Source organism: Camellia sinensis, chromosome 5 (genome assembly GCF_055761805.1).
Source record: "Camellia sinensis isolate YWXY chromosome 5, ASM5576180v1, whole genome shotgun sequence".
NCBI lineage: Eukaryota > Viridiplantae > Streptophyta > Magnoliopsida > Ericales > Theaceae > Camellia > Camellia sinensis.
The window spans coordinates 65,429,071-65,501,159 of NC_138965.1; the positions used below are offsets into that span (position 1 = coordinate 65,429,071).

Below are 72,089 nucleotides of genomic sequence, written 5' to 3' on the forward strand. Positions count from 1 at the left end.
GGTGGATTAGAGTATGGGATTGAGATTATTAATCCGTAGGTCCAATTATCCTATATTTGTTTTAACATTTTGGTTTAGGATTATTAATCCAATGGATAATTAATCCAACAAATTTGTAGGATTATTAGTAATGGGGTAGGAGTGAGATTATTAATCCAATGAATATTAATCCAATTGGATAGTGAATACCACACTAATTTAATTGAATTATTAATACGTTATTATTAATTTTGTGAATCAAACATAACCAAAGAAAATAAATAATAACACTTTGAGAATATCATATGTAAAAGTGAAAGAACATAATGAAAATGCAATCGAAAGAATAAAGTTTGAATATTCAGATTTTTTTTTTCTTCAAAATGGATCTGTTGGAGGAGGAAAGGAATTGGGATCCTCCCCTTGAGTCCCCTCCTTAATTCCCTCCTTGCAGGGGCTTTCGGGTCCACTTTGAGGCCCAGTTTTGATAATCCGAACCGTTAATACTTTTAGATTTATTCAGTATATCATACCTGTAAAAAATCAAATTGATCGAATATCATAAAGTATGTGTTCGGAAAATTGTTTATTAAAAAATAGTTTGTAGTCCCAATTTTCTGAACGCATACTTTCTGATATCCGATCAACTTGATTTTTTACAGGTATAATATACTGAATAAATCTAAAAATATGAACGGTTCGGATTATCAAAACTGGGCCTCAAAGTAGACCCGAAGGCTCCTACAAGGAGGGAGCTCAAGGAGGGAGCTCAAGAAGGGGATCTGGACTCGGAGGAAAGACGTTTCACTTTTAACTTTTGCACGCTGTCCGAATCATGAGGACACGGTTGAATGGTCTGCTTCAAGTTTTTCCCTTTCAAATTGCGAACAGAAGTTTGAAATTATAGGCCAAAGGTTGTTTTTTTATAAATAGTGAAATATTATTTACATAGTGATCTAGATGAGATTTTCAAACAATGAATAGTAATTTACTATTCATTATACAGTATTTTTTTATTATTCATTTTAAATGCATCATATAACAGATAATATTTTGTGTCAAAGAATATAAAATATGCGTACTAAAAATCATGATAAATCTAATATAATTTAGATATCATCAAAATCAAACAATATGATTAATAGATAGATTTAATAATCTATATCGATCACTATGTAATTTACTTAATTGTTAGTAATTCAAATGGCACAGCCCTATATAGCACCAATCATTTATTATAAACTAGACTAGCAGTAACCCGTGCGATGCACGGAAAAATAGACTATATATATTTTATGTGTCACTTGATAACATAAATAACTTGTATCAAACTAAACAAAATATTAAAAGAGAAAAATTCTATAAGCTCAGAAAAGTTATCATAAATTTACTTTGACTTTTAAATCAGTGGTGTATATTATTATTGTGGGATCAAATTATGAATAAATATCAACTTTTAATTATAATTTATAAGTAGTTTTTAAAAAAATTTAATCTAAGTTTGTTGTCTTGCTTATAAAAAGAACTTCTCAAACAAATCATTAATTGATTTTATTAGCAACTCTCTATCTTTGATTTCCTCTATCAATGACACACTCATATCATATCAAAGTATAAATCATTCTCCATAGTTTGAATAATACTTGCATAGTTCCTACGTCATTTTAAAAAAATTAATCAAGATAAGAATGTCATAGTATTATAAAAATTATATAAGAGAATAGTTTTAATCCATTTTATTTATAAAAAAATGATAAAAAATTATTTGAATTGTACTTGAAAAAATATAACAAATGATAGCTTTAATCATTATATACCCAAAAAAAAATTATATCGGTTACTCAACGAAAAAATGGTCAAATACAAATAGAGTCATGAACATTGAATTAAATCATATGGGCACTAAATTGATAGTATAATCTAGCAAATCAACTAATAATAACATAGAGATATTGACAAATATGTAATACTTCCCTATCATCTTCGTATTATATTCATTAATTTCATATATTATATGAAAGTTTTATTCGTCTCGATCCTTCAATAAAATAAGGATCAAGAAAACAAATTTGATAAGAAATTGATTCTAAACTTAATTATTGAAAAAACAAAAATTTCAAAGAGAGAATTTAGAGATTGGATTGAAGAAATACTATAACGAATGACAGCCTTATAAAAAAATTAAAAAAAAAACATAACAATAATCTAATGCAAATTATTTTTAATAACTAATAGAAAGAATCTCAAATTATTACCTTTTATAAATATAGTGAAAAAAATTAATTTTGTGAGATTTTTGTGCACTTAATTATTGAAAAAATAAAAATTTCAAAGAGAGAATTTAGAGATGGGATTAAAGAAATACTATAACGAATGACAGCCTTATAAAAAAATTAAAAAAAAACATAACAATGATCTAATGCAAATTATTTTTAATAACTAATAGAAAGAATCTCAAATATTACCTTTTATAAATATAGTGAAAAAAATTAATTTTGTGAGATTTTTGTGCTACCTTCTCCCATGTAGCCTTTATTATTTGATTATTAATACTATTCTCATTCAGAGCGATAAATCTTTTTTTTTATAATCTTTATCATTTGGTAGATAATAACGAATAATAAAAAGAATTTAATAGGAGATAAGAAGTTATAGATAAGAGCATTTCATAAGATAAAAAATTTAAAATAAAAAAAAAAGATAATATGTGATAGGAGAAAAAAAATGAGTAAATCAAAATAAAGATTTAGATATATATGTTTTTGATAGATATATAGATTAACAAATCATATCTTTATCTAAATTTTATTATTTTAATTTTTTGAAAATCAATTATTTAATCTTTATCTTTATTTGTAGGCCACGAAATTAATCTTTATAAATTATTTATCAATTTTTATATGTTTATTTATCTATAAGTCATGAAATTATTATTTTTAAATAATTTTTAAATTTTTTATCTTTATCCATAGGTCATGAAATAAATTTTCATAAATTATTTATGAATTTTTAATTAAAGTACGAAATGAGGGGGGAAAGAGAGTGATTTTGTTTTTTTTTTAAAAAAAATTATTTAATCTTTATCTTTATTTGTAGGTCATGAAATTAATTTTTATAAGTTATTTATCAATTTTTATTTGTTTATTTATGGGAAGAAATTTTAAATTATCTATAAGTTATGAAATTAATTTTTTTAAATTAATTGTTTATTTTTTATCTTTATCTGTAGATTATAAAATTAATTTTCAGTTTTTATATGTTTATCTATATGGAAGAATTTTGAAATTCAAACCTTTATCCATAAGTAATGAAATTAATTTTAATTTTAATTAATCAAACAAATAAAAAATGAAGAAAAATAGAAAACATGAAAGGTAATCAAATAAGGTTGCCACGTAAGAAAGAGAGTGTTTTAAAATTATGAGAATTTAAGAATAAATATTTAGAGGCTTTTGATGAAATAATTACATTTGGTTATATATATAGTATAGATTTAAAAACTTTAAAAAATAAAATATAATTTCTAAAATGATACGGCAAATCGTATGTATTTGTAATTTATTTATTTATTGTTTGGTTGCCCAAAGGTACAACCTCATGAAGCAGGAAGTAGTTGGAGGACTAAGTGCCATTTTCGGAACATAGTAAAAAGTCACGTTTTTTGATAAAATGTTCAAAAATATAAGTGTCAAAAATGCCAAAAAATTGGTTTGGCAAGTGCTAAAAATGCAAGTGTAAAATTACAAATTAGGGCCTATGAAAAAAAAAATAATAATAAAATTCATATGTTAGGTAAGGATATTTTAGTCATTTTAATTTGATTTGACATCATAAATAAATATTAAACTAAAGAGCAAAAAGTCAACTTTTTACCAACTTTCCAAATCACTTTCTAAAAAAAACTTAGTAAAAAATCAAAAATCAACTTTTTATCAACTTTTCAAAACACTCCGACCCACCCAGGAGGATGTCATCCGCACGTGGGGAAACAGAAGACAACACAACCCAGCCAACCATTCCCTTCAAGGAGAAGGGGATACTCCATTCAACAACCAACCTTGTTGAAATCACAGACAAAGGAATAATAATCTACAACGCAGACTTCCCAATCATATCTGCAACCCATATCAATTTCTCTGGTACCAAGAGAGAGAAACCGAGAGAGAAACAAACAGTACCAAACAGGCTCGAGGAGACAGAGGGAGGGTAAAAACACCATTAATATATTTCTTCCAAGTTCCAAGCTTTTAGGAAATTAAAAGCAAAACCCAGAAATTGGAATCAGCAAAAAGATAAGGATGGAGGTTTTACAATCTCAGAGGGTGGAGTTGATGGTGGGCATAGCCTTTGCTCTCGTTGCAGTTGGTGCCGGCACTGCCTATTACTTCTATCTCTCCAACAAGAACAAACCCAAAGGTAATCCCAATCTACATACATCTATCTCATTTATTTATATCTATGTATTCATGTAAAATAATCTATTTCAAAAAAAAAAAACAGAAACAAATCTGTGTGTGGGGTGATTTTCCGACCACATTCCCGCTTAGTAACCAGCTAGAGAGCACTGGCAGAATAGATGACACCTGACTGACCTGCAACAGAAATATAAGAATCCCGCGGTAGTTTCGACCACCCGGGGCACTCCGACGATCAAGTCAGTATATCTCTCAAAGATAAATCAAGTACTGAACTCACAAACTTGAGTATCAAAAGCATACCTTAGACCCATGGGGGTGCCTCTCTTTTATAGCCAATACAATTCTAGTCCCAATAGGAGTCTGGCCCTAATGGACTTAGGATTACTGCTAATCTGGAACTCCCAGTGGGATTAGGATAAACTCTCTAAGAGTCTTATCTTTACCCAAACTGAAGTCTTCTCCCAATCTAGGACTCTTGTCCATATCCAAGTTGAGTTCTCTCTTTATTCTAGGACTCTTGTCCCTTGTCCACTTATCTCGGATTCCGATATCTTCGGAGGCAACCTCGGCCTAGCCGAGATGACCTCGGCACAACGACCAAGACACGTGGCACCTCGGGTGACACGTCGGCGTCACCTTGCCACGTGTTGGTACTCAGAAAATATATCCCCACAACTGCCCCCTAGGTTCTATTACCTCGGTATTCTGAGGTGATGGAACCTACACTGTTCGTTCATCTGTGTCCCTCTGTCCGAGATCAAACTCGCCGACCTCAAAGTTTCCTGGACCTTACTGTCCACTTCTGTCAAGTTTATGTTTTCCAAGCTGCTCGAGATCATACCTCCTAGCCGAGGTTCTTGTTCCATTAATTCGTAAACTCCAAGAGCTTTGCAACTGCTCCACTCACACTCTCTGGTGAGTTCCCGATTTCCAGTCATCTATTTGACTCCGGCGATTTTCATATCGGCGTTCATTTGGTAGGTTCATAAATTCTTACATTTTATTAAGCTCAATCTTTCAAAACTCTTCTGATTTACTTTGAATCTGTTTATTTGCCATCTGTGGCCTTCTGTTCTCGTCTGTCTTTAAGTTTTTGATTTCTTATTGCTAAAATGCCTGGAACTGTTCTTTGTCATATCCGCTTTCTGTTGCTAGCATCATGTCTGGTCCATTACTTTCTTACTTAGTGCCTGTGTACTTGGCTTTATTCTTTAAACTTTGTCATCTTCTTGACTATTTTTCTCTTTTTTCATTTAATCCTCTGGCTCATTCTCTTTCTAGCTCTTTTGCTTAAATCCGTCATTTGTTCCAAGCTTTCAAGCTTCTGTAACTGTCTTCGTTTCTCTCCTCCGGTGAGGCTTTACGTCATTCTGTCATTGTCAGACTTCGGCGATTCTCATTCCGGCTTCCCTCTTTCTGGTAAGCCACTGTTCCTCCTGGTTTTATTTCTTGTTGCTTTCCAAGAAGCTCTGCTTCATTGTTAATCACCATTGCTTGTTTTACTCGTTATTTCCAAATCATCTTCTTGAATACACACTGTTCACACATCTGTTGATTTCTACCACTGTTCTTGGTTTGACACACTTGTGCAATCTTTTTGTGTTGATTTCTTGATAGCTTCATCACCATTCTTGATTACGAATTACATTCTTGTTTCTGTTTTCTGTGTCTTTTTCCAGATTCTTGCTTTCAATCTTTGCCTTCAAACTCCGAGGTGCCAATCGCCAAGAAAAGCTTTGATCAAACTCTTCAGGAGGTTGATGCTGAGCTCGTGGCTGAGAAGGCTGCTGAGAAGTTCTTTCCAACTGTCTTCTGGGGGTGAGACACAACCTACCGCTGATGCCGAGTAGTTTGCGTCCTTCTTGAAATTGATGCCGAGGTAGCGGTAGAGAAGCTCCTCCAACTGACTGTCGAGGCTGAACCATTGTCGTCCGTCGAAGCAGATTAGTCCGACGTTCTTTCTTTCAGTCCCTAGTTCTTTAAGGTCTTCATTTTTGTACTTGCCAACCTTCTCAGCTCTTAACAAGCTAGTTGGTCATCTCGGTTGATCATATCTCGGAAACGTCTTTCAGTGTTTATCTCGGCTATACCAAACTTGTAAATTGCTACAAATTTCAACAAGTGGTAGACTTCATAATCTTCGGTTAACTCATTTTGTAAATTGCTCAAAAATTTCAACAAGTATTCTTTGCTCCTTAATTATCATTCCTTGCCCCTACACCTTCTCCCTGCCCCCTAATGTGAACGTAAGTTGTACTTAGGATCACATTAGGGAAGTGGGCTTCGTGCTGTAGTCACAGACCTGATGTGTTCTTCTTTCGCCGATGTATTAAAACTTCTGGTATTTAATTCACCCCCTTTAGACCCTCTTTCTCTTGGCCTTTGCAAGCTATCATCGCTGTTTCTTGAAGAATTTATTCCTTTCACAATTCTGGTCACCACTTCTGGCGTGCACTTAGTGGTTCTAATCAAAACGACGTTTGACTCCGGCGAATCTTTTGCCGACATTTAACTTTGTGCACTCTTTAACTTGTAAATTCTCTCAGAATTTCAACAAGTGTTAAACATCGTTTCGGTTTAACTTCGGTTAAGTATCATCTCAGTTTAACTTCAGTTAAACATCACCTCAGTTTAACTTCGGTTAAACATCATCTCAGCTTAACTTCGGTTAAGCATCATCTCAGTTTTTGAAGTTTTTCCTTTTTTTGTCGCTTGTACTCTTGTACCTTTTTGTTCTTTAGATAATGTAAGCTCTGCATATGCCCGATGTGCCTCCTTGTTCTTGAATGTCTAATTCAACTTTCCTTCTCTGAATGAAGCGCTCTTCGTCGCCCTCCTGGACGAGGATTTTCTTCAGTGTCTCTTCACTCTTTTTGGCTGGCTCCTTGCCGACATCATCTAGGACCTCCATGTCCTCGTCTTCAATCTCTACCCTCCCTGGTTCCCGAATGTTGCAGGTAGTTTTCATTGTTGCCATGAAGCAATTCTTTATCTGCAGTTGATCTCCTCTGACTTCTTCAATCCCATGTTCTATGGGGAACCGCAATAGTTGATGCAACGTTGAGGGAACTGCCCCCATTGCATGCAACCATGGCCTTCCCAAGATGATGTTGTACGGTGAAGGTGTGTCAATCACGACGAATTCTGTTTTGATCTTCTTTTAACTGCTCTTACATGATTCTATATTTTGCATGTTTTTCATATTTTGCCTCATTTGTGCGATCTTCTCGGGGTTACATACCTCGGGTATAATAGCTACAAAACTTTTACTTCGGCAAGATACTGACCTGCAAACTTTTCATAAATTCTAACAAGTGTGAAACATATACTACTCAATGTTAACTTTGCAAGCTTTTTCTCAAGTTTCAACAAGTGTTTAAACGGTGATCTCGGTCTAGCCTACTTTTAAATTGCTACAAATTTCAACAAGGATCTACTGTAACAGGGATCAACAAGGATTAACATAACAAGTGTTAAACAATAATCTATTTGTAAATTGCTACAAATTTCAATAAGTGTTTAAACAATATACTTAGCTTTTACCTCAACCTGTAAATTGCTGCAAATTTGAACAGATGATCACATGTCGGCTTAACATTATCTTGTAAATTGCTACAAATTTCAACAAGTGTTAAGCATCTTCTTTGGTTGGATCAACCTATAGATTGCTATAAGTGTGCAAACTATAACCTCGGCTTCACTTCGACTTGTAAATTGCTACAAATTTCAACAAGTGAAGAGGAACAGTAATCTCGGCTTAACTTCAACTTGTAAATTGCTACAAATTTCAACAAGTGCAGATAAGGAATCAGCTTAACTCCAACTTGTAAATTGCTATAAATTTCAACAAGTGAAGATAAGGAATCAGCTTAATTCCAACTTGTAAATTGCTACAAATTTCAACAAGTGAATTAAGGAATCATCTCGACTTAACTTCGACTTGTAAATTGCTACAAATTTCAACAAGTGAAGATAAGGAACCATCTCAGCTTAACTTTAACTTGTAAATTGCTACAAATTTCAACAAGTGAAGGTAAGGAACCATCTCAGCTTAACTTCAGTTAAGCATCATCTCGGCTTAACTTCGGTTAAACATCATCTGGGCTTAACTTTGGTTAAGCATTATTTCGGCTTAACTTCGGTTAAGTATCATCTCAGCTTAACTTCGGTGAAGCATCATATTGGTTTAACCAACTTGTAAATTGCTACAAATTTCAACAAGTGGTAAACGCATTCTTCTTCTCTCTGCCCCCTCAGTGTGAACTTAAAATCCACTTGGGTTCTCATCATACATGTAGCTTCGACCTTGTTGCCGAGATTTAATTCAAGCCGAGGTTGTCGGCCTTGGTTTCTCTATTGATCTTACTTGGCTCCAACCTGAGTTTGATTTTTGGCCTCGCATCGGCGAGCCGTTTCTCTTTTCTTGTTCCGACGCCTTTGTTCCCGGCATGTCCTCCTCGGCCCTAACATACTTCTCAATTCTGACCAACTTTAGTCTGATCTTGTGTGTTTCCTTTTTATCTTCTGGGATCTGAGATCTGCTCATTGTGCTCTTCTCTTTTCGGACTTAAGTGCCGAGATCTTGTCTGCTAGAATCTTGGATCTGCTCACTCAGGTTGATCTCTTCTTTTCTCGGACCTACTCATCTAGGCTGAGATCATGTCTTCTGGGATCTGGGATCCGCGATTTGCTCACTCAGGTTGAGCTCTTCTATACTTGAATGTTATCTCCTTGGGAGCGCTCATGCCCCCTGTCTTTGCATCCCTTCTGGAAGGGTCTTCGTTCCTCCGCAGGTATCTATCCTTCGATACCTGGAGGTCATCTTCATTGTAGCATCCGCTTCGATCTGTTGTCTTTGGTGCGTCACCTTCCTGGCCGGCGTCTTTCACTCCGTGACTCTGGTCACGAGTTTCTGTGTTGTGATCGTCCCCTTCAATGTCAAGATCGATAGGTCTCTCACTCCCAGTAGGAGCATTGTCTCTAATCTGATCCTTCTGTCCGTCATTGGCCATCTATTCTTCTTTCTTTCCCACAGACGGCGCCAAATTGTGTGGGTGATTTTCCGACCACACTGCCCGCTTAGTAACCAGCTAGAGAGCACTGGCAGAATAGATGGCACCTGACTGACCTGCAACAGAAATATAAGAATCCCGCGGTAGTTTCGACCACCCGGGGGCACTCCGACGATCAAGTCAGTATATCTCTCAAAGATAAATCAAGTACTGAACTCACAAGCTTGAGTATCAAAAGCATACCTTAGACCCATGGGGGTGCCTCTCTTTTATAGCCAATACAATCCTAGTCCCAATAGGAGCCTGGCCCTAATGGACTTAGGATTACTGCTAATCTGGGACTCCCAGTGGGATTAGGATAAACTCTCTAAGAGTCTTATCTTTACTCAAACTGAAGTCTTCTCCCAATCTAGGACTCTTGTCCATATCCAAGTTGAGTTCCCTCTTCATTCTAGGACTCTTGTCCCTTATCCGCTTATCTCGGATTCCGATATCTTCGGAGGCAACCTCGGCCTAGCCGAGATGACTTCGGCACAACAACCAAGACACGTGGCACCTCGGCGTCACCTTGCCACGTGTTGGTACTCAGAAAATATATCCCCACACTATGTATGCAAATATTTGTATAATGTAGTGTTTTTTTTTTTTTATATGGGTTTGGTTTATTATGAATTTTTAACTTTATGGTCTGATGTGTTTTTTCTTGGGACAAATCTCTACCTAGCCAGAGCCAGGTGTCCTAACTAATTTTGTAAAATTATGTAAAATACAAGAAGGAAATGTAAGAGAGAAGTCTTCATTTTGAACTGTATTGCCATAGAGAGAGAAATAGAAGAAAATCTAGGAAATGCAAGAAGAAATATCCAAGGAAAATTGAAAATCACTTGCATGGAGGTAAGAATGCAATGGTCAATATTAATTTCATGTTGTCTACTCCATTTTCATTCCTTCAGACCTCATTAAAACCATCAAAGAAGGCCCATAATCTGGTGTGCTTGCAGATTGATGTGATGAAATTTGAATTGAATCTGCAACTTGAATTGTATTTGAACTTAGAGTTGTGCAGGGAACTTGGACTGCTGATGGATTTTGACCACTTGAACATGTATGTATATACACTAGCAGTGGATGCAAAGGTGACGCATTTGCAATTATACATTTAAATTTTTTGGCAGTTTGATAAATGAGGAAAATCGTTTAGCAGTTTTTGAATGAGGAAAACCATTTAGCAATTGTAAAAGCAGTTTGAAGGGTGAAAAAAACTGTTTAGCAATTATTAGATGTGACAATTATTGGAAGTGAAGGGCATTTTTTTGACAATTATTGATGAACGGGACAGTGTTCACACCAAATTGAGTGTACGGTTTATATAATAGAATAGATATAATGGATTTGGATGTGTATTGAGACTCACTTGAGACCTGTTAGAAGTGTATCAGCACGTGTATTTATATCATAGTTTGGGTAATAACATAAATAGCAGCACCTAAACACAATTTTGTAAGTTAGAATTGCAATGATTTACCTGTAATCACAACTACTGCCCAACAATCAGGTACAATTTGATTCATCCAAAAAAAAAAAAAAAAAAAAATTGTATCTGATCAATTTCTGCTAAGACATTGAACTTCACATTTCTGCATTAAATTGATCCATATCCTATGGCAAAGGCTGCATTGAAAGAACAGATGGTCACGTGACTCGGTCCTTTTCTGAAAAAAATTAAAGAACATTCCCTGAATCAATCTCATTTGCAAAACCTCATCTTGAGTTGACAACCTTTCTCTCATTGCAAGACCAACTAATTTGATGTGTATATTGTGTAGTTTTATGCCCAATTATTTGGGGATGCTTTATTTGATTATGATAGTTCACCGTTACATGAGAAAATCAGTCTACACAATCATCTGGTCTCGCTTTTTACCAGTACAGAAATGTTTGATATTATTTTGATGACCTGTTTGCATTTTTGTTTCTCCCACAATCTTCCCTACTGTTCACTTGTATATATGGATGTCTAAGGCCAAACCATTTTTAGTTGATCAATTAGTTGGATTATCTTCATTCATTTGTAGATTTTCTTTTTGTTTTTTTTTAGCATTTCCATGTTTCTCAATTTTTTTTTCCTCATATGATTTCAAGAGGTTATGTTTCTGAGCTGCCTCAGCTGGCACATATAAATGGGAATTTCATCCCTGTCTTCCATTCTTTTGAACCTTCCCTCATTCAACAAGAAGAGTGTACTAAGGCTTAGTTTTTTGGATTATTTGAAATTAATTGTAAGTTTTAATAATTGTGAATGATTTGAGTAAAAGGTTTTTTTGCTTACTTTGGCTGGATAACATTTTTTTTTTTTCCATTTTATTTATCCAAAAAAAAAATTCCATTTTGTTTGTTTGTTATCTTTGTTTTCTTATCCACCTTTCCATTAAAAAGTAATTACAGCCCTTTTGTGGTTGTGTTATAAGACTATTCCTCGTTTGTGTTTGCATTTCAACTGAACCCTTCATATGCATTGATAGGTTGCTTGGACCCTGAAAACTTCAAGAAATTTAAACTTGTTAAACGCACCCAGCTCAGCCATAATGTGGCCAAGTTTAGATTTGATCTACCTACACCAACTTCAGTTTTGGGACTTCCGATTGGACAACATATGAGTTGCAGGTTTGTCCAATTTACAACACAATGCTATTTGGCTCAAATTTTGCATAAGTGCTGATTGGGTTGGATTAAGGTCAAATATATGAGGTTATTATTGTTAGCTTCATTTTTTTCTCGAACAGAGGAAAGGATAGTCAGGGTGACGTTATCAAGCCTTACACACCAACCACTTTAGATTCAGATGTTGGTTACTTTGAACTTGTTATAAAGGTATATGTACTCTAAAATGTTCCACTAATTTATTTAATACTTCTGATTTAGTTTTTTTTTTTTCCTGGTTCTTATACCTTTTGAATTGCTTTTGTATTTTCGAATTTTCATATTAATTAGATGTATCCACAAGGAAGGATGTCCCACCATTTTCGAGAGATGCGTGAAGGTGATTACCTAGCTATGAAGGGACCCAAGGTAAATTTTCTTCCTCTTTCTAGCATAATGGTAATTGGAATATGGATTATTACGGTAATGTGAAACAGATATGAGAACTTAATATTCCACAAGTTATAAATGTGTGATGTCTGATAACTTTTGGAAAACTTAGTATGCTATTATCTATTGTTTGATTTGCCTTTGTGTCAAGTTTAGGGCAAGAAAAGCCTGTAGATTTAAGGTTCTAGAAGGTATAAGAAAGGTTGTAGGTGTGTGGGGATTGAATACGAAAACATATTGTTCAGCTTTGACTTTCTTAAAAAAGGTCTCTGCAATTATTACATGTTGAGCTCTGTCTACACTTTTCTATAAACATTCAATGAAGTATATTTTAAGACATTCAGTGAAGCTCATGATGTATAAATTTCTTTTCTGAAGCTAAGATGGTTATTTGAAGTCAAGGTTCTGAACCGCGCTCATGTTTTCCAAATCTTTGTAATTGATGTATATGTGCTTTGTCTCTAGGGAAGATTCAAGTATCAACCGGGCCAAGTTAGAGCTTTTGGGATGCTTGCTGGTGGCACCGGCATTACTCCAATGTTTCAGGTACCTAACTTATTGACAAAAGATTGATAGCTTTCCCCAAACGAGGACTCTTTTTTTTGTCACACATTGTTCTTTATATTATTTTGACCTAGTTAACTTTTAATGTTTCTCGATTTGTTTGAATTAGGTTGCTAGAGCCATACTTGAAAACCCAAATGACAAAACCAATATTAATCTTATCTATGCTAATGTCACATACGAAGACATCCTTTTGAAGGTAAACCCCCCCCCCCCCCCTCTCTCTCTCTCTCTCTCTCTCTACCAACATAAATCATGCTCACACAAAGGGATATAAGCGGAATTTGACTTATATGCATAATTTAATTTCTGTTGTACCATCAGTTTATACAGCTTGGCATCATAATGAAAATATTTAGGTTGTATGTGCATTCATGCCTTCTTCTAAACATACCTAAAAGGAAAGAAGAAAGAGAGGAACTTATTACACGTCACTCAGCAGTCCATAAGATAGTAAATGCCTTTTACATGGTTATTTTGGAGTGAACAAATATTGCTTTAGATGCTATTTTGCATATAGAGGCCATCATCAAGTCTATGCTACAGAGGAAAGCAAGTAGGATTTATAAGTTTAACAATTCTACAATGTTAGCGTAGGCTTTTGGTATCTCGATCAGTGAGGGATACAATCTCCGAACTCTAGGGAAAACTGGGTCATGTTTCCCTGTTTTGACAGGAAATAAGTGACTGTTAGAATGCAAGAGTGCATGGTTTCTGATATGATACTCCCTCTGTCCTAAATTGTTTGTCTGGCACAGAAAATGAGAATTTAAAAATAATATATTCTCATCTCGTACTAAAATTTTCAAAAAAAAATTCACCAATTGAAAGATCTCATTAAGACTTTTTATTTGTGTAAAAAAAATTGAAAATTTTGGCATAAAAATACATTATTTTTAAGTTATTGCTTTACCTACTGGACAAACAATTTGGGACAGAGGCAGTATTTAATTTTGGTCATCTTGGGACAGATCATGTGGTACAATAACTTTGCCCCACCTGTGGTGTCAGCACTGTTAGCCATTGATGCACCTAACAAGGATTGGTGAGACATGAAACATAAACAAGAATAAAACAAGAATCTAAATCAAGTACACAAGAACACAAAGATTTACATGGTTCACCCTAGAATAAGATTACGTCCACAGTCGCTATAGTTTTCACTGTGATTTGAAAGTGTTACAATACAATACAAAGAGATGCGGCATTTAAACTATAAATACATAGTATTTATACAACAGGGGAAAGCTGCAAAATACCAAAAATACCCTTTCTGCTAAAGAAAATTATGTCTGAAAAACTTTTTTAATACAATCCCATTACTAGTAGAATACAGTTGGGGATACTTTCCTGGAATTCAGACCCATTCATGATTCACAAATTCCACCAATGGTACCTGTAAAGAGACCAATAATCTCTTAGGCAGAAGCAAGTAATGTTGCGTTGCTAATACAGGGAAGGTAGCAACTTGATTTCTTGCTCAAAACCAGATAATGTGGTTCAAGACTAGGTATCAAAGTCAGAGTTTCACTAGGGAATGGTGTGCACTATGATCTGTTCCTCACCTTATTATATTTTTGCTCCTATGTGTTTAGTCATTTCCCATTATCTCTTGTCAGTTACTATCACTTTGTCAGTTATTATTACTGATTAAAAGCTTTGATTCCCTTCTACAGTAGTATAGTTATTCTAGCCCATGTGACATAAACTCTTCCAAATATGTTGTTACCAAGTCAAACACAAACACAAAACATTTGGGTAAGGATTATTGGTTACGTGTTTGGCACCTAGCAACTAGCACGTATGTTTGATAGCTAAAGTTTATTGTAACATAATTTTTTTATAAATAATAATTCTATAAAAGGCTGCATAAGGGGAGTGCGTATACAAAAGAGAGGAAGAAAAGGCAAAAACTACATATACGCCTCCTCTTATATCGAAAAGCTCTACCACATCCAAGAACTGGTAAACAGAAGAGTTAATAGTGTAATCTATACACAATTCTACCCCTATCATACTGCATTTTAGAACATGTGGTGCACCACATTCTTGTTTCACATACCGGAATTATCCATGATTCAGGTAACATAGGATGGCATATAATACTCCCTTATCATGTTATTTGTTACATGTTTGCTTCAAAATGAGTGAAGTGCCATGTTTAACATCTATATAAAATATAATACCATTTTATTCTAGAAAATGAAAGAACATTAAGAAATATGAATATTTAGCCTTTCCTCTGTGTCCGTAGACTTGGGAATTAGCTGAATTGGACACATAAATGCATTCCCATGTCCAACACACATATGAGACCGTACAACACAGTTCTCCTCTAAAATTTCTTTTCTTTTCAGTTTCTCTTTAAATTTGCATACTCAATCAGCTTAAATTTCAGCCCTTTTTCCCCAAATGTTAGGATATTTGAGAACTTAATGTTGAGAAGAATATTTGATGATGAGAAATTGTTATTAATATTCCTATTTGAATAGCGTAAATAGTCTTTATTAGTTTGTACACAATACACAAATTGTTGTATGGATTTTATTTTTTTATTTTTTGTTTGTTTTTGCTCTTGCAATTTAATAGCTTTTTAAGAAATCTTCATTTGATCTCTCTGGCCTAAATTACAGTGGTTTTTACAATTACTATCACAGGTTTTGGAAAATGTAATCATTGTGTTTGGATCTGATCATTCTTGCAATGATTCTAAGAACTTGATCAGATTAGCTGGTGGTTGACTGGAGTTAAATAATTATGTTCATCGTATATATTTCATTTGTATTTTTGCAGGAAGAATTGGCTAATTTGGCATGTAGTTTTCCTAACCGATTTAATGTCTACTGTGTTTTGAATCAGGTATCATCCTTTTTATTTGCATCTTCACTTTTAGTTTTAATTTCTTTCACCCTCTGATAAGGATGGAGACATCCATTTCCAAGGACCCCCTTTTTTTTTTTATTGAAGTTATTTCTTGGGTAAGGATTCACATTCATTCTCACACAAAATGGAGAAACTGTTTTGCTTACTGATCTTTGTTTAAAAAAAAAAAAAGGAAGGGAATAATTTTTGTACTGTTTTTGCTTAGGACATATTGCACTGCAATTTTTTTACCTCTGATGTTCTAGAACATGTCTGTACTCTACATCACCAAACTTTTACGTGGTTTACTCTCAGCTTCTTTTTTTTCTTTTTCTTTTTTTGAGGTACATAAAGAGACTAATTTCACGGCAATTGCATTTCGTTTAGATCAGAAGTGATGCCATAACTAAAAATGCATGATAGGCGGACAGATTCTCTTTGCATCCTAAAATTGTCTGTGCAATGTGACCCTCCTTTAAAATGTTTTGTGCAAATGTTATTGAAATTTGTTTCAAATGCCATTCAAAAGAAAATTGAGCATTAAAATCAATGTGTTGTTCAGATCAAAGTTACTATAATAGGAAGTGAAACCAGGAAACGATAGGGAAGACAGAAGTGGGAAATGTAGCCAAAAAGTATGTGGGAAATGGGAAGTGGGGAAATGATTGAAAATCAAGGTTATGATTAAAAATCCTAGCAAGAAACTTTTGCAAAATAGAAGAAAACATTAAGGTTATGTTTGGATTTTGGATTTTAAGTGAGATTTGTGGAGGGAAAAGAAAAGGGTAGGAAAATGTGAATGAAATATAAGCTTTTTTTTTTTTTTTTTTTTAACGTTTTCCTTCCGTTTTCTTCTCGCCACAAATCCCTATCTAGATCTAAGATCCAAACACAGCCTATGGATTTGGGTAAGGATTTGGAAAGCGAAAAGTTGATTTCACCCACTTTTTTCCTTTTCCTTTCCAAATTCCTATCCTAATCCATGATCCAAACAGAGTCTAAAAAAATTATTTAGAAACCTATAGGAATACTTGAACAAAAGATGTCGAATTCTTAGTTAAATCTTAAAGGAGAAACATTTAGGAAACTAATGAAAATCACTTGGTGGATCACTATAGTAAGCACATAGGAAATGAATAGGACACGTATCATATTTAAGGTGGTTTTTTGGTGATGACCTCTAATTCTTTTTCCTAGGGTTACTATACTCTCGTCTTTTGTGATCTCAAAATCTTCCCAAAGTTCTTGTGCTTTTGCCTTCCATTTTTTCCCCTTACTTTTGATGATAAATGCGTTTCCTGATTTTAAATTGTTTCAATAATACATCCTCAGCCACCTGAAGGATGGGACGGTGGAGTTGGGTTTGTATCCAAGGAAATGATTCAAGCCCACTGCCCTGCACCTGCGTCAGATATTCAGGTAAACTAACTAACTAACTCTCTCTCTCTCTCTCTCTCTCTCTCTCTCTCTCTCTCTCATTTTTCTTATGCATCCATCTTGGATCTAAATGAATCTCCCATGATGTTAAAGATACTGAGGTGTGGGCCTCCACCCATGAACAAGGCGATGGCTGCTCACCTTGAAGCTCTTGGATACGCTTCCCAAATGCAGTTCCAGTTCTGAGCCTTTCACATAACTTCTGTTTGCCTCTCCGTGTGCAAGATTTGTCACTTACATGAACAATGTAATCCTATTGTTTTTATTTTTGAGATATATATGTATATATAGAGAGAGAGAGAGAGGCTGTCAATAAAGTGAAAGGCTGTGTTTCTTTAGCATAGCTTGATGTAGTTTGGAGAGGGCCTTTCAACTGTCATTCAAACTCAAAATGTGTTAGCTAACTCTTTAGTAGCTCGATTATTTAGAAAACATTCTATTATCCCCATTCGGTTTCTATACACAGTGCAGCTCTACTGGTGAAACCATTCATCTTCTGTGCAGATTCCAATTCAGTTAGTCTCATGGCATGCAAACTTGAAATTGAACAACGGCTTCGGAGATGCAGAAGCAATTTGCCCTATGTCAAAGGCTTAATTTGAGGGTTAATATATATGTGCACCCGCGAAAAGAGAGGCAAGTGATGACTAAAACCCATAGGGCCGCTAAGATATATATGTATAATCTGAATCGTGGAAAAAAACTAGATGTAATTTATCCAATAATGCAGGTTCAAGTTCTGCTTTGTGACTAATTTCACTGCTTTAGATCCAGTCAAGCTATTAGGTTATGACTTTGCATTATTTAGTGCCCTTGTCAGCGTCCTCATAAGTAGTAACTTAAAAGAGTCAATTTGAAAAGAACTTTTAACAAACCAAACCGAATAGTAAATTATTTAGACTTTAATTTGAAAACTTAACAAATTATAAAGTGCATTCAAATTTAACTTGTTTGCCCAACAAATCAAATGAACTTCTAACAAACTAAGGCTAAGTTTGACAAATGAAAAAAAAAATTAAAAAGTTAAAAAATTATCAAAAAAAAATTAAAAAGTTAACACTATTCATCAAAAAAAATATAAAAAAAAAAATTAATATATAAATATTAAATACAAATTCACTTTTTGTTCAATCAATGTAGGTGACGTCAGGCCACGTCAAGCCAGCTTTACTTAAAGGAAAGGGAAAAAAAATTGCATGAGTATATTCAATCAATTTGAATGGTAAAATTGGGCCCGTGGAGACCCGTCATGGGTCTCGTTTTGATAATCCGAACCGTGCAAGATGTAAAACTCATCTAGTACTATATGCTTGTAAAAAATCACGTCTATCAGATATCGCTAACTACATGATCAAATCACTTTTGTATCAAATTTGAATGGTGTTATAGTTAACATTTGACAAAAAAAACTAACACAATCAGATAACTATCGATATTCAATCAAAGTGATTTTTTACAAGCATATAGTACTCGACAAGTATTACATATTGAATGGTTTCGATTAGAAAAAAAAAAACCCGTAATAGACCCCCATAGTACGAACAACACTGTCCAATCAAAGCCCGAAAAAGAGGCAATATTTTCCCATGTAATACCAAGCCAGCTGACTGTCAATTTCATACTGTGTACTACACCATCTTCTCCTACACACTTCTTTATACAATTTTTTAATACACATTTTTTCATAAAAAGTCAAAAAGTTAACCCAAACATCTATATTTTTTTTCTCAACTTTTTAGTCTAAAAAGGCAAAAAATACATTCATTTAGGACACCCCAAATAACCCCTAAATATGAGCTTAATAGCTTGATTCATTTAACAACCTTAATCTTACATCCAAGTAAGAAAAATTTCAAATTGTATCTGAATAAAAGGCAAAGGCTAGGGCTTCAATTCCGGCCAGCTCATGTAACAGTCCTAATACACCAAACAAATTTATCCTTGAGCCCACATTGCACAACCAACTAGGGTGGGTAGAAGCCACATTCCACAAAGAAACTAGTGTCAAAAAGCTACTTGAGGTTCGTTACGCTCGGCCGTTGGAGAAGGATCACATGCAAATACAACTTAAAATCACACCCTGAGTTTAGGCTTGGAAAAAAAAAAAAAAAAAAAAACCGTAAAGATGAAACAAAAATACATCTTAAAACCCAAGCTATGTCGAAAACTTTTAGTCAAGAAAATGATTCCTTGAAAATTCAAAATCTGTAAAGCCTATCGCCTCCGCATTCCTCGTCCACGACCACCACGGAAAGCAGCTCCACCACGCCCTCTACCACCCATGGCACTTGCTGCTGCATCTCCCTGTGCACTCTCAGACTGCATTTTCAACATCAATTAGAACCATAATAAGAGTTAAAATCACATCAAACAAAACAGAATTGCATCACAGATTCACAGGTAAAATCAGGACTCAGACAACCCAGAACACCTGAAGTTATCAAAGCCATGAGATCCATGAAAGCATAACAGGATACAGGGTACAATTGCTCCACATGTAACCAGCATCCAAGTGTGTTTTCCTTGTACAGTTTGAGTAAAGAGCAATATCATATAGGGATGGCAATTTGAAACCGGCCCGACGGGGACCCGATCCCCCGACCCCGATGAGAATGGTTTTTCTCCGAAAAATACCCCCGTGGGGATAGGGATGGCAATTTCAACCCGGCCCGACGGGGACCCGACCCCCCGTCCTCGATAAGAGTGGTTTTTCCCCGAAAAATACCCCCGACGGGCCGGGGATGGTATTCAAAAATAAATCCTCGGTGACATTCGGGCCGGGGACGGTGATACATATTTCATCCCCGGCCCCGGCCCCGCTCCCCACCCCGGTCATCCCCCGATTTATATTATATATATATATATATATATATGTGTGTGTTTGGTTTGGTTAAAGGCTGCCACTTTGAATATTATATATTATATATATATATATATGTTTATATGTTTGTTTATTACACTGTCTTACACTCTCTCTCTCGCCCGTCTCTTCTCTCACTCCTTCTGTCTCACCCTCAGCTCACTCTCTGATCTATCTCTCTCTCTCTCTTCTCTCCGCACCCAGTCGGCTGCCCTCCCTCTCGTCGCCTTCTCCACTGCTGCCTCCTCCTCCTCCATGCTACCGCCGCCTCCTCCTCCTCCTCTTCCGATCGTCATCCTCTGTCATCGCACTTGCAGTCGGCTGCTCCGCGACGCGGATCGTCCTCCTTCGTCCATGGCTTACCCACCATCGCCGATCCTCCTTCCTTCGTCCACTATCCGCGACGCCGATCTCAGATCTGTTTGTATTTATTCATGTATGTTTGTATCTATCCATTTTTTTTTTTTTTTTTATATGAACCGTTGATGATTGGGATGTTGTTGATTGGGGATGATGATGATGTTGTTGTTGTTGTTGTTGTTGATTGTGTTGTTATTGATTGTGTTGCTGTTGAAACAAGTTTGGGGGCGGGGAATTTTCGGGGTCGGGGAAACCCGGTCCCCGTTGGAGGGCGGGGATGGGGATGGTGGTAGGGTCCCCGTCGGGGATCGGGGCCGGGGCCGGGGAGATTTTTACAATCGGGGATCGGGGACGGGGAGTGTGATCCCCGGCCCCGCCCCGCCCCGTTGCCATTCCTACGTGGGGATGGGGATGGTATTCAAAATTAAAACCCCGATCAGTTTCGGGGCGGGGACAGTGATCAGTGTTCAAGCCCCGGCCCGTCCCCGTCCCCGGCCCCGAATTTTTCCCGAAGCAAAATTACCGTTTTACCCCTCTATATATATATATAAATCAACCCTTTCACTTCACTCACACAAAACCTCACACTCGGTCTCACTCATCTGCCTCTCATCTCATCTCTCTCTCTCCCTCTCTCTAAAACCTTCCGCCGATCTCCATCTCCCACCGCCGATTTCCCTCCTCCCACCGCTGGTCTCTACCCTCCCTACGACTTTCTCTCTTCTCCCTTACAAACCCACTTCTCACTCTCACTCTCACTCTCTCTCTCTCTTTCTTCCCTCTGCCGATGCCGTTGCCTCTTCCGACGCCCCTACCTCTTCCGACACCCGTACCTCCTTCGTCCACTCGATCTGCCGACACCGTTGCCTCTGCCGTGGCCGTCGTCCTTCACTAGCTCTTCACCGCTGCAGATTTGCTCGATCTGCTCAATCTCACTCATCTGCCTCTCATCTCTCTCTCAGATTTGTATCTTGTTCTATCAAATTTTTTTTTTTTGTGTAGTTGATCTGTTGTTAAATGATCTGTTGATGTTGAGATGTTGTTGAGTTTTTTTTTTTTTTTTTTTTTTTTTTTTTTTTTTTTTTTTTTTTTTGGATGTTGTTGATGTTGTATTTGAGCCCAAATATTCTGTTGATGTTGTTTTTTTGGCCGGGGATTTTCGGGGTCGGGGAAACCCGATCCCCGTTAGGGGGCGGTAGTTGGTTCCCCGTCGGGGACGGGGACAGGGACGGGGGGAAGTTCTGCCATCGGGGATCGGGGACGGGGAGGGTGATCCCCGGCCCCGCCCCGCCCCGTTGCCATTCCTAATATCATATATTACATTACCATTACGTATGACGTGTTGTGATACCATACATACAGAAATGTGCATACAATACATGGCATCAACAATAAATTAATAATATCTTTGAAAAGATCGAGAAAACCAAATAAAAGAAAGAATAGCCCACATCCTCTTATCAATAGATTCATGACTCAATGAAACACCGTCAATGATAAATAATAAATAAAGAAGTCAACTCATTGGACTCCCAATCATTAAGAATTCTAAAAAAAATTGAATTCCAAGAAGTCGAAGCCAAATATTGAAAATTCATGTAGGCAACGGAAATATTATGAAACTAAGAAAGGTGATTCAAATGAAGGAACAAAATCTGAAAAGAGGCCTCACGCACCCAAAAATCCTCCCAAAACCAAATAATCTCTCCTCATTAACCACAATGAGTTGAGTAAATCTAGAGAAAAAATAGATGTCTTGAGAAACAAATTTCCATGGAGATCTAGAATTCCCCCAAGTCCCATCAATTGGTATCCATCACATACTTACTCTTAACAACAGCACGTGCCAAGGACTCCCTCTCCCAAGGAAACATCCATCACCACTTCACAAGCAAAGCAAAGTTCTTAGCTACAACATTACCCAAAGCATGACACCCCAACCCCCGCCCCACTTCTCTTTTGGGCAGAACAACACTTCCCAAATAACCAAGTGAACTTTATTCCCCTCTTCACTACCTTTCAACAAAAAGTCACTCATAATTTTTCAATCTTATTTGCTACCCCCTCGTTAGACAGAACGGAATGGACCAAGATAAACCTAATCCCCTTAGAAATTAAAGCCCTCTTCCACCCTTTCAGTCTTTTACCAATCTTCCCAATGAAAGGTGCATAAAAATAAAAGGATTGCCCCTTCACACTAGTTTTAAATACTTCATTGCAGAGATACGATTGGACACCCTATCAACCCAGCCAATTTTTGCGAAACAATCTGTGAAAGATTAATAACCACATAGGCTTCGTTTGGGAAGTGGGTTGGCTTTTTGACTTTTTGATTTTTTTGGCTATTTTAGCCTGGGCTAAAAAGCTTGATTTGGGAAGGACTTTTTGGCTTTTTGACTTTTTGGCTTTTTTTGTGAGAGCAGAGTACAATGATTATGGGTTGGATGTGATGTTTTGTTTGTTGTGGCTAAAATAGCCTATTTTGTCTTTTATGGCTAAAATAGCCAAAAAAACTCATAAAACATCTTCCCAAACGGAGCTATAACACGTCTCCAGATATTAACCTTGACCCCAAAATTTGTCTCCATTTAACACTACTTATGTCAGAAACTTCAGGAGACTATAACATTAAAAAAGACAGACTCCCAGTACTTGAAGTGGTCATTCACCCAAAAAAGTACTTGAAGTGGTCACAAACAAAAAAAACCAACTTCACAAGTTTACAATTTAAAAGGTAAAACATACTCCAAATGCTAAAGAGAACCCATTGTTCATCCTTTTAATATTATCAATGAAAGATTCTAAGCTAGCTTTCAATAACTAAATTTTATAAGACACTGAAAGAGAAATAGCCAATAACAACTTGAGAGCTAGGAGGTTAACGAAACCACACTTTCTACAATATCTATAGAAATGCCTATGTATGATAAAAACAAGTGGAGAAGGCATTCACTATCAACACTTTAAAATAAAAGTTCACATTACCTTTGGGTTTTTCACAGTCTCATCCACACTTAAGATAAGACAAGCTGCCTCAGTAGCAGCATTTATGGCATTGATCTGCAACAAAGTTTTGAAAATTATCATAGTTGTTGACAACTTTAAAACATCAACAAGAAAACAACAGATGTCTTCAACCCATAACCGAGTTAAAATGGGTAACTACCTTGACAACTGCTGGCTCCCACACAAAGTTAGCAAATGAATCTGCAATTCCACCAGTGTTGATATCTACTCCATAGAGTGCACCTTCACCTGTTCAAAATCCCGCAACATTCTTAACAATATGTGGTGGACATAAGTTCAGTAATAAAATACTTTGGGTGTGTTTGGTTTGGTTTTGGGAGATAAATTTTCAAAAAAAATCTTACGGAAAGAGTTTAGAAATTTGTTTGGTTTGTTTGGTTGTATATTTTGGAAATAGTTTTGGAGTGTGGGAGTTTATTTTGAGATGATTTGATATTTTGTTGTACTTGAGTAAATGTGCGTGATAGAAAAAGTGATTGAGAAGGAGAGAAAAGAGACAAAAAGTGATTGATTGATTGATGTGTAGGAGATAGAAAGTGATTTCGGAAATTTTTTTTCCAAAACCACTAAACCAAACAAAATTTTAGAAAATTCTCTAAAATTTGTTTCTCAAAAACAAACCAAACAAGGCCTTTGATTTTTTAGAATCTAGAGAATTTATCATATATTTTCATTAAATACATAATCACCCATCTTTACTTCCCAAACAATTTGTTATTATCCCAAATATTACAAAGAATTTTGCATTTTTCATTTCAAATTACATCGAATAATTTATAATAGCAATATTTCCTCAAATCTCTGGAATTCAAAATCAACTCCCCAACCCTGAATTTGTCACCAAGGTGGCACAGCAAGCACTGGCCTAAAGCCACCTAAATAATTTCCTAGACCTAACCATCCAACCTACAAGTTATTCTAACCAAACACAAGGCACCACAGTACAGGAAATGGATGGAAGACAGTAAAAACAATTATTAATTCAATGGTCTGCATGGGCAGAATGCCAGTGTCAAGTTCTAGCACAAAATATAACACAGAAAGAGGCAAACCTGATTGTAATGCATGCTTTTGTCTCAGTTTATTCAGCACATCAGTTGCATCAAAGCCCGCGTTGTCACAGAGTTGTCTTGGGATAACCTGCAACACATGAGATGCATTATAATTTCAACCAGTCACACATTCTTAAACTTCATACAAATTATAATTAGACAATTACTGATCCGGAACTGGTGTCCTACATCAATACACTACAAAAACCTCATGGAAAATACACAAATACTAATTTTTCCACTGAAGAGGTAAAAACCAATTAGCAACATTATCAGAAGTACATTCAACCAACACTTGCAACAAAACCATGAAATATGGTAAAGCAAACCTCCTATTTACAATAGGTTTTATTATCACTCAAAATAGTATAACACAACTACTTTAAAGTAATCTACACCATTTTTAAGAAAGTATTAAAATTGCCAAATGATGGTTTTAAATTGTAGTATAGGCCAGCACAATGGTTGCGACCGTGTATAACACCATCATTACCACCATAGTTTTAAATCATAGTATAGGCTGGTACAATGGTCACAGTCGCATGTAATGGGCATCAGGAGTATCAACCGATGGTGTAACAGAAATAGAAAACTGAACATGTGAATTTTTTTTCCAAGTATTAGCAAATGCCAAAACACTCGTCGATAAGCATGCTCTAACTTTATTTATCACAATTTGAATGTTTGCAATGTGTTTTAATCAAACATTGTATCATCTAAAAACATATTTTCTAAAATAATTTTATATTGTTTTCAAAGCAAAATAATAGATAATTTCATATTGCAAGAGAATTTTCAATTCACACAAATAATGAAAGGTAAGAAAATGATCAATTCATAGCAAATTTTATTATAAGCAGAAAAGACACCCCATAACACCTACCTCAAGAGCTTTTGCATAAGAGTTTATAAAAAGCTGAGACTTCCCAGCTATTGTCCGTGCATGCTGCCGCAAGTATCGGCTTATCTCCATCTGCAACCAAGAACATAGTATAAATCATCAAGGCATTAAATATCCTGAGATTTTAAGAATAATTTCTAAAAAGTAGATGTAAACCCATACATCTATCGCACCACCACCAGCAACCACAGTAGAGTTCTTCAAAGCCCTCCTAACAATCATGATTGCATCATGTAGACTCCGTTCTGCTTCCTCGATGAACTGAAAATATTCAAAACAATAAGGGCCAAGATAAAACTAGTATACACGTGTTTGCTAGGAAAATAATGACACACCTGATCAGCTCCACCGCGTAGAACAATAGTGGCTGTCAGACCTGATGGGCATCCACTAAATATGTTAAACCGTTCATTCCCAACTTGCTTTTCCTCAAAAATCTCACAGGACCCAAGAACCTTGGAACAAATCAAAGCTCAACCAAATCAGCTGGACTTACAATAGAGAGCAAAGGGTTATTTACTAAAGCATGAAATTACCCTAACAACCAACACATCTAACTGTTGAATGCTTCATTTGCTAATTAAATACTTCTGGGACAAAAAGCAAGGCAGAAACCTCGTCAATAATGTTATTAACAGATGTCTGTACAGTTCCACCCGTTGCAGCTGCAACTCGCTGCAGATCCTCCTCTGTAACACGACCAGCACAAAATATATCCCGATCTGCAAAATACTGATCACACACAAACCATTTGAGAATTCCGTTTTGGCACTCACCAACCTACTAAAATAGCCACAAATGCCACACTTATGTAGTCTACATGCACAGAAAAGAAGATTTCTAAATCAAAAGTGCCCCCCCCCCCCCCAACCATGTGAGAGAGGGCCTATATATCCATAATGGATGAGGATAGCGATCTTCAAAGAAAATTAGCAAAGTAAAAGCATCATAGATTTTCTTCCCACCACATGCATCCTAGTGAGGCATATGTTGGCACCATCAAAATTAAAAAACGTCTTTTTAAAGGTCATCAAGCAACACCTTGCTGCAGAGTTGGAATTGACATTTATATCTAAGAATATGATATACGGCCAAGTCTACCAATGAATTTACCAATGGCTTTGGAATTAATGAAATTGAAACAAAAAGACAACTGCATTAGTATTTGGGATATATTTAAACATTTTGAATGAATTCATGTGCTAGTGTTCCATGGAAATAAAAGTTAATATGCACTAAGAGAAAAGTACAAGTCACAAACCTGAGTGGCTAGATCACCAATAGCCAGCCGAGAAAGAACAATTTTGGCCCCACTCTTCACACATTTATCCAATTTGTCATATATGATGTTCCATTCTGCATCAACAATCGACTGATACTGTGATGGATCTGAAAGTCTACAACAAATAAGAAAATCAATCAGGTATGTTCAGCACTTCACAATAAAAGAACGTTAACAACAATAATCCTACCTTATTTCTGCATTTTCTTTCTCCGATTTTAGTTCCAATTCAACATTTAACAGAAGAATCTTGGGATTTAAAAACTTTTTCGGTTGCTGTTCAAACCCAGCATATGAGAAGGTCTTTTTGAAGGCTACACCATTTACAAGAAAGGAGTCCCGCATATTACCTCCTGGAACCTATAAATGCAAACCAATTTTCCCAAGGCATTAATTATTTTCAACTATTATCTCAAGCCAATGCCTAATTCATTAAGAAAATATACTATAATAAGGGAAAAGCTGTAATATGATCTATGTGGACCAATTCAAATCAACTTAAATGTCATAAGCAAGCAACACTAGTGCAAATCCATGCATATACACAGATCCATATATACAGACATATAAATCAACAAAACCTAACAGCCTAAATTCAAAGTATCAAAAAACTACATTTATTGCAATTTTTCTTCATTTTGAAACATTGGCAATTTGGCATAGGGAGATGGAGATGCATCTATTGAGTGGTTATGGATTTCCATGTTTCCCATCTTTTAGCATTAAATTGTGAGCCTTACTAGTTTATTTATTGCAAACAGATACTTTTCCATTTTCTATGACTTATACGGGGAGACATTAACATTTTTTTCTGGCAGACATTCTCTAATCATAAGATATATCACCTACAGCATGCCACATTACATATAAACTTCTGCGTTCATCACTACACATATTATTTGCTAAAATTTACTACCAAGGCAATGGCAAATCTCTATACTGTGATTTTTGAGTACCAAACAGAAAGATGTTGAAAAAATTAATATATATGGTAACATCAGCAGATCCAATATATTATATCATTTCTTATCAGTGTAATGTCTATTGAAAGAGAAATACTTCAAATAGATATTCAAGATTTTGAACCTACAAATATTTTAAATGACGCCGTAAATTTGAACTTGTCTATGGTACAACGAATATTTATCAGCAGAATAATTTTCACCGCACAACAATGGTGAGATTCATCATATATAGCTGCTAAAAATCTACAGAAATTTAGATTGAAAAGAATCTTATGTCTAAACAAGTAGATCAGAGGTGCAATGCAACAAAATAAACAAAAATACAACATTCAATGTCAAATATGAGTACCTTCTTGATTCCAATCATATTTAGCCTGTCCTCATAGCCAATTGCAATGACAGCATCAACAACCATAGATGCAAAGAACTCCTTTTCTCCACCAATGAGCTTTGAAGAGAGAGTTGTAGCAGCACATTTTGCCAGTAAAATTTTCTTCTCTTCCACACTTTTTCCTTCTATGCTAACAGCAAGTTCTTTGATCTTCTCAATTGCCTATTGTGTAGCATGCAATATGAAGTACGCATAAGAACAAGGCTCTTGAATGCATCAACAAAAAAATGATACAAAAACAAACTGGGACAAAAAAATATATATCAAAACCTATACCAAATTGCTTGCAGTGCGGTAACTCCGGATCAGATTTTGAGGGTGGACCCCATCCTCAATAAAAGGCTTGGTCTCCTTCAAAAACTCCCCTGCCAGCAGAACTACCGTGGTGGTTCCATCACCAACCTACGCCACAACCAGAATATTTGCAGAAGTGAAAAGCTTACAACCATAGAAGTGTCATATACAAGTAAGTGGAGCTGTTTTCTACAGCCAAACCCACCTAAGACATTCAAAGGTAATTAATTCTTAGCGCACCAGGAGGATCATTAATTTTGCGTGTTTGCATGAGGTATTTTTGGCCACACAGCAGCAAATAATTGCCCCCTCACCCCAAAATTTAGGGTTACTCTAACTGACTTAATTTAAAAACTATGTATTCTTAAAGACAAACACAATTTTTTTATCAATCAATCAATCAACAAAAGAAAAAAAAATTCAAACAAAATTTTTAAATGAGATAGTACAATAAAGACCAAACCACAAACTAATTTTCTCCTTTACATTACAACTTCTCAATAACCCAAGTGTTTAGTTAAAGTATAATTTGGATTAACAATAAAAATGAGGCCAACGCCACAAAACAACCGCCCTGCACTATGAACCTATACAAAATTCATATGGCCATAGTTTGAATACGAATCCCAAATGGAAATAAAAATCATCCCTTTAGTATAATGGAACCATTGCCTAAAACCAACTCAGTAGACTTGATAAATTATCCACAACAGCAACAAAATTAATAGCAGTGGGCAGCAAGAATACCTCAGAGTCCTGTGACTTGGCAATGTCAACAAGGATCTTAGCCGCCGGGTGAACAATATCAAGAAGCTTCATGATGGTGGCACCATCATTGGAAATAGTAGTATTGCCTTTGTCGTCATGGATCAACTTGTCCATACCCCTGGGACCGAGCGTAGTGCGAACCACATCGGCGACAGCAGCACAAGCATTTATGTTGCTAACCAGCTGTGCCTTCCCTTGGGATGTGTCCGTGCCTTCCTTCAGCAAGATGATCTGGGGTTGCTGTTGTTTCCATCACCACCACCACCACCACCACCACATCCAGAGAAAAAAAATGAAAAGAATCATCAAAATCAACAAAGTAAGTTATCTTTATTGCACATTATCCTCCGTTTGGGTGCCGAGAAAATAACAGTTGAAACTTAGGTATTAGATTTTCTCAGCAACTGGCCTGTACAATTTTCTCAGCAACCAATCGGAGTAAACACACAGAGAGAGAGAGAGAGAGAGAGAGAGAGAGAGAGCTTACCAGCATAGCTGCCATTGGAAGTTGAGAAGTTTAGAGAGAGATAGTGGAAATGAAGGAAGCGAGTTTGGGAGAGGAGAGGAGAGGAGAGAGAACAGCGGCGTAGTAGATCGGTAGGGAGTGGAGAGGGGGTTAGGGTTTTGGTTCCTTCGGTTTAGCTTTTGCGGTTTAGATGTTTCGGCCCTCTTCTAGGTTTTTTATTTTTATTTTTTTTTTCATGACTCTTCCATTTCTTTCCAAAAAAAATTCAAAAAAATAAAATAAAATAAGATATTGAAGTTACAATTAAGAGATAAATTTTTGTATACAAGAGCATCTCCAATGGTGGACTTCTTTTTTCATTAAATTTGAGTAAAAAATGACTCATTTCACCAAATCTGATATCACTAGCTCCAACGGTGCATCAAATCCTGTAGGGCAACAGGTTGGTCAACCGGTAAGTGTAAAAAAAATTTTTTTTTTTTTTTACCCTTTTGAACTGTTTGAACCCACCTTTGTGAACCGGGGAAAGGGGCGACCGATTGGTCAACCGGGCGGTTGACCGGTCAGCCAATTTTTTATTTTATTTTTTTTTTCTTTTTGTTTCCTTCCATTTCTGTTCCCAATTCTTTTTCCTATTTCTGTTTCCCTCCATTACACATATGTCTGGCATATGGATTATGTTCTCATATAAACCCATTATCCATATGCCAGACAATTCCACACAACTGATACGATCATAACTTAAACAAAACAGAGCATAATGAATACCTTCAAATTCAAATCCATGATATTGACTTCATTTTCATCATCTTCTTCTTCCTCTTCCTCTGATGATGAGTCTGATGATGATGAATATATCGTCACACTTTTAGGAGCTTATGAGCAGAATAATACTAGTATGCTTCAGATTCTTAAGTCAAGTGATAGCTCAAAGAAAATAGGTGGTTCTGTTGTAGGTCATAGATATATACACAGAGATAAAAGGCAGGGTCATGATAGATTGTTTGTAGATTATTTTGCTGCAAATCCAGTGTATTCACCTACAATATTTCGGAGACGTTTTCGAATGCGTCGTCATTCGTATCTACGCATTTTGAATGCAATCCAAGCACACAATTTATATTTTGTTTAAAAACAAGATGCAGCTTATGTACTTGGATTATCTCCCCTACAAAAAATGACTTCAGCGATGAGAATATTATCATATGGTGTCGCAGCAGATGCAGTTGATGATTACATTCGTATTGGGGAAAGCACTGCAATTCAAAGTTTGCAACAATTTTGTAATTCAGTGATTGAAAAATTTGGAGAAGAATATCTGAGATCTCCGACGCCAACTGACATTGCTAGATTACTTGCTATTAGGGAGGTTCGGGGGTTTCCTAGCATGTTGGGAAGTTTAGATTGCATGCATTGGGAATGGAAAAATTGTCCAAAGGCATGGCAAGGTCAATATGTAGGCCATCAAAAAAAACCAACCATTATTCTTGAAGCAGTAACATCTTATAACTTATGGATTTGGCATGCATTTTTTGGAATGCTTAGCTCACATAATGACTTGAATGTGTTGGACCGATCACCTTTGTTTTCTGATCTTGCGCAAGGTAAAGCTCCCCCTGTCCATTACACAATTAACGGACATAGTTACGATATGGGTTATTACCTTGCTGATGATATATACCCTCAATGGGAAACATTGGTTCAAACAATTTCTTCTCCCCAAGAAGCAAAGAGACAACATTTTGCAATGATGCAAGAGTCTGCCAGGAAAGATGTAGAGCGGGCATTCGGAGTCCTTCAATCTCAATTCGCAATCATAAGTGGTGTTGTACGTTATTGGGATTCGAAAATGCTTGCCAACATAATAAAGAGTTGCATCATATTACATAATATGATTGTCAAAGATGAGAGGGAGGAGCACCTTGATTTCAATTATGATATTTCATCAACCGACACACCAGTGCAACTTTCCTCTACTCCTACCAATGACTTCCAATCATTTTTGTCTTGTCATTTAGGTATTAAAGATAAGGATGCATATCATGCCCTCCGTAATGATTTAGTAGAACATATATGGCATCTTCACGGTGAACACTAAATTCACCACATCAATACATGTAATTTTGTTTATAGTTTTGGAATGGAAGATTCTCCTGTTTGTAATCTTCATTATGATGCACTATATTAACTAAGTAATTCAAAAATTATGTGATGATGTGTTGTTGTAATATTCAATATTTAATATTCAGAATTGTGCAGTGTTCAGTTCATGACAATTACAAATGATAATATACATAACTTAATCAGTTACAAATGATAATTTCACATAAAATTAATATGATTTTCTTAAATTCTGTGTTGATGTGCCACAAATGATAATACCACATCCATTTATGCACATTTCATAATCATGTCTTAAATGATAATTTAATAATAATATATTAAATTACTGATGTTCATGTGCATAATCGTAATGTCTTCAATTACTGATGTTGAAGTACATAATCATAATGTCTTCTTTTACTGATGTTGATCTGCATAATCATAATTTAATAATAATGTCTTAAATTAGTATTCTTAATTCAAGGTCAATTCTTAAATTACTGCATAATCATTATTTTTGCATATACAAATTTATTGGCGCGGCATTGATTTACTGATGTTGATCTTGCCATTCATTTATTAACTCGCTTAAAATGCATTCAACATACATAGTTAAAAATTACATAATAAGCCATTCATTTAGTCAGTAGATAAATGCATTCCACCTACAAATCATAATGTCTTGAATTATTTATGCACACACTGCATACATTTGAACCACCTACCATTCATTTTACACACACTACCTACCATTCATTGAATGCATTCCATCTACCATGCCTCATTTTACACACTGCATATGGTTGTTGAGTATTAATTTCCTCACCACCTACCTCAAGAATGGAGCCTCTATATCAACTCAAAATTATATACAAACCTGCTATCAAAAAATTAACAACCTTCACTGAATACCTCTGCCAACAGATTGCTTGTTTGTCCACAGATTGCCTCTAAGAACACTGTCAGTGTATTCCCTTCACCACTACCTTCAAATTCGGCTTAACCAAAATCTAATCCCAAACTCTGCATATTCAGTGTAGTATAAGTGTGAATCCATAGACTGAGCAAGGGAAACCATTTGAATCAAGAAAGGCAGGAACAGAAACAAGAAGGCAGCATCCAAGAGGTAGTATGTTGCATGGTGAAAGGCACGGGTCAACCGGTTGGTCAACCGCCCTTTCTTTTTTTATTTTTCTTTCTTTCAGTGTGTATGCTGTATTTTTTAAGTGTGTATGCTGTATTTGTTCAATTTTATGTTTTATTTGTTCAAGTTTAACTTTCTCAAAAGCATGAAATTCATGTTTGAATCAGCTTTATGTTCAATATTTTAAAACATAAAATTGTTCAATATTTTAAAAATTACCAGAACTGTATGTTCAATTACTGATGTTGTTCAACTTTAACTTTCTCAATATTTTAATCAAACTTTCTGTGGTAATGGCATATGATGATTTTTAGGACTATTCATACAGAACTATAATTCATACAGAATAGAAAATATGTTGAAAGTCAACATAGAATATGAAAATGAACTCCCTATTGATTTTAAGGCAACATAGAACTGTAATACAGCAAATGAATAGAGAATGTGTTGTATGAATTTTCAACTCCCTATTGACTTTCATAGCATATTAAGGCAACACATTCATACAGAACTGTAATTCATACAGCATATTCACTATTGACTTTTAGGGTAATTAAAAAAACATGTAATATGAAAATAACATGTAATTAGTATGCATACTGAAATATGCTAATGTTTTTCCATTTCAATATGCATTGTAATATTAAAACTATATTCATTTGAAATTCAACGGATTTTGACATCATGCCTAGAACTAAAAGAGCGAGAGCACAAGTTGGTGAAAGTTTCAACCCTTCACGACGCGAAGAACAACAGCCTCAAATTCAGTCATATCCTACTGATGATTTTCTCAGTGAAAGTCATGCACTAGCCTTTCCAAACTTCTCTAGCCGACTAATTATAATAGGGAGGAGGGTAAATCTTCCATCTCAATATGATGCACTATTAATTAGTAAACTTGAAGCAATGGGGTGGCTAAACTTAATTAATTTGCCCCAAAAGGTATATCCATGGCTGGTATCTCTATTTTATGTTCACCTAAGAGGTACTCAGGAAGAACATGAAAATTTTACTCTTTTGTCATATGTGAAAGGAAAGGGTATACAGTTTGATATTCCTACTTTGACAAGCATTATTGGAGTTGAGTTAGGTGATGAAAATATGCATTTTCAGACTGAGGCTGAGTTAGCTAATATCGTTGGTAACGCTACTGATGTCTATACTACTATTTGTCAAAACAGATTTACTGGGACTAGTTTACAAGCAAGACATTTAAAACCTTATCTTCGGATTCTCCACCGGTGGATTGTAGAAAATGTCACTCCAAAAAAAGGATATCATGATGCGGTCCCATATTTTAATGTCTATTTGTTATACTGTTTTGAAGTTGGTCAGAAGTTAGATTTGTGTTACATAATTATGAAAGAAATGATACTGGCAAATCAAAGTCAATTCACGGGTCGGTCATTACCGTTTAGGGCACTCTTAACAAAAATTTTCAAATATTTTAAGGTTCACCTTGTAGATGAAATGGATATCAAAATCCGTTCACCAATTAATCAATATACAGTGACCCGTGCTGGTGCAGCCTCCAATTTAATAGGAAGTGTTAATGCTCTAGAAGATTCAGAAGATGAAGTCCTAGAAGATGATGCTCCAGAAGATCTTCATGCCAATGTGATGCCATCAACTGAACAACCTTAATATTGGACTGAGTTTTTTGCCATAAAAGAACAATGTTATAATCAACGCGTTCAATGGGAACATCAAATGGCTAATCAGGTCAATTCGTTGGGTACTCAGTTTGATACATTTGCCACTGCACAGAACTTATTAGTTCAACAATTTGGTGATTTCCGTGTGGACATTGAGCATTGCGTAGATACGATTGAGCATCGCGTAAATGACATATACCATCACTACTACCCTTCTCCACCACCACCACCAGACAATGACTGTTGATGTGTTTCACATTATGTATTTGTATTGTTTTGTATTTTGTTATTTTAACAACCTTATGTATTGTTGATGTATTTTGTTTGTTGGGTCAATTTGTTAAAGAGGACGACATTAATTAAAACATATTCAGTTATGACCATTGGCCTATGCAGTTATTATCACTTTATATTGTAGTTTTTCATTTTAATGCGTAGTTGACAAAGGACATGATTATGTACATCCTGAAAATGCTACAAAAAGGTCATTATCCAGTTATGATTCTTCTGGTACAAATCATGTTATAGTAGTCAATGACTTCACTTTAAATATCATTTTAAAGAAGACGAGGTTAATTAAAAAAAAAAACACATTGAACTACAGGTCAAAGATCTCCCTATGCAAAAAACATGGCAACAATTAGATATTGAATTTGAAATATGGCAAAAATACGTATCGGGGGAAATTCATAAAACCAATAAAACTAACCAATACAAGTTAGACATAATATTTTTAAACAATAAAACCAATAGATGAAACCCACGAATACGGAACCTTTCAAGGTAATCTATTAGTTATTCGAAATAAAATCTGTCGTTGAAGATTTTCGTAGTACGCCCTTTGCATAGGATTTAAAATTGTCATGTCCATTGACATAATTTTATGATCTTCATTTCGTTGTTCTCTTTCATTCATCATAGATAGGAATTTTAGTTGTTCCTCCCTATCTTCGACCCTTCTTCGATGCTCTGCAGCCTTCTGCTCACGGTCTATCGCCTTTTGTTCTTCTCGCTGAATAGTTCTAGCGGAGATAGTTGATAACACTTCAACAATTTTGGATTGGTTGGCAGCCATTTCATCAAATCTACTATTGTGCGTTGTTTGATTCTTCAACTTCTCTTTCGCTGCCTTAGTACTAATTGGTCGCGTTGATGTATTAGATGGTTGTTCATGCACCGCATTATTCTGGTTGGATTGAGAAGCCTCATATTCACTTGGTGGATTCGAACATGGATCAGCATGTTGTGTGCTTCTTTTTGATCGAAATTCATCCCACTTACAACTTTGGCTCAAAATCACCCAACATGTATCAAATGTGAAGTGTTTTTTCTGTATTGCATGATACATCCGCTTTGCTTCAGTGACCTACAAAAAAAAATTACAAAGATTTCAATAACAAGGATACATTTAAAAAAGAAAATTGATATTTAATAACACAAATAAATTTTACCATATCTGTCTCAGTTGTTCCACTTTGTTGCCTCAATTGAATTTGTTCAAGAAAACCATAGAATTTATTAATTGCCTTTTGCATGGCAGACCAACGGTGAGTCAAAGAAATACGATTTCGATTTGATTCACTGCTCAATTGTGAATTAAAATAAACAAGTACTCGTTCCCAAAATATAGCCATAGTCTGACTATTACCAGTAATGGGATCTTGAGAGACTGCTAACCAAGATCTACATAAAGTTTCATCTTCTATAATTGTGAATGCTTTACCATGAGAAACACGATAAGTTTCTGAAATAAAATGATTATCACTGTTCTGGGTGTTCTGTTCTCGTGAATATTCCGACATAAAATTAATATGAGTGTTGTGCTCAAACATTAATTTGTGATTCCTCAAACATTTCGAAATCTTCCATAGTTTAGAAAAAATACAATACACTTACTGAAAAATATTGTAATGATATAAAGCTCAAACTCATAATCAGATAATTTAATCATATAATATTAATTAAAATTTCAAGGGAAACAAATATCTAATGAGACAAAAGAAAAAAAATTCACAACATATAAATGCTATTCTGAAAATGAAATACTGTGTCAGCTTGATATAGAAATCAAATCTATTTTATAGAGTACATCATCAACAGTAAATTTTCAAAATACTCTGTCCATCCAACGGTAAATTATTGTAACGGCTAGTTGTGAAATATGTATGTCAAATATATAGAGAATTTAAATTTACATCACCCTTCAAATTATTCATAATCCACAAATTAACCTATGTCCAAATAAACCAGCTCAAACAAGTTGAAACCAACCAGTTCAAACCTGTTCTTGCTAGTTGTGCACTGTAGCCGAATTGCCCAACTCGGGTCGACCGGGTGGTTGACCGGTTGCTCTCCAACGGTCACGCGAGGCAGCAGTTCAAACCAACCAGCTGAGGATTCAAACGAACCAGTGGGTTAAATGGTGCACCGGTCGACCGGTTGGTCAACCGGCCGGGCAACCGGCTGGTTGACCGGTTCCTCCCTCCAATAGTCACACACAGTGTTTTGGTGAAATCCGTATGTTGTCCTCAGTTTGATGAATTGTTTGGTGAAATCTCAATTTGATATCGATTTGGTGCAACTGTTGGAGCACCAAACAGTAACCTTTTCATCAAAATTTAAATTTGATGTCAACTTTGGTGAACCATTGGAGATGGTCTAAGAGGTATCAGGGAACATGACCTTTCACTAATCGTAAACGTGTATATCGTCTATTATTTTTCAAATATTTAACATAAATATATTGGATTATACGATTAAAATTAATCACAATAATAAAATAGATTACATGTCATGTATCTTATCTAAATATAAAAATTACTCAAGTTATTGGCTTTATTGTTAGTTAAATTTAATCAATTTTGAGTTTTCATTTTTTTTAGTTTACAACTAAGGGTTTCATTATTAGTTAAATTTATTTGATTTTGAATTTATTATTTTTTGTGTTTTTTTATATTTTTTAATAATTTTTTTCCATATTTTAATATTTTATTTTTTAGATACACATAATCTAAGGGGTTGTTTGGAGTAATCTACTTTAGATCATCTTTTTATTTTATTTAGGTCACATCACTTCTTATTTATGTTACATCGGTTCTCTATCACATTGCATAACTTTTCATAATAAGTTAAAAAATATACTTATTTAGATCATCCCAAACAACCCCTAAATATTCCTGAAAAGTAAATATTTGTGAAAAATCTACAATAATAAAATAATAAATTTTTTTTTGGTGTGTATTTAGTGATTTTTTTTAAAAATAACAAAGTATATATATTTTAAGTGTATTTAGATTAATTAGATCTAAAGATAATTTTTTTAATTGATTAAAATATTTAAAAAATTCACAAAAAAACTAAAAATATGCATATTAAAAACTCAAAATTTGTTTTCAAAAACTCCAAAGCTAATCAGTATGTTTGGTATTAATTTTTTGAATTCAATTTTTTAGAAATTGATTTTTTTGTTTTTCGTTTTTTTTTTAATTTTTAGTGAATATTTTTAAAATTTTAAACAATTTTTTTACCTTTTTAGATGTACCTTATTTAAATATCTAAATAATAAAATATTTGTAAAAAAATATTTTAAAAATTTAATAAATACACCAAAATATGAAAAATTTATTGGATTTTCATTTTTTTTTTGTATTTTTGTATTTTTGGCATTTAATGAATTTTTAAAAATATTTTTCACAAATATTATAGTTTTTAAGTGTAATTATGTTAGTTGTGTTTAAAAATGAAAAAAAAATAATTTACTTAAAATATTAAAAAAAATTAGTGAAAAAAAAATATATGAAAAACAAAAAAAAGTAAACTTTTTTGAAAAGTAAATTCTGAAAATGGAAACCAAACAGAGTAAATAGGATTTTTATTATCATTTTAAATAACAATATTAAACTATGTATCAATATCGTAATACAATTAATATTAAATAATATTATTTGGTATATGGTCAAATAACAGTATCAAAAATAAAAATTATAGTATATAATAATCAATATTTAAAACTCGTATTTTGATATGAAAAATGCCTAATCTCTCTATTTTATCACCTCTAATTACATCTCTAATATTTGCAACATTATTGGGGGAGTATGGGTAGAAACTGGGGGAGACGGGGTCACTCTAGCGCAGCGGTAACTATTGTTCTTGAAACAGTAGCATTTTGGCCAAGTCTTGTGCGTTCCAATGAGTAGTCACATCATGATGGTGTTGTGTGCATTTTAACGGTATATCTGTGCACAATCAATCCTTCAACTATATTATAATATAAAATTTTGCAACAGTTGAAGGGTTGGTTGTGCATAGATGGACCATTCAAGTGCACACAACACCATTATGACGTGGCTACTCATTGGAACGCACAAGACTAAAACGCCATCGTTTCAAGAGGAACAAAGATAATGGAGAATTTATCTGAAAGAAAAGGTGAAGGGTGAATAAATTAGTCGAACTTACAACAGCCCTTTATTTTTCTTTTTTCTTTTTTTTTAGAACATAGGAAACATTATATTAATAAAAGACAATAACAGTACATAATTAGGCCATTCAAACCAAACAAACAAACAAACAAACAACAAAAAAATAAATTCGTCAAAAAAACAGTTATAATCCAGGGAAAACTACTGATCTGCTTAAAGAAGTGGTCTGAAAAGCAAGATCTACTTGAAAGCGCAGCGTTTCCATTGACGTCGTTCCCGTCGTTGCTACCCAACTCCGCTACCGCTTCCACCAGAGAAGGAATGACACCCACAATGGTATGGAAAATAGTTAAGAGAAGAATGAACCATTGTGCGTGCAGAAAAATAAAAAATCTATGCCAAAAGCAGAGGAGAAAACTCTCAAAACTCTGATTTCAGATGTAAAAAGTTTAGATTTACCCTCTAAAACTGTAGATCTATACTCTAGAAGTGTAGATCTACACTTTAGAAGTGTAAAACGAGTCACCGGAATGTCACCGAAGAACCACTAGAGCATTGCCGGAAATCTCTTAAGAGAGAGAGGGTCTACTCGCTCTCTCTCTTTCTGGAATTGTTCTTCTACAATAGCCCTTTTAATATCACTTATAAGTTATAATTTTAAATTATTAATTCAAAAGATTTGAAATAAGTTATACATCTATCTGGTTTTAATTTTGATAAATTATAATATATATATATATATATATATAGAACTTGTTTAAATAAATAAGTTGTCGCATAACTTGCTGTTAAATATTTAATATTTTTCTCAAAAGTTATAATTAAGACAAAAGAATTGAGATTTTTTTGTCCATACATGTTTAAAGATTTCAAATAAGTTTTAAAAAAATTCAAATTGTAATTTAAGAAAATCCACTGTTTTTTAGTCAAGTAAGTTAAGTTTATAATATAAAATTACCACTAAACATCATTAGTTAATTTTTAAAATCAAATAAGCTAAGGTGGTGTTTGGGAAGGACTTCTTGGGCTAAATTAGCCATGTAAAGACAAAAAAGAAGATTTTAGCCACATGGAGACAAAAACTTCATAATCACTTGCCACCAACCATTGTCAAGGTAAATTTACAAATCTACCCCCACATGAGAGAGGGGCATCACCACAAAAGCTTTACAGTCACTTCCCAAAAAATATCTATTTTCAAAAAAATACAAAGGACGTTGAAAAAAAAAATTAAAAACGTTTTTTTGGTTTTTGTTAAAATATTTTATAAAAATAAATTTAAACTCTATTTATAAAAATATTTGTAAATATTTTAAAAATTTTTTATTATGTGTTTGGTTATGATTTGAGTGTAGAGATATGAAAGTAGTATGGAGTTTCGAGTTATGTGTTTGGTTATGAGTTTTAAAAATAATTTACTAATTGAATTTTATTTTATGTGTTTGATTACGATTTGAGTGTAGAGTTGTTTTTAAATTTAAAATATTAACATTTTAAATTATTTAAATTTTTTGAATATTTAAAGTATTCAAAGTTTTTTGATAAAATAATTTTTTAAACATTTAAATTATTTAAATTTTAACAATTTAAATTTTTTGAATATTTATTTTCATTTTTTGCTTATTAAATTTTTTAGATTATTTAGATTATTTAAATATTTAAAATAAAATTAAAATTAAAATAAAATGAAAATAAATATTCAAAAAATACACAGGACAATAACATAAAACCTCACTTTTTATCATTTCACAGAAAATGAAAAAAAAAATTAAAAAACACATGAAAAAACCATTTGTAAAAAAAAAATTAAAATACATAAATTATTTAAAAAAAATACGCGTCATTCAAAAATATTTTAAAATATTTAACAAATTACAAAAACATAAATTCAAAAAAAAAATTAAAAAAATCATTTGGGTTAAGGTTAAAAAAATATTAATAAAAATAAAAAACACATGAAAAAATCATTTGCAAAAAAAAAAAAAAAGAACTTAAAATACATAAATTATTAACAATAATTTATTAATTGAGTTTTATTTTACGTGTTTGTTTACGACTTGAGTGTAAAGTTGTTTTTAAATTTAAAATATTAACATTTAAAATTATTTTTATTTTTTGAATATTTAAATTATTTAAATTTGTTTGTTAAAATAATTTTTTGAATATTTAAATTATTTAAATTTTTACGATGTAAATTTTTTGAATATTTATTTTAAATTTTTTCCAAGGTAAATTTTTAGAATATTTACATTATTTAAATATTTAAAATACAAAAAAAAATGTAAATAAAATTAAAATAAAATTTTAATTAAGTTTTGTTTTATATATTTAGTTACGATTTGAGTACAGAATTGTTTTTAAATTAAAAATATTAATATTTTAAATTATTTAAAGAACGTAAATTAAAGAACAAGAACTAATTAATGTATAAAAAAATATAAATGACAAAAACATAAATTTAAAAAAAATTAAAAAAATTAAAGCAAAAAATAAATAAAAAAATATTTTACCAAACTACGCCAAAATAAAACCCAAAATAAAAAATAAAAAATAAAAAAATTTAAGCAGAATACCCAAATCGAAACCCCTCCAAAAAAAAAAAAAAAAAGATAGCGAAAAACGGCAAATCAAAACCAAAAATAAGAGAAAAAAAAAAACAAATAAAAAAAAAAAACAACATTGGTGGACCGTGTGGGAAGCTGACGTGGATGCCAAAATCTTTGAATTACAGGTACATGTGGATCAAGGGCACTTTGGTAAATTAATAGGAGGCCACCTCACCAAAAAGCCAAAAAGCCAAAAAAGTCAAAAAGCCCTTCCCAAACCAGGCTTTTTAGCCCCAGGCTAAAATAGCCAAAAAAGCCAAAAAGCCAAAAAACCAACCCACTTCCCAAACGGAGGCTAAATAAATTAACTCATAAGTACTATCAAATAAACTAAATCTTGTTTGTTAGCATTTGAGATTGGATTAGTAAGTTTTTTTTTTTTAAAATCATGCTTTGTTAACAAAAATAACATGGATAATAAATCATTCACTTGGTGGGATTAACAATCCATGGATTGATGGTTAATCCAAGAGACTGGAGGTTAAACTATTATTACAGAGTGGGTTTGGTAATTGTATTTTAGCAGTTTTTTTTAAAAATTTTTTGTGTCTTTAGTTAATTATTTTTTCTAAAAAAATTTAAATTTTTTATTTTTAGGTTATATTAGAATCATTAAAAAGTAAATAAAAAGTTTAAAATTTTGAAAAAAGACTATAAAGACAAAAAAAAAAAAAAACTTTAAAATTTTATTTATTTATTCTTGTAGTGAACCTTGTAGTGAACTTTCTTTGATATTTTCAAAATAACAATTACTTTTAAATTCTTTTAGACTGAATGAACCTGAAAATAAAAGCTTTTGATACCAAATTTTTTTAAAAATCATTTAAAAATATATATATATATATATATACAAAAATTTAACTGTTATGAATTTTCAAACATGTTCAAGTTTGATTTATTTACCTTTCCAGCCGATGATCTCAAAAGAGTTTGTTGATCATAAGGTGCGCTCAAGTAATTTGATTTGGTGGTGCAATTAGTATACTAATTAGTGTATCAACATATTATTATTGACTTACTCTATTATACAAATTATAAATATTCAAAACTTCTAAAATTATGTCACATCATCTGTTAGTATATTAATTGGTATAGTATTATTCAATTTGATTTGAATACTAATCTTTTTGTGAATTTGATAAACTCACCAATAACCTTTTATAATAAATTTTCCTCATTTATGATGAACTAAAAACATAAGCAAGACCCAATTATCTATTATCATGCAACCGAAGAGATGTGTGTTCCACGGACGGACAAAAAGCAGGTATGTCCAATCTGCATCACAGGTGATACTAAGGTAAGTTTGAAAAGACTAAATAAGTGTACTTTTTGACTTTTTATGAAATATGAGTTGGATTTGAGTTAGGTTTGAAGTGATGTGTTAGAGAGATGATGTGACTTAAATAAATTGATGTGACTTAAATAAGATAGTGACTTTTTGACTTTTTGAATTTTTTAAAGAATGCCAAACTTGGCGTTATAAGAATCTAGTGAAGCTTTACTCATTCAATCCACCGTTATTATAGGAAGAGCACGCTCGCTTGCTGCAAATTGGGAGAAGAGTGATAGGTACTCTTGGCTGTGGTTTGACATGTGACTTTTTTTAGTTAATTTTTTGATTTGTTTTTACTATTTTAGTTCTGGTTAAAGAGTTCATTTTAGGTTACTTTTTTTATTTTTGAAAGAGAGAAAAAAAAAATAATTCAGTGTATTTGGTTTGAGTTTTCTGAATTAAGTTTTTTGGTTTTCATATTCTTTTGTTTTTAGTGAATATTTTTTAAATTTTAAACATTTTTTTTACTTTTTTAGATGCACCTTAATTAGATGTATCTAAAAAGTAAAAAATTTATGAAAAAATATTTTAAAAAATTAATAAATACATAAAAATACAAAAAAATGTACTTCTTGTATTTTTTTTTTATATTTTTGGTATTTAGTGAATTTTTAAAAGATTTTTTTTACAATTTTTTTATTTTTTAAGTGTATTTATATTAGGTGTGTCTAAAAAATAAAAAAATTGTTTAAAATATTAAAAAAATTCAGTTAAAAAAAAAACACGAAAAATAAGAATGTAAAATTTTTTGAAAAATGAAAACAAACAAGCTGAATCATGATTTAAATGTAATATTTTATCTTATTAATTTTTTAATTTATTTTATCTTTTTATGCCTAATTAAGCTGAAAAAGTCAATGCCAAAAGAAGGCTCCTGCTTCAAGCAATTTATCTGGGACAGTACCTTTTGTTAGCATGCTGATGAGAAATGGACTTCATCCTTACTTTTTCATGAAAGAAGCAAATTTTGGGACTGCAAAGCAAATAATGGAGTCCAATTTTAGTGTGTGAACAGTAAACATTTAGGTATACATTGATTCATTAATCTCACAATTAAAAATAAGATTAATCGGTGAAAAGTTTGCATTTATAGATTCATATATTATTTGGTCTAATGTTTAATTGTATTTTTATATTGAGGACAAACATTGAAAAGTTATCAAAAAATTGGTCAGAAAAGTCATTGGTGGCGATGGATAGATAGATAGGTGGCATTTGATAGATAAGTAATACGTGTACAAATAAGTGACATTTAAACAGATACGTAACATGTATAGATATGCAAGTTTTTAGACAAGTGTTTTTTTAGTTTAAAAAAATTTAAATTTGGACATACTTAATCAACAGTTTTAAAAATAGATCTCTAATCTAAACTTAAAATTATACCAAGTGACCATTTAGATAAATATTTTCTTAATTTTGGCAAACAAGTCACACGCAATTCAAGTGCAATCTGACCCAGACCCACATTCGAAGCCAAGTATTCAACTTATGTGCCATGGTCTGTTGTTAACATCTTTCAATTTTTTCCCCTATCCTTATTCAAAGGAAGAAAATTAATCAATGTATTTATTTCATTCCTTGTCAACAAAAAATTTATTTTCAAACAAACATTTCCAACAACTTAAGAAAATAGTAGTGACATGTATTATAATGATAAATGTGTGAATAAAACATATATTATAATTATAATTAGTTCAAAATAATGATCCATCTTTAGAAGTATATTCATTCTGTTGACCAGTTAAAAAATGTATTTTGTATGTGCAATTCAACCGACTCAATATATATATAACTTCCATATGTACCGTTAAACATATTAGTTTTTTTGGATAAATTACACTGACACCCCTTGAGGTTTTGGTTTATTACAGTTTTCTCCCTCACATTTTGGAAATTACATTTCACCCTTGAGGTTTAAAATTTTATTATAGATTCTCCCTCAGCAATTTAATTTTTTTGAATACCAATTTTGCCCTCATTGGGTAAATTACATTGACACCCCTCACATTTTAGAAATTACAATCGTCTCCCTAAGGTTTAAAGTAGCATTACCAATTGCCCCCTCAGTTAGTGTTAGTTGAAAAAAAAATTCATTGGAAAAAAAATTAATTAAAAAAAAAAATTTGTTGGTAAAATTTTTAAATTTCTATTTAAAAACCAATATAAGCTCATTTTTTGAATTTACGTTTTTTCCTCAAATTTACAAATTGAGACAATCATTTATAAACTAAAAAAATTATCAAACAAGTTTTTATTGCAGTTTTTTTAAATTTTGTAAATATAAATTGAAAACTAAAAACAAAATGGTTACCAAACAGGCTTCAGATGGTAAAAATGTCGTAAAATTAACAAATAATTAAATAAGCTACCAACGTAAAAAATGACTTATCAAAAGATTCTTAGGCTATGTATGGTTTGATTTTTAGAATTTTTTTAGAAAAAATTAAAAATTAATTTGGTTAAGAAATAAAAAATAAAAAATAATTATAATTTTTATCTTTCGAGCGGTTAGAAATAATTTTTTACAAATTAAATTAAAATAGCCATACGTATATATATAATCTGCTCAAAAATTAAAACGATAATTATTTTTCACCCTTAAATGATAATTATTTTTTATTTATTAACCAAATTAATTTTTAATTTTTTTTTTAAAAAAATCTAAAAGTCAAACCATACACCAAGAATCTTTTGATAAGTCATTTTTTACGTTAGTAACTTATTTAATTATTTGTTAATTTTACGACATTTTTACCATCTGAGTCCTGTTTGGTAACCATTTCGTTTTCAGTTTTCAATTTATATTTACAAAAATTTTAAAAACTGTCATAAAAACTTGTTTGATAAATTTTTTTAGTTTATAAATATTGTCTCAGTTTGTAAATTTGAAGAAAAAGTATAAATTCAAAAAATGAGTTTACGTTGGTTTTTAAACAAAAAATTTACTAATTTTGCTAACAAATTTTTTTTTTATTAATTTTAATTTACTTTTTTAATGAATTTTTTTTTTCAACTAATACTAACCAAGGTGGCAATTGGTAATGCAACTTTAAACCTTAAGGAGGGGATTGTAATTTCTAAAATGTGAGGGGTGTCAATGTAATTTACTCAATGAGGGCAAAATTGGTATTTAAAAAATTAAATTACTGAGGGGGGAATTTGTAATGAAACTTTAAATCTCAAGAGAGATGTAATTTCCAAAAGGTGAGAGGAGAACTGTAATAAACATAAACCTTAGGAGGTATCAGTGTAATTTACCGTAGTTTTTTTAAGTACAATTTCATTCTAAAAAGCCAATTCTGTGAAAACATCCCTAAATATGACATATATGTGGTATCTTTATTTTTTATTTTTCATGTGTTCACTTATTGTTATATGAACAGACAATCACTTTATAAATCTAACCTAACAAAGATTTCAAGCACCTCACAATGATCATAAACTTCTATACAAATATGTGATGCCAAGAAATATTATGGGAACAATTGCAGAAAAATGTTATTGCCATAAAATAATTATAAAGTGATGAAAGAACAAGACATTCTTGCATAATTCAATGTATAAATTACTTGTACTTCTATCATTTTGTAATTATTTTTCTACTTTCAAATTTTTGATATTCTCCCAAGGTTATGAGTGATATAATTTAGTGAAAAGAAATAGAATCACTGGTGGCTGTAGTTTAGTGGTAAGAATTCCACGTTGTGGCCGTGGAGACCTGGGCTCGAATCCCAGCAGCCACAATGTTTTCTGTTTTTCCTTTTTTTTTTTCTTCCCAAGTATTGTGTCCTCGTATTTTTTTGCACAGAGAGATTACAAGAGAAACAATAACAAACCCCTAACAAAGCTGGCTAGAGAATATAAAAACAGAGTCCTAGAATTTAACCCACAAAATAGATGTTTTAATTTCGTTTTAATAATTTATTTTTTAAAAAACACTAAAAATTAATTTGATAATTTTTTTTTTTGAAAACACTTATAATTTTTACATTGTTTTCTTTTTCTTTTTATTTCTAAAAATTCAAAAACATCTTTTTAGTGTTTATTTTTATCAAGCTAGTTGTGGGGACATATTTTCCGAGTATCAACACGTGGCCAAGGTGACGCTGAAGTGTCAGCCGAAGTGCTACGTGTCCTGGTCATGACGCCGAGATCATCTCGGCTAGGCCGATGTTATCTCTGAAGATATCGGAATCCGGGATAAGCGGATAAGGGACAAAAGTCCTAGAATGAGAGAAGACTTCAGTTTAGGTAAAGATAAGACTCTTGGCCCCATTTGTTTGGGGTTATAGGAAGGGGATTGAGACTATTAATACCTCGGTATTACTAATACCTCGTTTGTTTTGAGAGATGACCTTGGGACTACTAATACCTTGGTATTACTAATACCCTTGGAAGGGGGATTCATAGTGAGGAGGTAGAGATGGTATTAGAAAAATAGTGAGGGGATTAGAAATTTTTTTATTTTTTATATATTGAGAATTTTTTTTAAAAATATTAATGTTTAATTTTTATATATTTTTTTTATATAAAAATAATTTAACAATTCCTCACTATCAATCCCCTCCATTCTATATCTGAAAACAAACGGGAGAGTTTATCCTAATCCTACTGGGAGTCCAAGATTAGCAGTAATCCTAAGTCCATTAGAGTTAAGCTTCTATTGGGACTAGGATTGTATTGGCTACAAAAGAGAGTCACCCTCACGGGTCTAAGGTACGTAAGTTATATTCTGAATAGTGAGTTAAGCACTTTTGCTATCTTTGAGAGATAACTGACTTGATCATCGTAGTGCCCCCGGGTGGACGAACCACCGCCGGAATCTCTTCTTTCTGTTGCAGGTCATTCAGGCGCCACCTATTTCGCCAGTGCTCCCCAGTTGAATATTAAGTTGGCAGTGTGGTCAGAAATTCACTCACACAATTTGGCGCCGTCTGTGGGAAAGAAAGGAGAATAGATGGCCAACGACGGACAGAAATAGAAGATTGGGGATGACACTCCTACTGGGAGTGGGAAACTTGTTAACCTTGATGTCGAAGAAAACAACTGCAACGAAAAGACTCGTGATAAGAATCACGGAGGAAAGGACGTCGGCCAAGAAGGCGACGTACCAAAGAAAACGGACCAAAGCGAGTATTACAACGAGGATGACCTTTAGGTATGGAAGGATAGATACCTACGGAGGGACGGTGAGGTAAAGGGAAGGGCGAACAAAATGGCGGATCTACAAACGGTCGTCAATTTCATGATGCAGAATAACGTCATGCAGTCACCGTTCCCATTACAAGATACACCGATTCCAGGGGCCAAGAAACATGCCCGACAAGATGGGCAGAAAACAGTCCCTACAGTCCCCCAGCACACCAGGAGCGAAAAACACTCTCACCGGCCTTCAAGGGAGGTCGGGCGAGGAGAGTCGAGAAGGGAAGAATCTTGAAGGACACATCGCACTAAGGAACCATACCCCAAGGAACATCGGCATGTTCAAAGGCAAGAGTTGTGTTTCGACGCAACTAATGGAGAAAGGTCGAAGAGGGTTCACAACGAAACTGAGAGTAGTGCACCTAAAAGGCTGAAGTCGGGAGATAGCCGAGTTCCTGGTCGGACCAAGGAGGACCTAAGGGATTACCTACAGAGGAGGCAACAAGATGTCGAGGTAACCTCCCCGGTCAAGCCGAGAACGCCATTCTCGGTAGAATTGGACAAATTCGAAGCCCCGAAGAGGTTTAGCATGCCGAGATTCTAGATTTACGACGGGAAGTCGGACCCCAACTTTCACGTCGGTTTGTACCTGAATTCGATGGCGTTATACACCGGGAACGAGCCGTTGCTTTGCAAGGTGTTCTCCTCATCCTTTGGAGAAATTGCATCAGACTGGTTTCACAAGTTCCCGAAGGGAACTATGAAAACCTGGGAAGGCCTGGCCGAGATGTTTGTGGCCAGGTTTGTAACAAACAAACTACAACCGTTAAGGGTAGACGCCCTGATGGCTCTGAAAATTGGCAAGGACGAAAGCCTGAGAGCCTATGTTAAAAGGTATTATGAGGTATCCAACCGAATACCCGAGTGCAACCAAGAGGTGGCGGTCGTGTCTTTCAAGAACAGTCTAAAAGATGATTGTCTACTACGAAAGTCATTGGCAAAGACATTACCAAAAAGCATGGAAGAGCTCATGGCCAGAATTGAGAAATATGTCAGAGCCGAGGAAGGCACGCCAGGGACTAAGGAGACAAAGCAAGAGAAAGGAAACGGCTCGCCGAAGCGAGGCCGATGTAACAATGGATCCAACAAACAAGAGATAGGACTGAGGGCTGCACAGGCAATCACAACTGTATTCCGAATTTCAATTCACAAAGTCTTGGATAAAATCCGAACACAACCCTATTTCAGAGTACCAGCAAGGGTACCAGGAGAGTTTATGGGAAGAAGCCTTGGTAAGCATTGTGCTTACCACAACGAAGATGGGCATCTGACTTAGGGTTGCAGAGCCCTGAAAGCACACTTGGAAGACTTGGTAAGGCAAGCCCATTTAAGGGACCTTGTAGATGAAGCCAGGACAAGGGAAGAGCAGACAAAACTGCCTCAGGCACTAGCAGCTCCACCTCCCCAGCACAGCAACCGCAAGCAGGCGGACCTCGGGTAATTAATGTAATTCACTCGAAGGTCAACGAAAACGAAATACAGAGGGAGACCCAGAAGGTAAAGCACTTGCAGCATGTGTACCAGGTCCGGGAGAAAAGACCTCGGTCCGAGGAGTGCCAGGGACCAGTAATGTCCTTTACTGAAGCCGATCTTGAGCTGGTGCAGCATCCACATAATGATGCCTTGGTAGTATCCCTCCAAGTTAGGGAGTGCCAAGTAAAGCGCATCCTAATTGACCAAGGCAACTCTTGTGACATCATGTATGTTAGGTGTTACAAGGAGCTTTGCCTTCACCCAGATGATATGGAGCAGTCTAAGAGCCCAATGGTTGGGTTCAATGGAACGCCGACTTGGCCACTGGGAGCAACAAGCTTGGAGGTGCAGGCTGGCACAAAAAAGATAAAAACAGAATTCACCATAATCGACACACCCTCTCCCTACAATGCTATCTTGGGAAGGCCATGGCTGCATGTAATGGGGGCTGTTCCCTCAACGTTGCATCAACTTTTGCAGTTCCCAACAGAGCATAGGATATAAGAGGTCAGAGGGGATCAGCTGCAGGCAAAGAACTGCTCCATGGCAGCGATGAAATCCACCTGCAGCATACAAGAACCAGAGACAGTAGAGATCGCAGATGAGGACGTGGAAGTAGGGTGAGCAGCGGATATACCGATCCGCCAAAACCGACTGAATCGAATCGATCCGCCACATTTTGGACGGATACATGATGACGAACGGACGGTTGCGGATTGATTTTCTCCGATCCGCCAATCTGGCGGACGAATGGCGGATTTGAGGTTCCTTTGGCCGCAACCGAACCGCCAAACCGCGAGCTCCCCTAGTAATTTATAAGACTTTGAGTTTTCAGTTTATTTAAATATTCTATTTGTGTTTTCAATTAAAAAAGAGTTTGAATATTCTGTTAAAAAAAACTTTCAACTTAAATATCTTTTTTGAATTAAAAAAATAAACGTATTATTTATCTATATTTTTTGATTTTTAAATCTCTCTCTAAAAATAATAAATAGAAAATATGATATGTGCTGGTTGGTTTTTATTTTCAAAAACAGATATAGATGTAACAATACAGAGACATACAATCTCTACTACTACTTTGTTCATGGTTTTGGTGGTTTGAATTGTTTTTATATTTCAAGAACCACAGATTGTAATACTTAATGTGGATGAGGCATGCTGTGATTGTAGTATGTAGATGAGGCATGCTGTGATTGTAGTATGTAAATGAGGCATGCTGTGATTGTAGTATGTAGATGAGACATGCAGTGATTGTGATATTTTAAAGTTTCAAACTTTCTTGCTTTGGATGAGGTATGCAGTGATTGTAATATTTTTTTTTAAGTCATTGACTATAATACTTTTTTCTTTTTTTTTTTGAGGAAGTGCACAAGTTGAATTATGTTGAAAATTTATAAAATTTTAAACTGCCAAACCGACTCGCGTCCATCCGCCAAACCGCCAATCCGCTTAATCCACATCCACCGGATTGGTGGACAGATGCGGATTGATTTTCTCCAATCCGCCAATTTGGCGGACGGATGGCGGATTGGAGATTCTGTGGCCGCAACCAATCCGCGCCCACCTCTACGTGGAAGTCTTAGATGACGTCGGCAAAGAGGTAGCCGAGAAGAGTGAAGAAGCCTTGAAGAAAATCCTTGTCCAGCAAGAGGATGAGGAATGCTTCTTCCTTCTCGGCTCGGGTTTAGCCGGGGAAGAGGAAAAAGAACTAGAGGCTTTCTTGAGAGCAAACATTGAGGTATTTGCCTGGACGCCTTACGAGATGCCTGGCATTGACCCTGAGGTTACTTGCCATAAACTGAACGTAGACAGGTCGGCAAAACCTGTAATCCAACGAGCGAGAAGACTGACGTTAATCCATGTTAAGGCAGTGGAAGAGGATATAGACAGACTTCTGGAGGCCAAAGCCATTCGAGAGGTAAATTACCCGACATGGCTATCAAATATCGTGGTGGTGAAGAAAAAGAATGGTAAATGGAGGGTCTGCGTGGACTTTACCAGCCTAAACAAGGCCTATCCTAAAGACAGTTTCCCATTACTCAAGATTGACCAATTGGTGGATGCCACTTCAGGGCATGAAAGGATGAGCTTCCTAGATGCCTACAATGGGTACCATCAGATAGCCATGTACCGGTTAGATGAGGAAAAGACTGCGTTTATCACCCCAAAAGGGCTGTATTGTTACAGAGTGATACCTTCTGGGTTGAAAAATGCAGGAGCAACTTACTGGAGATTGGTAACCAAGATGTTCAGACACCTAATTGGTTGAACAGTGGCGGTGTACATCGATGACATGGTCGTGAAGACCAGGGAACCTAAGAACTATCTGGAAGACTTAATGGCAGTCTTTGACATCCTAAAAACATATCGGCTCCGACTCAATGCATCGAAGTGTGCATCTGGTAAATTCTTGGGATACTTGGTGACCAGAAGGGACATTGAGGCCAGCCCAGATCAGATCAAGGTCATCCTAGAATTGAAAAGCTCAACATCGGCGAAGCAAGTATATATATTGACTAGAAGGGCTGCAGCTCTGAATAGGTTCATAAGTAGAAGTTCTGACAAATGCAAATCCTTCTTCAGCTTAGTGAAGAAGGCCACAGACTTCTTATGGACAAAAGAGTACGAAGTCGCCTTGGCCGACTTGAAAAAATATTTGACCACAACTCCAATTCTCTCAAATCCAAAACCTGGAGAGGAGCTATTCTTGTACTTAGCAGTTTCGGAACATGCAGTAAGTGCGGTGGTAATCCAAGAAGAAAAAGGGAAACAAAGGGTTGTTTACTACGTAAGCAAAACCCTGGCTGATGCAAAAACCAGGTATTTACCCTTGGAGATGTTAACACTGGCTTTAGTAATGGCTTCAAAGAAGCTAAACCATTACTTTCAAGCCCACAAAATTGTGGTGCTAACTGAACATCCTTTGAAGTCCCTGTTGCAACAGGGAGATTTGACAGACAGAATAGCCAGATGGGCAATGACCTTGGGCCAATATGACCTAAAATACAGACCCAGAACATCAATCAAAGGCCAAGTTTTGGCCGATTTCGTGGCCGAGTTCACACTAGGAGCCATCATACATCGGGCCCCGTTGAGCCGAGGTGAACGATGTCAACGCGAACAAAGAGGAGCCCAGCCGAGGGCAGCAGAACAAAGGAAGGAAGAAAAACTCAGGCCCTACAACATTTACATCGGTGACTCCTTTCGGCTGTTTGTCGATGAGAGTTCAAACCGACAAGGAGCAGGGGCAGGAGTAGTACTGGTATCTCCAAATGGTCATATACTAGAATAATCCATTCGTTTGGGGTTCAAGGCCTCAAACAATGAAGCAGAGTATGAAGCACTGATTGCAGGACTAAAATTGGCAGTAGCAGTAGAAGTAGATGAGGTGATAGTCTTCTGTGACTCTCAGCTTATAGTCAACTAGACAACAGGCGAGTTCGCAGCCCGAGACGAAAGGATGTTGGCCTATGTAAAGGAAGTCGGCAGATTGGTGGCCTTGTTTCAGAATTGCCGACTCAACAGGTTAGCCGAAATGATAACAGTCACGCTGATGCCCTGGCCAACCTGGCTAGTGCAATACAACCTGGAAAGGCAAGGACGATAATGGTTGACTACTTGCCCGGTCCAAGTATAGAACCACTGAACACAGAGCGCGAAACAATGTGTGTGGAGATGGGACCAAGTTGGATAGATGCAATAATAGCATTTCTTAAAGACGAGAAGTTGCCCGATGACTAAAAAGAAGCGCACAAGATTAGACTGAAGTCGGCAAGATTCAGTTTGACCCCAGAAGGACACCTCTACAAAAGATCATTTACTGGAACCCTTCTGAGGTGTGTGCATCCTGCATAAGTTGAAGATTTTCTGTACGAGATACATGAAGAAATATGTGGAAGCCACGGTGGGGGTAGGTCACTTGCCCACATACCCATTACTTAGGGGTATTGGTGGCCCTATATGCAGAAAGATGTCGAAACTTATGTGAAGAAGTGCAAGAAATGCCAAAGGTTTGCACCTTTGATACATCAACTAGTAGCCGACTTGAACCAGTATCCAGTCCTTGGCCATTTGCTCAATGAGGCATGGATCTTGTTGGAAAACTACCTTAAGCAACTGGACAAATGAAGTACTTACTAGTGGCAACAAATTATTTCACCAAGTGGGTAGAAGCTGAACCCCTTGCCAAGATTCGAGACATTGATGTGAAGAACTTCATTTGGAAGAACATCATTACCAGGTTTGGGATTCCAAGAGCAATAGTTGCAGACAATGGAACACAATTTGACAATAAGCTAATCAAAAGCTTCTGTGTAAAGTTCAAAATCAAGAATTATTTTTTGACCCCAAGTTTTCCTCAAAGCAATGGACAAGTAGAAGCGTCCAACAAAGTTATCTTGGATGGGATAAAAAAGAGGCTGCAAGCAGCAAAGGGAAAGTGGGTAGATGAATTGCCCAGTGTACTCTGGGCATATCGGACTACGCCAAGAAGATCAACGAGGAAATCCCCGTTTGCCATGGCTTACGGCACAGAAGCAGTCATTCCGCTGGAGGTCGGCATCCTAGGGACCAGAACCCAGGCAGTGGAGAATGGAACTAATGATGTATTTTTAGCCTGAGATCTGGATCTTCTAGAAGAGAGAAGGGAGAGAGCAACAATTTAGTTGGGGGCATACCAGCAGCAGCTTGCCAAGGCTTATAATGAGAAGGTGAACCCGTGAGAGTTCCAAGTTGGTAACCTCGTCCTAAGAAAGGTCGTCGGCAACAAGAAGGATCCCAGAGAAGGCAAACTTGACCCAAATTGGGAAGGACCCTATAGAATCATCTCGGTCTTGGGCAACGGGGCATATCGGCTTGAGGATTGCAAAGGCAAAGAGCTACCAAGACCCTAGAATACTTGCAATCTGAAATTTTTTTATCATTAGACTTTCTTGTTCTTTGTTATTAGCCGAAGTAATAATAAAGTTTTAGCTTGATTTTTTACACTTGTGACTGAGAAGATACTTGACAATGTCTCTGGAACACATGCATAATGAGAACCCAAGTGAAACTTAGGTTCACATTAGGGGGGCAGAAAGTTGGGAAATGGTTCCTGGAAAGGTAGAATTTACAAACTAAAATTAGTTTAACGCTTGTTGAAATTTAAGTTTACAAGTTGAAGTTAAACCGAGGTCATGTTCAACGCTTGTTGAAACTTAAGTTTACAAGTTGAAGTTAAACCAAGGTCATGTTTAACGCTTGTTGAAACTTATGTTTACAAGTTGAAGTTAAACCGAGGTTATGTTTAACGCTTGTTGAAATTTAAGTTTACAAGTTGAAGTTAAACTAAGGTCATGTTTAACACTTGTTGAAATTTAAGTTTACAAGCTGAAGTTAAACCGATGTCATGTTTAACGCTTGTTGAAACTTAAGTTTACAAGTTGAAATTAAACCGAGGTTATGTTTAACGCTTGTTGAAATTTAAGTTTACAAGTTGAAGTTAAACTAAAGGTTATGTTTAATGCTTATTGAAATTTAAGTTTACAAGTTGAAGTTAAACTAAGGTCATACGCTTGTTGAAATTTTAAATTTATAAGTTGAAACCAAGGTTATGACAAAGAAAGATTAGTTTAAATACTTGTTGAAATTTACAAGTTGAGACCAAGGTTGTATTAAAAGAAGTACTTATGTACTTGCCGAGGTAAACCGTTGGTGGGTATAACCGAGGTATTTCACCCTGAGAAGATTGCACAGACTAAGGTGAATGTTGAAGACATGCAAATTATTCTAAGTATAGAGTCATGCAATGAAGACAAACATACAAGCATTCAAAAGAGGAAGTTGTATTTACATTCGAAAGAAGGCACCTCGGCCAGATAGAAAGCTTACATTGTTTCAAAGAACGAAAAAAGTACAAGGTACAGGAAAAAAAAGGAGAAAAGCATCAAACTAAGACTCTTCGGCGTCTTTAGGCGGTTGGGTCTGGAGTTCGGAAGACTGTTAAGAAGACATCTCGGTGGCCCTCTCAGCCGCGAGCTCGGCATCGATTTCTTGAAGAGTTTGGTCGAGGCTCTTGTTGGCAATAGACATGTCCGATGTTGCATTCTCAAGAACAGTGTCTTTGAAGACCTCATCCTCCTCGTCCTGAGTCAAGTCTAGGACTTGCTCATTTGGCATAGGGGACTTGGCCCCAGCAGCTTCCTTTGATTTCCTCACCAAAGCTTTCTCCTTAGACTCAGAATCGTCTTCGGATTGGCTGGGAGTAGGGGGGAATGGCAGGGGAAGGACGTCGGCATTCTTGAGGGGGCAGTCCTCAGGGACATCAAGCCTTTTGAGGGCAGCCATCCAACCAAGGGTGAAACCCTTGTTGTATGCCTACTTCACTTGTTTTTTGTAGTCCTCCTTGACGTCGGCCGCCCCTTCAGTATACACCCTCTCATCAGCGGTGTCACGACCTAAACCCGCCCCTATGGGTTTAGTACCGTAACCGGCCAATAATCCGAGATGGCCTGCTTAACAGTAGAACAGTAAAACAGAGTACAGGGGCATGGCGGAAGCCAATACAGTAAATAAACAATGTCCAATGAGCTGTGACAGTCTGTATGCAAAAAGACTTTTCATACATATATATCATCAGTACAAAACTGTATGTACAACATTTACAATTGTTCAGGGCAGGGACTTAATCCCTATTAAACAGTATAGTACAAAAACATTCGGTCTATACAATATTACAAAACAGAAACAGAGACAGACGGGGGAAATTAAAACACCCCTAAGCCATAGTTTGGCAGGCTCGGAACCTCGCAGTGAGGCACAGTGGTTGGCTTGACAAAAAGGGGAGTTTAACCTACGCTCCTAGCTCCGGTCTGGTGCCTGTACACCTACATATATATATATAAACAGCGAGCTAAAACCCAGTGAATAACACAATGCGTAAAGAGGTTTAGAATGAATGTCCTTACAGTAATGAAAACAGTTCATTAAATCAGTATTTCAGTCATTCAGTCATATGTGGTACATCTATTAGCATAGCAGTACAGTGAACAGTAAGTCTTAAAAGACCGAGCAGTAAATGATGGCTATCATATCAGTAAACAGTAGTGGTTCCAACATGGAAACTGATAGAGATCTCTGTAACAGTAGCAGTAACAGTAACAGTAGTTGCTATGGATACCACAATACAGTTCAGAATAGAGGACATACATTCATTCAGTTAACAATAATCAATTCAGAAACAGTACAGTTCAATTGTTCAGAAGATAATCATTTTTGAACATATCTTTACACAGTTGTTACTCACAGAGTTCTGGGCTATAAGCAGCTAGAGCGCGTCTCCGGAAGCCAACCCTATACAGTTACAGATTGAACACACACTAAGCTATATAGTTGGGAAAAATAATAACTTAATCCCTAATTTGCCTCGGTGTGGTTCTACATCTATATCCTCATTAAGATGCCTTAAACTAGGCCTAGGAATGCCTAGGATGAAATGAGGATGCAAAGATGCACTTTAAAAGCATTTTCAGAATTTTCAGAAAACAGAGTTCACGCTCGAGCGTGGGTTTCCCCGCTCGAGCGTAGATGCAGACAAAGGTATCCGCTCGAGCGTAGACTTTCCCGCTCGAGCGTTCTGCAAAACAGGGCAAAAGTACTGGATGCTCAAAATCCACGCTCGACGGGCTCTTGACCCCCGCTCGAGCATGTGACTCAGGTCCCCGCTCGAGCGTGCATCCCTATGCTCGAGCGTACTGTAAAACCATGCAAGATGCTGGGAGCTCGAATTCCCCGCTCGAGCGTAACTTCCCCCACTCGAGCGGGAGTCCAAAATCTGAAAAATCCAGATTTGAGTCCTAAATTCAAAACCAAGTTCTAATGCACCAATTTTGATCCTCTTGAGCTAATTTTCTGGAAAACATTTCAAACCCATAATATTACATGTTTTAAAGATCAATTTAAGAAATCAAAGCCCAAGGGTAGTTCAATTAAACTCAATTGCAAACAAATTTTCATGAATATGAAGAACATGCAAATATGCATGAATTTAACCAATTCAAAGCTCCAAACACATGCTCAAAAGAGTCTATATCTTCAAAAACATAGCGAATTCATAGTCCATTGTAAAAATATGAACATGCATGTACACTTTCATGAAGAACAACCTCAAAACTCAAGGATGTAAACATGCATGCATGGAATGAGTTTCAATTCAACATTTAAACCATGTCTTGGCTCTAATCTCCATCAAAATGACATGAACCATGCAAGAATCAACTTAAAGACATAATTAAGAGGTTGAATTCTTTACCTAAGTCTTGAATTAGAGGTATGGAGGCTCAATGTTACAAGTCTTCTACAATTTCCTCAAGTTTCCAAGCAATTCCCTCAAGAACAATTCAATTCTCTCATTCTCTTACTCTTGGTCGGTTGAGACATGAAATGAGCTGATGAAATGTTTTGTTTGAGTGTATAATGAAGCTCAAAATGTTTAGATAGTGGCCACTCACAATGGCATTAGGGTAAATAAGTCAAACTATGTAATTTAGCTTATCTTAATCTAATTTAATCATAGGTGGGCCTCTTCTCTGCAGTAGAAGGGGTCTTCTCACTCTCAGCCAATTTTGAAATTGGCAAGGTGTCCTCAGTATCAATTTGAGTCACCGTTGCCTTAGGTTGAGCTTTCTTGAGTCTTTTTGGCTTTTGCTTGGGTTGAGGCAAGGTTTATGCTGGTTGAGCATTAACTGAGTCAGGGATGTCGGCTAGAAGATCTTCAGCGACAGCTTTCTTGCGACCCATCTCGGTAACAATTGTAGTCCTACGGTGGTGTTAGCGTTGAGATGGTTGGGATCAGATATGGAGCCGAGGTTGACGGTTGCTCTGCTGGATTAGAGGTCAATCCTTGATCTGGCCGAGATGATGAGGCTGTTGGAGGAGTTGTGGCGGAAGGGGGAGAATTGCTTTTCTTCCTCTTTGGGACGTCAGGAAGCACCGACTTGTAGGTCGGGATGAAGTTTAGAAGTAAGGGAGCTCTCCGCTTGTGAACTGGAAGATCCAGTAGTTTCTTCAAGTCCTTGCTGGGGAAGAAGGACTTGCGAAAGCCCTTTGGTGGTTGTGGAAGAACTGCAAAAAGAAGAGCATAGACGTTAGAACAAAGTATTGAAAACTTGGAAAAAAAAACAAGGAAATGTGACACTTGGCTCTTACCATCTCATTCCCTGAAAACTGTTCGGCTTAGGGGATAAAGGTGAAGGTCATTGTTTGGTTGAAATTCCCAGTTGCCCGAGACGATGAAGTAATCGTCTCCAGCACCCCTGTTTGAGTTTGGGAGGTCGGCAATAAGCTTGTACTCCGTGGACCTCGGCTTGAGGTAATAGATGAGGCATTTTTCCGATTTTAGGTGACACATGGTGTAGCAGTACTGGATGTCGGCAAGGGTAACCCTAGTATTTTCTTTCTTGGCTAAGGCGATTATACCATTGATAACTCGATAAGAGTTGATGGCAAGTTGCATTGGGTTCAATTTGTAGTAGTGGAGGACTTCTCGGAAAAGGGTGTCAAGTGGAAACCTAAGTCCACACTCGATAAAGACCACTATTGGGAAAGGCATGAGGTTCACGTCAGGCATAATGGAATCCTCCTCCCCTGCCAACCTAAGGTGGACGTCGGCAGGAATGGAAAACTCCTGCCCAAAGTACTCTAACTTAGTTGGGGTGTCTACCCTATGCTTTCACATACCCATGACGTCGGCTTAATTGAAGGATTTGAATTTCAGAAAGAAGTGTTTTAAGGGTTTGAGGGACCTCAGCTAAAACCTAAAAGTGTACTATGGTAAGAGTTTGTGTGGATCTAAAGGAAATTCGTTTAAGTTTTTCCTAAGCTTCGTAAATTCTATAGACAAATCCCAATCCTAAAGTCTAGGCAAGTGAAAATTGAAGGCAAGAATCTGGAAAAAAACACGGCAAACAGAAACAGGAACGTGATTCAGAATTGAGAATGATGATGAAGCCATCAAGAAACACAAGACAAAAGTTTGCACAGGTGTGTCAGGTCAAGAACAGTGGCAGAAATCAACAAGTGTGTGAACAGTGCGTATTCAAAGAGACGAATTGGGTAAAAACAGAATCATGAAACAAACGTGTTCAGATACATATTCAAGATAAAATACCAAAGACATGAACAGGATTGTAGAGGCAACAAGTAAAACAGTGGAGTTTAGTAAATAAAAACAAGAAACTAAAACAAGAAGTTAAATCGAGAAGAAACAGTAACTCACCGAAGAAAAGTGAAGCCGGTATTGAGTATGCCGGAGTCAGACGATGGCAGCAAACGGAAAAGATCAACAAGAGCCTCACCGGAGGAGGTAAACGACGATGGTTGCAGAGCTTGACGATCTTAGAACAATGGCGAATTTGGGAAAGGAAAGAGAGAGAGTTTGCACGAGAATGAAGATGCAAAAGTGAAGCGACGAAGAGAGAGGGAACCAGTTTTGTCAAAAACTCGAAGAGGCGGCAAAAAAGCAATTGATGTGCCTAGAACAACGCATTTGTTAGACGGCGCACGCAGACGCGAGGTAACTTAATGATGCGTATCAGACACGGTCCAGTGGGTTAAAAACACGTGGCAGAAACGGTTGAAATGTTGTGCGTAACAGCTCATGCGCGTGACAGAACTCTTGGAGCTATGATTTGATAAAGTTAAAACCTCGGCGATGAGGGCGATCTCGGCTAAATAAAATTGAACAAGCTAGGTTTTTTGTTCTAAAACCTTGATGAGACAGGTTACAGGTCCTGGTCGTATGAAGCCGATGAATTATAACCTCGATAATGGATGATAGAGTAAGATGACTGACATGCTATTCGATGTGATGATATAGGTTCCATCACCTCAGGATACCGAGGTAATAGAACCTAGGGGGCAGTTGTGAGGACATATTTTCTGAGTACCAACACGTGGCCAAGGTGACGCCCAAGTGTCAGTCGAAGTGTCACGTGTCCTGGTCATGACGCCGAGATCATCTCGGCTAGGCCGAGGTTATCTCCGAAGATATCGGAATCCGGGATAAGCGGATAAGGGATAAAAGTCCTAGAATGAGAGAAGCCTTCAGTTTGGGTAAAGATAAGACTCTTAGAGAGTTTATCCTAATCCTACTGGGAGTCCAAGATTAGCAATAATCCTAAGTCCATTAGAGTTAGGCTTCTATTTGGACTAGGATTGTGTTGGCTATAAAAGAGAGGCACCCCATGGGTCTAAGGTACGCAATTTATATTCTGAATAGTGAGTTAAGTACTTTTGCTATCTTTGAGAGATAACTGACTTGATCATCGAAGTGCCCCCGGGTGGACGAACCACCGCCAGAATCTCTTCTTTCTGTTGCAGGTCATTCAGACGCCATCTATTCCGTCAGTGCTCCCTAGTTGAATACTAAGTTGATAGTGTGGTCAGAAATTCACTTACACACTAGTTTTTGACAATTTTCACACAAAAAAATTGAAAAGGAAAAAAACAGAGTATTTTTCAAAAACGTCCCAGGCCCTATCATTAGCAAAATATGATAAAAATAAAAAATTTACAATTCAATAGTCAAATTAATTTTTTGTATAAACAATATACATTATGTTTATTTTATGTTACAAAATAAACAATTCATATCATTAAAGGGACTCATGGTATGTATCACATGCTAAGTTTAGATTTAGGGATAGGATTTTGTACAGGAAAAGCACTATCCCCACTTTTGGGGTTTATTATGGGTCTTGTTTCAATTCTTCAAACTGTATATTTTTTCATGTATATGGTCCATACAAAAAAATAGATGGATCAAATAATTATAAGATATTCATTTTATTGCATTTATTTTTTAAAAAATAAATTATCTATTTTTATAAGCACACTTGTTTATTTTTTATTTTTTAAAAATAAACATAATAAAATAAAGATGTTACAAATATCAAATTGACGCACAAAAAATCATAAAAATAAATTATTAACACAGATTGCATGATGAAACCTACATGCCCAAACAACAACCCTACAATCTAAATGAAGATAGGAGAAAAGCAAATTCCTAATTTTTTAAACTCAAAAGAAAAGTTTAGTACTACTGCACGCCATTAGATTACGGAAAAATTACCATTATAATATTTAAAAATTGTTATGCAGAAGTGGAACTATTTATTATTTTTTATAATTATTTTTTTCTAGTGTTATTTTTTCTTATATTACAAATCTCTAATTTTGACTATTTAATTTTTGGATAATGCTAGGGATACAAAAAAAATTATTAAATAAATGTGAGACATTTAATCATTTATTTAGTAAAAAATTTAAGACTTATAACATTCTTTTTAATTTTTTAATAGGGAGACTTATTTATAAGTCATTTTTCAGACACTTATGCTAGGCTAAGTCTTGTGTAATTTCTTATAGAGTCTCAAGTCCTATTTAGATAAGAATGTATTCCATAAGATTCTACATAAACGTAACGTGACACTTATATGAACGTAACGTAACGTATATTTTTCATTTCTCTGCTTTACTCTTTTATTTTGTTGAATTTACCTTCCTTTTGTTAATCTAGAATGTGGTCTGAAAGTAGCCAGGGGAACAAGATTTTATTTATATACTTTGACATAGTTTGATTTTGCTATCTTGTTGCTATGCTCAAAGACTCCACTCCCCTTCCCTTCTGCAGAAACTTTATTTTATTTTAGGTGTAGATTGACTTTATTGAGGATCGTGTGCGCTAAATGTTCAATACAACCGGACTGATTGATTTGAGAAATAGACTATTCCACAAACAAAATAATTCTGTAGAGCAGTTCCATCATGTGTGGTCAAATAGGATTCTTGAAAACTTTGAATATTAGGTGAAATGCCAAGGAAGTTTTAGAAGAAATGATGAGTACAGCAAGTTACCTCTTCAATTTTGAAGGCCTTAACACTATTGTAGTTGACGGAAACTTGTTAGATTCCGAGGTTTCTTTGCTGTCTACCTAACACAACTGTCTTGTATGGGAATGGTTGTCCAAAAGATTAGACACCAAAATTGATGCAAAATTGTTTTGAAAGCTAGCCAATATTATAAAGTTTATGTGATTCAATTAGTTTGAGCAGTTGAAGGATGTGGAGGTCATCACAAAATTATCAGTATAAAATTTTACTGTTGAGAATGTCCCAGGTTCTCATTTCCATTTTTGCTCAACCATTAATTTGGTGTGTATAGCTATAGGCACAGTCATTATCATCATTCCATTCTGAGAATCTTTTCTGTAAGATAAATTGATAGAGAGAGAATTACAGAGAGAATAAATTGTATGTATTAAGATTGATGTATTGAATGTTGTCTATTACAAATGGTGAGGGGCTCCTTATATAGGAGAGGGACTGAGAGTGGCCGAAACACTATTATTACATACAGCCGAAAGGCTAACAGCACTAGCACTAAAGTAAGCATAAAGTAAGTATACATTAATATACACTAACATAAAATATATTAACAGCCCCCCTCAAACTCAAGGAGGATAAACATAAACCAACTTGAGTTTGGAGAGAGTAACAAACAGGAAAATAAAATAGGATAGGAGACACTGTATGGTCGTGTCGAACCGTTGGTGAAGACACTGTATGGTCGTGTCAGACCGATGTAGAAGCTAACCGGAATCAATGTCGGGACAGTTTACGGGGTCATGCCGGACCGTTGTAGAAGCTGACCGGAATCAATGTCGGGACAGTTTACGGGGTCATGTCGGACCGATGTAGAAGATTGTGGTGGTGCACCAAGGGGGCGACTTAGGGAGTGCGCCATGGGGTGGCTTGGGTGGTTCCCATGGTATATAACCATGCTCATTAGCTTGGGTGGTTCGCATGGTGTGTAACTATGCTCACCATGATATATGTATAATCATGCCGGACCGTTGTCGAAGCTGACCGGAATCAATGTCGGGACAGTTTACGGGGTCATGTCGGACCGATGTAGAAGATTGTGGTGGTGTCGTGTCGAACCGTTGGTGAAGACACTGTATGGTCGTGTCAGACCGTTGTAGGAGCTAACCGGAATCAATGTCGGGACAGTTTACGGGGTCATGCCGGACCGATGTAGAAGCTAACCGGAATCAATGTCGGGACAGTTTACGGGGTCATGCCGGACCGTTGTAGAAGCTGACCGGAATCAATGTCGGGACAGTTTACGGGGTCATGCCGGACCGATGTAGAAGATTGTGGTGGTGCACCAAGGGGGCGACTTAGGGAGTGCGCCATGGGGTGGCTTGGGTGGTTCCCATGGTATATAACCATGCTCATTAGCTTGGGTGGTTCGCATGGTGTGTAACCATGCTCACCATGATATATGTATAACCCCCCCTCAAACTCAAATAGGTGTGAAGATAGAAACCTATTTGAGGTTGAAATAGGGTTTTTTTTTTTTGGTGTAAAATGGTGAGCATGGTGAATCCCTGATATGAATAAAACAAGGGGTTGATGAAAGGATGAGTATGGTGATGAAGAATACAATCTATTATATTATATTATATATATATATATATGTATATTAGATGGTCATGGGCAATTCGGTGGGTGGCCAAACAATGATGACAGAGGAATATATTATAGAGGGATTATGAGGATGGTTTTGTGTGGAGGCATACACTTGCTTTATTTGAAAGACAAAATGTAGTGGACGTCAATATTAAAATAAAAAGAAAGGAAAAGAGAGGGTTTAAAGTGAGAGAGAGAGAAAATCTGTTTCTATGGGTGGAGGCATACACTTGTTTTCACTGAAAGACAAAATGTAGTGGATGTCAATATTAAAATAAAAAGAAAGGAAAAGAGAGGGTTTAAAGTGAGAGAGAGAGAAAATCTGTTTGCCGGATTGAGAGAGTGGGTGTAAAGTGAGATGCTGAGAGGGAGAATGAGGTTTTTTTTTTTTTTTTTTGTGTGAGAGTGTTCAGTCTGTGGCAGTCAATGGTCAAAACCCAGAATGTGTGTGCACGGTGTTGTGTGTAGGTAGTATCCATGCATGCTGGGTCTGTGTAAGATCAGAGAGAGAGAGGTGGGAGAGAACAACCTAGGAATTTAGAGAGAGAAGAGAGAGCTCTGTTTTGTTGTCCATCTTCATGTGTGTTTGTGCCTCTTCTATCTGTGTGTGTGCATGCCGAGTATTGATGGTGAGAATGGTAGAGAAAGAGTGTGTGAATGATTTTTTTTTTTTTTTTTTTTTGATCAACCAAAGAAAACTTTATTGATGAAGAAAGAAAAACAACAAAACTTACATCAACAAAGAGAGAAGAGCCGATAGCACAAGACCCTAAATTGGTGAGAAACCAATAAAAGAAACAAAATAGAAAAGAAAAGAAAAGAACACAGAACAGAGTTACACTACAACAGCTTGTCACACCCGAAGTAGCCTACAGCCAGACCAACAGCAGCAAAGAGGCAACAACCAGCAGCAAACTTCCTAGATTCAAACCTGGCTGCACACAGCAAAAGGCAGACTTCCTATGATCATACCTGATTCAACCAGATCTGCCAGCAACAAACCAGCAAACAGGACTGCCAGCAACAACCCAGTAGCAAACCTCCTTGAGTCATACCTGGCTACACACACCAAGGCAACACACAGCACCCGATCTAAATTAGAATAGCATACCAGCAGACACGGATTGGCAGACACAGAAAGGCAGACACAGATTAGCAGACTTCCCAGATTCTCCACATTGCTAATCTGACTCCCCTAATTCAAATTGGCTGACTACCTTGATTAAAGCAGACTAGAGCAGAAGCATACACACCCCATCTGGCATGAAGCAGACTACACAGAGGGCAACATACCAAGCACACACACCCCAGAAGCACATACAACCCAGCAGCAGAGCCCTATATACAACAAGTCACCTGATTCAGATTAGCCACTACATCATGCACTGAATATTGAAACTCTGGCAGCCCAGACTTGGCCCACAACCCAACCCTAACTTTCACTATTTCACCAAGCTCATCCATATTAGGCTGATTTCCTTTAAAAACACACTCATTTCTTAACCTCCATACTGACCATAACATTGCAATTGGAACAAGCCTCCAAATCCTCACAACTGACTTCTTAAATTTTGTTCCCATCCACCATAACAGCACACCATCAACTGTAGCAGGAATGACCCAAGATACTCCCCACCATTGAAGCAAAGATGACCAAACCTTCCAAATTTCCGTGCATTGCAGGAACATATGATCCACGGACTCTGGTTCCATCTTGCAGAAAAGGCACAGATTCTCCACATTGCTACTTAAGGCCCTAAACCTCTGTAAAAGACTAATGGTTTTAACCCTGCCCCTCCATGCCAACCAGCTCAAAAATTGAGCTTTTGGAGGGGCCACACCTCTCCATAACAGGTTAGGAACCTGCATTTTTGGGCCTTGAATCTCCTCATACCATTTCCTCATTGAAGCCACAGTGAATTGACCTGAAGGAGATGCAGTCCACCTGACTGAGTCTGGCAGCTCCTCATTAATCCTGGGAGCATCTCCAGTCAAGTCTTGCAGCCTTTGAACCTCCTCTTCCTCCCAAGCAAGAAGAGATCTTGAAAATAGAAGCCTCCAATTTCCTGAGATATCCCTCCTCTGCATGAAAGAGCTCAGATTCCCCTCTTTATCCACAGATAATCTAAACAACCTTGGGAACTCTACCTTCAGTTGAACATTCGACAGCCACTTATCATGCCAAAAGTGAATCCTACACCCATTTCCTATCACAAGCTTGCAATTAGACGTAAAAAATTCAAAGAGCTCAGCATTCTCCCTTAACACACTCAGAATATCACTCCAAACAAGAGATTCTTTGCCAGTCTCTTCCATCACTGGTAACCATCTACCACCAACTCCCCCATACTTGTTCAAAATTACTTTCTTCCACAGAGATTCATCTTCCACCCCATATCTCCACCACCACTTAGTTAGCAAGAAATCATTAAAGTCCCTCACCCTTCTAATGCCTAACCCTCCATGCTCTTTACTAAGAGTTACTAACTTCCAGTTTACCAAATGAATCTTCCTCCGGATTTCTGAACTACCCCATAAAAATGTTGCCCTCCACTTATCAATTTCCTTAGCTACTCCTTTAGGTAATTTGAAGAGAGAAAGGTAGTAACCAGGCAGACTATCAAGGACAGATTTGATCAGGGTTAGACGACCAGCAAATGAAAGCGTCCTTCTCTTCCATAAGGCTAATTTAGCTTTGACCTTCTCCACCACAGGTTGCCAAGTCTTCTTTCTTCTTGGGTTAGCACCTAGGGGTAAGCCCAGGTACAAAAGAGGAAGCTTCTTACTTAGACAATAAAGTTTAGAGGCAAAAGCTTGAGCCAACTCTCCACTAATCCCAACTCCGCACACCACACTTTTGTGGAAATTTATTTTAAGGCCTGACATAATCTCAAAGCATCTAAGAATCCTCTTAACATTTACTATCTCCTCCCACTCAGCATCGCAAAAAAGAATAGTGTCATCGACAAATTGGAGATGAGACAGATTCAAATTTCCTGACCCAATGGAAGCTCCCTTAATTAAGCCCAAAGCTTTAGCCCTTTCCAACAAAACATTGAGGCCCTCAGCTGCAATATTGAACAAAAAAGGGGAAAGAGGATCACCTTGCCTTAACCCCTTCTGTGGACTGAACTCTTCTGTTGGTGAACCATTAACAAGAATTGAAATTCTTGCCGTGGTGACACAAGTTTTCATCCAACCCAGCCATCTCTCCCCAAACCCGAGATTGGCCATCATAGAAAAAAGGTAACCCCAGTTGACCGAATCATAAGCTTTTTGAAAGTCAAGTTTGAAAATGACACCCTTCTCTTTAGACTTCTTCCACCAATCCACCACCTCATTGACAATCATTACCCCATCGAAGATATTCCTCCCCCTCAAAAAGGCAGTCTGCACTACTCCAATCACATCTGGAAGCACCCTTTTCAATCTTTTGGAGAGAACCTTAGCCAAGATTTTATACACTACACCCACCAAACTAATTGGTCTAAAATCTAACAAACCCGAGGGACTAGTAATCTTAGGAACTAAGGTGATAAAAGAGCTATTTAACCCCGAAACCAGCTTACTGTGCTGGTAAAACTCTTGCATAAACTGGAATAAATCACTTTTCATAACCTTCCAGCATTTCTGGATGCACATCATGTTGAAACCATCCGGCCCCGGTGCTTTATTCCCATTACAGTCTTTTACAACCTCCCAAACTTCTTCCAGAGTGAACTCAGGATCAAGAGACTCCACCACCTTAGCACTATTGATCCGCACAAAACTACTAGACAATTTTGGACGAGATGGCCAATCTTCCGAAAATGCCTTTGAAAAGAACCTCAGCACTTCTAGTTTTACCAAAGCTGGATCTTCAACGCGAACCCCATCCACAACCACTGAGTCTACTAAGTTCCTATTCTGCCTTTGGCTAGCCATAATATGAAAAAACCTGGTGTTCCGATCACCATTCTGAGCCCAATTTACTCTAGACTTTTGGAACCATATCCAATCCAATTTCTTTCTATATGACCACACCAAGTTTTTGACCTCCCTTCTTCTAACAACTTCATGAGGTTCTAATGTCCCCATTTCTGCCAATAGATCAAGCTCATGCAACTCAACTTCAGCCTTTTTAAGTTGGTCCTCCACACAACCAAACACTTAAGAATTCCACCTTTTCAACTCAGCTTTGAGACTACACAATTTCACCTTAGCTCTGAACCCAGCCCACCCTTGAACCTGCGAATCCAACCAGGACTTTTGCAAAATAGACAAGAAGCTAGGATGCAGGGTCCAAGCATTCAGAAACCTAAACGGCTTAGGGCCCCAGTTTTTCTCATCTTCCATAAGCAACAGAGGACAGTGGTCAGACACCAGTCTAGGTAAGCCCCATAACTTCAAACTACAATTTTCTACCCAGATGGGATCCAACAAAAACCTATCAATTCTACTCCACCTATCACCGTCCAAAGAATTACACCATGTAAACTTCCTACCTAACATTGGTAAATCCATCATTTCCAGCTGATCAACAAAATTATTAAAATCCTGCATCCCTTTGGAACTTCTAGTGCATCCTCTTCTTTCATCAGGAACTCTAGTCTCATTATAATCACCACCCATGCACCAAGGCTTTTGGAAAGAGGATCTTACATTGAGGATAGAATCCCACAACTTAGCTCTTTGAACCACATCATTTGGCGCGTAAATATTTAAGAAAACACACTCAAATGAACTAGAAAGAGTACCTGATAAAAGCAAAAAATTTCTGTTACTGCAACACTCTGATAAGGAGAATACTTCAGGATTCCAAATACTCAAAAGCCCTCCAGCACTCCCATCCGAATCTGCAGCCATAAATTCCAGCTTCTCCCAAGGCCAAATAGATCAAACAAAAGTAACATCAATATTTCTGCTCTTTGTTTCTTGAAGGAGCAAGACATCTACTCTTTTTTCTTTAATCAGCTGCTTCACTCTACGACGTTTTTCCAGCCTCCCCAAGCCTCTAACATTCCAAGACATGATCTTCATTGGAAACTAGCTTTAACCCCACTAAACACCCCCAATTCACGGCCCATTAGGTCTGACCCACTTGACCTCCTTTTGCAATTTTATCAAACTGCTCTGCATCTTGTAGCTCTAGCTCAACAATCTTTTGTACCACTTCATTCTCCTTCCCTTCACAGTTCATACCCAGACATTTGCCAAGCTGCAAAGTGGTGTGAGCTTCCTCGATAGCCAGCTTCCTTTTCCTACTCGATCGGCTGTTCTGAGACTGAGAATGTGAGAGGACTGCAACCGCAGCCCTGAGCAACGCACCCCGCTGAAAACTGCCTGAAAATGAAGCAACATTTCTGTGAACTCTTCTCCTTCCCCTTCCTCTCGAACCTCCTTCCTTGCCTTCTTGAAGACGATGAGTGTTAACTGGAACCACTGGTTCTCTACCCACAGTAGTTGTATTGAACCTGACAGGCTCATGGGCTTGTGATAGACACAGAGTATGCTCTCGAGACTGGGCCAATCCGTTTAGAGTTTGGGGAGCCTCTTTGTTAATTAGCGTACAGCTAGGCCCATCAACAGGACCTCCTACTTGGGCCCCTTCTAATACTACCTCAATATTAATACTGGGTCTACTATCCTCCGACCCACTCAGACTCTTAACAAATCCTGGAGTGAGTAAAGGAAGCCCACCCGAAACCACCCTGCTGTCAACATTTACTATTCTTGGTAACTTCTTTAGCATGCTATCCTCCTCTGCAGAACAGCTGTTATCCTTCCTAACGTTAACCACCACCTGTTCTACTAGACCTTCGCGCATGCCATCATCCTTCACGAAGCCACAGTCTGCAAAAGTATCATTAACCACCGAAATCGTGTTCCCATGGTCTGACGCCACCAAAACCGAGTTCCCATGCTGCTTTTGGTCAGTGTGGTCCACCTCCTCGATTCTGACATCTTGTTGAGGGTTAACTCCGGCAACTGAACTCTCCGACCGGGAAGGTGAAGAGATGTTCAGCCCCCATTTCTGGCGCATCTCATAATCAAAATCTACACTGTGACTTCCTTCCCCCACCAAAACCTTGTAAGTTCTCTTATTACACTCAACCTCTACCGATGAGTTAATTGCTTCCAAGGACCTAGTATGAACCAATACCTTGCCACAGTTCAGAGATTTTGATTCCACAAGGTTATCTTCCAATCTGATGATGTCCCCCCATAAAGATCCAATACTTTGAAATGTGCTAGTGTTCCATGCATGGAAAGGAATACCATAACAGTGCAACCAAACTAGCCTAGAAGTCACCATCGGCAAATCTTCATCCCATAATCTTATATCGTCACAGAGATCTTGAATGAGGTCTGCCACCAAACTAAACATCTGGTGTAATAACTCTTCGGTTGGAAAATTTAATAGAATTAAATTCCCACCCCCAAATCGAAGATGAATTTCTTGTAAACTGGAATTCCATATCAAGCTCTGCAACTCCCCCAGCATCGACATACTCTTGATATGCACCACCATACATCTCTGTAACTAGTCACTGCCTTCGTCTGAAACTGCCACTTTTAACAGCTTATCCGCCTCGCCTCCCCTTCCTTCACAATGTCTGCATACAATTTTGTTCCTCTACATGTGCTCACCCCAATGCCTTTACGAACAGGCACATTGGATGCATTTGGTTCACTGCCATCCCCTGCTACACACTCCACTCGTAAACGATTCTCATGAACTTCTCTAGACACCGATCTATGATAATTCTTCCCATTATCATAATCTGCAAACTTTACCTTCAGTTGTTTCTTGCCACACCAGACCCCATTTGCCTTCTGGATCGCCATCTTTGCTGCCACTACACACTCATACCGAACAAACCCAAATCTTGTTCCCACTTTGCTTCGCTTAAATGATATGTAGGCATGCTTCACCACTCCAAACTTAGAGAACATAATAAACATGCCTTTAGGATCCATATCATATGGAAGGTTGTCAACAAAAATGGAAAACAGCTTCAAGCCTGGACCACTTCGTCTTTGACCAGCAGCTCTCCCTCTGTAGAACACCGGTTGCCAACCCCCCTTCAAATCTCCTACCATCAGCTCTTCCAACTTGCCCCTCCATCCCACTATGAAACTTATATAAGAGTGTGTGAATGATGTGCTGTGTGTTTATGTGTATTGAGTGTGTGTTGGGTCTGTGTTGTGTGTGTTGGTGGCTCGGTGCCGTGTATGTGTTTAGCTCCAACCCAAAACTTCCGAGAGAGTGAGAGAGCCCGAGAGTAGATTCATGTGTGTACGTGTGTGATCTCTTCATCTCCGAACCAGTTCGTGCCAGAGAGAGAGAGACCAGGTGCAGAGAGAGAGAGAGAGAGAGATTGGTGGCCATCGAGGACATGTCTTGTGTTCTTACATTTTAAATCAAAACTGAAGTGAGAGAGAGAGGTAGTAGAGAGATGATCAACTTCATGGAAAAGTTGGTCCTCGGCGCCACTCCAGCCAGCGAGCTCATCGGCGGCGGCTGCGTCGGTGGTGAGCTAGCAGGAACCTGTGTCACGGCGTCTGCAGCAGTGGTGACAGGTGGCGTGGTCGGCGTTGGCCAGATCACGGCGTCGGTGGCTGTCGTGTGGGCCGACGGAGTGCTCGACGATGTGGGTAAGATCTATGTTGTAACAAAGCTGCAGCAAGAAATAGTGATGGTTCACGACAGCAAGAAATGTGGCAGCGGAGTGAAGGTATGTGTAGAGGTCCGGCGGGCGGCCAAGGCGAGGCTGCCGCCCGCCGGTAAAGCAGAATGACTAGGTTGTTAACCTAGCTCTGATACCATGTAAGATAAATTGATAGAGAGAGAATTACAGAGAGAATAAATTGTATATATTAAGATTGATGTATTGAATGTTGTCTATTACAAATGGTGA

The 72,089-nt window shown here is 36.4% G+C and overlaps 4 protein-coding genes and 1 non-coding gene across 8 annotated transcripts; 3 read left to right on the top strand and 2 right to left on the bottom strand.

The window, feature by feature from the left end:
• Nucleotides 1-3,960: 3,960 nt before the first annotated feature.
• LOC114270948 (NADH--cytochrome b5 reductase 1) lies at nt 3,961-17,847 on the top strand. Of its 4 annotated transcripts, none has more exons than XM_028212571.2 (9): nt 3,961-4,395; nt 11,932-12,073; nt 12,193-12,280; nt 12,401-12,478; nt 12,965-13,045; nt 13,173-13,262; nt 15,857-15,922; nt 17,258-17,344; nt 17,456-17,847. In XM_028212571.2, exons 1-9 carry the CDS (start codon nt 4,278-4,280, stop codon nt 17,546-17,548), a joined length of 843 nt encoding a protein of 280 aa, XP_028068372.2. In that variant the 5' UTR covers nt 3,961-4,277; the 3' UTR covers nt 17,549-17,847. The 4 variants fall into 4 exon arrangements, with proteins under 4 accessions (XP_028068372.2, XP_082725161.1, XP_028068373.2 ...); XM_082869036.1 differs by lacking the exon at nt 3,961-4,395 and adding an exon at nt 10,476-10,545; XM_082869035.1 differs by lacking the exon at nt 15,857-15,922 and having other exon boundaries at nt 4,004-4,395.
• A 1,295-nt stretch (nt 17,848-19,142) lies between these two features.
• On the bottom strand, nt 19,143-29,956 carry LOC114270947 (T-complex protein 1 subunit eta). Its single transcript, XM_028212570.2, has 14 exons — nt 29,750-29,956; nt 29,242-29,502; nt 28,477-28,602; nt 28,159-28,362; nt 27,035-27,204; nt 26,824-26,959; nt 26,178-26,294; nt 25,898-26,017; nt 25,725-25,823; nt 25,545-25,634; nt 24,662-24,749; nt 23,749-23,837; nt 23,568-23,642; nt 19,143-19,681 (listed from the first exon to the last, which is right to left on the bottom strand). Exons 1-14 carry the CDS (start codon nt 29,762-29,764, stop codon nt 19,577-19,579), a joined length of 1,695 nt encoding a protein of 564 aa, XP_028068371.2. The 5' UTR covers nt 29,765-29,956; the 3' UTR covers nt 19,143-19,576.
• A 949-nt stretch (nt 29,957-30,905) lies between these two features.
• On the top strand, nt 30,906-31,826 carry LOC114270933 (uncharacterized). The gene has a single exon (XM_028212545.2). The coding sequence runs from the start codon at nt 30,906-30,908 to the stop codon at nt 31,824-31,826; it is 921 nt and encodes a 306-aa protein (XP_028068346.2).
• Nucleotides 31,827-35,408: 3,582 nt separating this feature from the next.
• On the bottom strand, nt 35,409-36,432 carry LOC145791459 (uncharacterized). Its single transcript, XM_082871810.1, has 2 exons — nt 36,082-36,432; nt 35,409-35,996 (listed from the first exon to the last, which is right to left on the bottom strand). Exons 1-2 carry the CDS (start codon nt 36,430-36,432, stop codon nt 35,409-35,411), a joined length of 939 nt encoding a protein of 312 aa, XP_082727936.1.
• A 10,238-nt stretch (nt 36,433-46,670) lies between these two features.
• TRNAH-GUG (transfer RNA histidin (anticodon GUG)) lies at nt 46,671-46,742 on the top strand. The gene has a single exon. It is a non-coding gene; the product is annotated as a tRNA-His (tRNA).
• The last annotated feature ends 25,347 nt before the right edge of the window (nt 46,743-72,089 follow it).

Coding starts and splice junctions, on each gene's coding strand:
- LOC145791459 (XM_082871810.1), bottom strand. CDS start 36,432: ATGTCGGAATATTCACGAGAACAGAACACCCAGAACAGTGATAATCAT. Junction 35,997..36,081: donor GAACAACTGAGACAGATATG/GTAAAATTTATT, acceptor TTTTTTTTGTAG/GTCACTGAAGCAAAGCGGAT.
- LOC114270948 (XM_028212571.2), top strand. CDS start 4,278: ATGGAGGTTTTACAATCTCAGAGGGTGGAGTTGATGGTGGGCATAGCC. Junction 4,396..11,931: donor CAACAAGAACAAACCCAAAG/GTAATCCCAATC, acceptor ATGCATTGATAG/GTTGCTTGGACCCTGAAAAC. Junction 15,923..17,257: donor TCTACTGTGTTTTGAATCAG/GTATCATCCTTT, acceptor ATACATCCTCAG/CCACCTGAAGGATGGGACGG.
- LOC114270933 (XM_028212545.2), top strand. CDS start 30,906: ATGACTTCAGCGATGAGAATATTATCATATGGTGTCGCAGCAGATGCA.
- LOC114270947 (XM_028212570.2), bottom strand. Junction 25,824..25,897: donor TACGCGGTGGAGCTGATCAG/GTGTGTCATTAT, acceptor GAATATTTTCAG/TTCATCGAGGAAGCAGAACG. Junction 23,643..23,748: donor GGGAGCCAGCAGTTGTCAAG/GTAGTTACCCAT, acceptor ACTTTGTTGCAG/ATCAATGCCATAAATGCTGC.